The following is a 72089-nucleotide window of genomic DNA, read 5'->3' on the forward strand; positions in this document are numbered from 1 at the left end:
CCTTATTGTGTTCTTTAGCCTTATCCTTAACCTCAGTCATGTTCTTCCTCTTGTTGTCCTCTCCTCTCCTCTCCTCTTCCTTCCTCTCGTCTCGTCTCGTCTCGTCTCCTCTCCTCTCCTCTACTCTCCTCTCCTCTTCTCTTCATTCCTCTCCTCTCCTCTCCTTTTCCTTCCTCTCTTGGTTCCATTCTCACAGTCACCCCTGTCCCCCTTCCTTACCCCCACAACCCACCTACCCTGCTAATACTCACAAATTCGCTCCCACCACGACCCCCCTCTCCTCTCCTTCCCTCCTCCCCTTTATTTCCTTCCTCTCACAAATTTCAACCCCCTCCCGCCCTCTCCTCTTGCTCCTCCATTCTTACTCCTCCTCCTCCCCCCTTTTACTACGACCCCCACTATACTACTACTACGTTCATTCACAAAACGAGGTGAATGGAGAGCCGCCGCCACCACTATCTGCTAAAATTCCTCCGCCTTGTGCCAAGCTCGGCCCCACCGGTTGTAAAAGGGACCATCAAGTTACTCCAACGAGCTTCTTTACGACTTCTGAATAGCCCACTTTAACTCCGAGCTGGGGCAAGGGAATAGAGAGAGAAAGAGAGAGGGTGAGAGAGAGAGTTGAGCACGTGGCTTTGTTTGGGTGGACTTCGTATGGTTTTTGTTTTTCCTTTTTATTTTTTTGGGGGGATGATGATGATTATGATGATGATGGTTGTTGAGTTGATGGTGATGAGTACTGAGTAATGGTGATTGTAAATAATTTAGTTGATAGCTTTAATAATGATGTTGATTAATTATGGTGATGGCGGTTACTTAGATGACTAGTGTGATAGTTTCTTGTGATAGTGAATAGTTGAACTGACGGGTATGATGATGATGGGCACTGAGATCATAGTGATTATTTAGATTTTATAGTAGTGATAGTTGCATGGGTTATTATAGGAGAGAGAGTTAAGATAATAGTTTTTGTTGAGGTGATGGTGACCTGTTAGATAGAATACTCACTCGCTGTATAACCCTTCTTGGTGTTATTGAACCTTGAAGACTGCTTTGCCTTGATTGCCAGATATTAAGAGAAAAGACAGACCCTTAATAAATTTAGGACTGCACAGTTGTCAGTACGTTCATCTTTAATATTTATAGTATCCATTCCATGCGATTATACATTTTTTCCTTTAAATATTTTCTAACTTTTCCCTTCCTGCCTTCCTCTCCAATTATTGTTTGAATTATTCTTTCTTTTCACCATTATCGTGTCAGAGTATTCACTGCCCTTCCCTGTCCGAGTATTCCTTCTCCTTTAAACTTGTCTGAATTTCCCCTCTCTCTCTGCCCTTTCCTCGTCTCTCTCTCCATGCATGCCCCACTCCTTCCTGCTTCCTTATTTTAGCTCATTCGTTACCCTCCTACCTCTCTTAACTTACACTGGGACCCCCTACCCTTGCTCCCTGCCTCCCTTCACTTCGCAATTTCCTCTTAAATTCTCCTTCCTTCCTCTCTCCTTCCCCTGCTCCTTCCCCTTCATACCTCGTTCTCTCCCATCCTTATTTTATTTTACGCTTTATTTGTTTTTCCCCCTTTTTTCACAGATCCTTTCCTTTCGTGTTTGTTTTCCTAGTTTCCCATTTCTTATGCATTGCCTTGTCTTTCCTACCACGATTTTTCTCACCAGTGGCTTCCTACGTCCTTCCAAGACTTTTGTTTTTTTTTCTTTTTTGTCTTCTATACCTCCATTTCCGGAGCCAATTTTCTTTACTGTCACCTCTTCGTATTCTGTTTGTGTTCCTGTATTTCTCCCTCTCCCTTCCTTTCCTTCACTTCCCCTTCTAATCCCTTCCCCTCATCCCGTTCCTTATCCCTTCCCCTTCTCACCCTTGTAATTATTTCCGTCTCTCCCCCAGCTACATCGTTCTCTCCTTCCCCTATCTCATTCCTTTCATCCCTTCCTCCTCACTTCCTCTTGTCTCTTGCCTCTATCTTCCTCTTCTCTTTGCTCTATTCTCACCTCTCTTTCTCCTCACTCTGTCCTTACCTTCATTTCTCACTACCCTTCTATAATCCAGCTCCCCTTCTTCCTGTCTTTTCTTTTCCTCCTTTCTTTCCTCACTTCTCTCTTGTATTACTTTACCTTGGGTCATTTCACTCTTCCCATTCCCTCTCTTTCCTTCCTTGCTGCTTACCTCTCCCTCGAATCACCTTACCTTTTTTACCCGTTCCCCTCCTTTCATCCGTGTCACCTCTGCCTTTCCCTTTCGCTGTCTCCTTCCATAACTTCTGTTCCTTTTTTTTATATTCACCTTTACCCTCTCTAACTTCTTTGTTCCTCGAGTCTCCCCTGCCCTGTTCCTTCCATCGTACCTCACATCACCCCTGCCCTCCCTCTCTCACGCCACACACCTCTCCTCTTTACCTCCTCTTCTCTTCCCTCCAGCCCTACCCTCTGTCTCCCTGTCTCCCTCCGTACCTCTTTAGCTCCTTCTCCTCCTCCTCGGGCCACCCCTACCCCCTGCCTACTCCCTACCAGGCACCCACCAAGCCGGAGAGTTTATCGCCGGGGCACTCACTTTTACGGCCCATTTCTGTCGGTGTGGATGCAGCGGGTGCGATTGTGGCCGCCAGACTACGAGCAGATTACGAGACACCTGTGGGAACTTAGGGCCACACACGAGGACTAGGGAGGGGGGAGGGAAGAGGGAAGGAGAGAAGAGGAGGTGAGCAAGGAGAGGGAAGGGAAGGAGTGGAGGGGAAGAGTTGAGTGTATTGGTGCCGGAAAGTTTGCATGGGTTTAGTGGAGAGGAGGTGGAATTGGAGAGAAGATGAGGGGAGTATAGAGGGTGAGGAGGAAGGTGAGAGGAGGAGAAAGAGTTAGGCTGTTGTTTGGAAGGGGTGGTGTTAATAGGATTAGGTGGAAGAGTTGTGGGTATAAACTTCAGTTATATGGGAAACATTTTTGTGAAGATAAGACCGTAGTGAATTTAAGAATGTAGACCATATTTGGTTATATTGGGTGAAGATTATATATTGAATATATCAGGGTAATGTTTGTAATTGAGTTTAGCTTCTTTGTGTAATGTGAGTATAAGAATACGGAGTGGAAGTTCCCTGGCTGAACTTAATTTTTTTTTCTTCTTTCACGTCCTATCCTTCAGGCAAGCTCTGTCCCTCCTCCCATGCTCTATATCCCTGACGATCTTTCCCCTAGTAGTCTCTATCTCCTTTCCTCAACTCCCTGTCCCCCTGGCATTCCCTGTCCCTCCCTTGTTGGCTCTATCTGCGTCCCTTGGCTGGTGTTAAAAGTGAGGTGGCCGCGGGTGGACTGTTATGACCCAATAAACACGTCGCCCGTAACCTTAGCCACACTTACACGTCTTGCTAACCACTTCACACCCTGCCTCCCTCCATAGCTGTCTGCCATTGTCCCGTCCTTGCTACCCCTCTGTTTTCATCCCTTGCTAACCACATCACAGCCCTCCTTCCTCGGTCTTTCTTGCACTGCCATTTACTCTCCCTCTTTCTTCTCCTTCCGCTCTCCCTCTTTCTACTCTCCCTGCTCTCCCTCTTTCTACTCTCCCTACTCTCCCTCTTTCTACTCTCCCTGCTCTCCCTCTTTCTACTCTCTGCTCTCCCTCTTTCTACTCTCTCTGCTCTCCCTTTTTCTTCTTTCTCTTCTCTCCCTCTGTCTACTCTCTCTGCTCTCCCTATTTAACTTCCTTGCTAACCATTTTACACTCTTCCTCCTCCTGTCTTTCTCGCACTGCCCTTTACTCTCCCTCTTTACTTTCCCTCTTTTTTACTCTCACTGCTCTCCCTCTTTTACCTGTCTCGCTCTCCGCTTCACGCCCTTCCTACACCCATAGCTTTTTGGCACTGTCTCTTTCCGACTTTCCTTCTCTTATACCTTTCTCACTAACCACTTAATGCTCTCCATCCCACTATATCATTTTCTCCTCCACTTTCCTTCCTTATGTTTCTTGCCAACCAATACCTAGTCTAAGAAAGAGTTGGGTAAATCCAAAGATATTGGGAGGAGAGGAAGAGGGCAAAAAGAAAAGAACTTGTTACAAAAAATTGAAAACATAAGTGGAAAGGAAAGTAGAGATACTGAAGAAGAGGCAAAGTAAGGAGAGAGAGAGAGAGAGAGAGGAATGAGTTGCGAACGTGAACATAAAGATAAGAGAAAGCAAGGAGAGAAATAAAAGGAAAAAAGTAAGGATGAAATGTGGTGAAAAATTAAAGAGGAAGGCAAGAGAGGAGGGAAGAGGAAACAAGGAGAGAGAGAGAGAGAGAGAAGAATGGGCCGCGACTTATGGGCTTATAACTTGGGAGGTGACAGTGAGTGTGTTTATGAGTTATCCTCAGTTAAGTGCGATCATGAGACAGGAGGTGGAGAGAAAGATGACAGGGATAGGCACGGGAGAGGAGGGAAGGAGAGACGGGCGGGAGAGATAAGGAAAGATGTGATGCAAGAAGACAGGAGGAAGGGAGACGGGGAGAGAGAGAGAGAGAGAAGAAAAACAAGAAGAATGAGATGATGTGCGGTAAACGAGGACGGTGGATTCTGAAATAAAACAGAGACGGAGAAGTGCAATGAACAGTGAACATAAAACATTATTAAGGAGAGTTAATAAAATAAAGACTTGGAACAAAATGGAGAGAGAAGGTGGCAAACGAAAGATGGAAATAATTCATAGGAGAGTGTAAATGAAATCTGACCGAGAAGAGGAGACGGGGGAAAAGAGCTGAGGAAAAGTGAGGGAACTAAGAAATTGATGGGATTGAGGTGGGTGGATGAGACATAGGGTAAAACACATGGCAGAGATGCGGGGCCCTTTTTTTAACGTTATAGTCCACGGAATGATTCTTAGGTGTGTGCCAAGTACATTTGTTAAGAAACGAAAAGTCATATGCAGAAGGTTAAGCCTTGGAGATGGACAGGATTTCGGGGATTGGATTGATGTGTGGATGATTGTCTGGCCCATATCTGTTGGCATGTTGATAGTTCTACGGCTTTTTCTCGCTCAACTTGTTTTAGGATCCTGCCTTATCGCATCTTTAGGCGATGAGGGTCAACTGATGATGATGATAAAGAGGAGGGAGGAGGAGGAAGATATATGAGGGAAGGAAAAGAAAACAAACAGAAGCTTTCATACAGTAAAGTTAACAGTAAGACAGGAGATAGCAAAGATAGGAGACTGTAAACAGTGGGACAGAAGAGGAAGGTGGGCAAAGGTAAAAATATCCCTTATCTCCGAAACATTTGTCGCCCTTCCGTTCGAGGTCGCCTTGGGTTATTGCCTGAGATAAGGTTATGGGGGAGTCGGTCAGGCCAGATTAAACCTTTCAGTATGGTGATTTCTTTTTCATTGTTTCTCCCTTTATTCTTGCTTTCTCTCCTGACGATTTTACTCTCCTTTAAAGCTGTTGGAATTAGATATTTTGTAAAGCCTCGGTATTTAATAGAGGTCTTTCTCAGGTTCGAATTTGTCTTGACGTAGCGTAATAAAGAACATATCGTACTGTAAAAATTAAAATCATTGAACGCGAGGATGTCTTATTTTCCACGTTCTTGTGGCTCGAGTCGAATGAATTTATTACTTTGGAGAAAGAACCACTCCGCTGAAGGGGATACAAGTTACCCTCATTAAGTTTTTTCGGTGGCTCGGTTGGTTTTGCATTGGCCTCACTTCCTGGGGATGCCTTGGTGTGGGTTCGAGCCCCTCTGGCATCCGTTAAGTTTGTGGGATAGACTTTCACAAGCTAACGTATCTCCCCACTGATCATCAAATCTACACCATAGCACTGTCTGCCACCACTATCATGTGTTTCCTCGTCTATGCCTTGTGTCTTTTCCATCCACCTAACACCCCTGTGACTCTTTCCCTTATTAAACCTTTACTTGAGTGCTGATGAAATTTGATAGCAGATTGGAATGTTAGAGAAGTGTTGTCGTTATTACCATTAGTACTAGTATTATTGCCACGACTCTAGTTGCAAAATATTGCCACTACTGCATAATATTCTTAAGTATTTAGCGTACTTTACTTTCGTTGTGCTTAGAAATATATTAATTTAATATAAAGGATAAATGAATGCCATAAATTTACATTAGAGTGCGTGTGGATTTACATATTTAAATTTTCCCTGATAACTTGGTACCCCAAGTGTGCTTCATATATCAGCGATTAAGAGACAGTAACAGAAGAGCACTTTTCTTTTTTTCGTTGCGTTTCGTGGTAGTATAATCATAAGGCAGTAATATTTGTTAATAATAATAATAATAATAAATAGTAATAGATGTAAAGTCAACACCAGTAAAAATTTAAGCACCCCATTTTTCTCAAGCAAGGAGGGAGTGTGTATTGTATCAGTAACATAGAGTGGATTCACAAACACCATGGGTTAGCAAGGGCAATGGAGTGTATTGGGTAATATCGGGTTATTGACTGTGGGTTTTGTGTGTGGCCTGACCTTATGTACAAAGAAGATTATTGCTACTGAATTGCTGCTGCCTACTTTCACTGCCCCTGCCCTGCCTTGCCCTGCCCTACCACCGCAACAACCACACCCACCTCCACCACCACAGCCCTCCTCAACACCCACCTCCACCACCACCACACCGCTCCACATCTCCACCACAGCCGCACACCTCTTCACCAGCACAGCAACCAGACCTTTCTACACCTCTTCCACACAACACTCCACCCAAACAGTCACACCCTCCACTCCATCACAACACGAACTTTCCCCTCGCCACTTTTTATCTGTCGTCGTCCACTTCTCTTGCTACTAATATGTATACCACCTACTGCCACTGTATCTAGCTTTATTCCATTGACCATCACTCATTCAGTTTTACGCATGGCTCCATAAATTCTCTTCTAAATATACCTCTTTCCTGCACACTATCCTTCATCCCTTCCCCTCCCTTCACCACAGTTTTCCTCGTCTCTCACACATACCATTCTTTCTCCTCTTGCCTAACCAACCTTTTTGTCACCTCTGCGTCACCCATCTTCGCTACACCCTCCACCACTTTCATCATTTTCTACACCACCACCACCACCACCACCTTAGCTACTCATTGCACCACGCTCAGCACTTATATCATCACACTTTGCCAGTTTCCTTACCTTCACCATCACCACCCTTACTTTTCAATATCATCCATTCCTTTTCTCACCACTTCCCACTGTCCCCCACAACCACTGTCTTATCCATATCTCCTTCCACCTCCATTCAAATACTTAGACTACCTTTGACTTCCACTAATACTACCCCATTTCCCATCCTACACCTCCAAACACTTCTCCCTACCCCACCCAGTCTCACACTTTCCCTGTTAGGTACCCCCACTCCCGCATCCCCCACTTCTCCACCCTTGCCACCATCATCCACATCTGGTCAGGCCAGTAACTGCTACTCCACCTGCCCACCACCCACTCCACACCAGCGCCACACCACCTTCATTCCCCACTGTCCTACCGCCACAACTACTTCCAGTTTCACTTCATTCCTTCCCCCTCCCATTCATTTGCCACCTCCACTCCTTCCGACCACCACCACTCCCCTCCACCCCCACGTCCACCATAGCCACCCACATCGCAATCTCCACCACTCTCCATCTCCAACACCGCCACCTCTGACCACAACCTCCATCATCTACCTCCACCACTCTGAGCACAACCTCCACCACCTACCTCCACCACTCTCACCACCACAACTCTGACCACCTCCACCACCACTCTCACTCCCCCAGACGCCATTGCCTCCCCCCCTCTGACCACTCCTCCCCCACACTCCCCCCTCCCCCTTGCCACCATCACCCACATCTGGTCCAGCCAACAACTGCTCCTCCCGTGATTTATCAGAGGGGATATATTTTGCCGTCGCATCACAATTTCAGGAACTCTAGCCACCTCCCTCCTCTCTCTCTGCCTCTCTCTCATCCGCCGCGCTTGTGTGTGTGTGTGTGTGTGTGTGTGTGTGTGTGTGTGTGTGTGTGTGTGTGTGTGTGCGAAAGAGAGAGAGAGAGAGAGAGAGAGAGATGAAGATAGATGGAAGGTTGTGTAAAGATAGAACAGTAGATGAAGGGTTTGCAAAGATAAAAGGAGGAGAGGGAGAAATACAGATAGTTACACGTGTAGGACAAATGTAGAAATAAATAAATAGATAGGTAAGGAGACAGGTAGTTAAATTTGTAAGTAAGTGAATAGATAATTAAAAAGACCAAGGAAAATGCTGACAGAGGCAGAAAACGATAGACATTTTTGTGCGTAAGAAATATTACCGTAACTTTACGAAAATATTGGATATTTATATAAGGTGTTTATTTATTCACATATGTGTTATATATGATTATTACAGCATGTGAAAATCTGAATGTGTGTGTGTGTGTGTGTGTGTGTGTGTGTGTGTGTGTGTGTATGTATCAGTGACTGTATGAATGAATGTGTGTATTGCAAAGTGTACATGTGTGTGTGTGTCAGTGTTCGTGAGTGTGCAGTATGACTAAGGTTTTAATTGGTGTACGACTGTGCTGCCGTGTATGACGAATCACATATACGAATAAATGGTTCCGTAAGAGTCAGATTGTAAGTGTACAGAATACTTATGAATTTGTTTGCCGGTGAGAGAGAGAGAGAGACTTCGTATCAAAAGGAACTCCTACATAAAAAAGGAATGATTTGCTGTCTGACAACCAAAGTTAGGGAATTAGATAGCAACGCAGAGAGGGAGAATATATTGTAGATGTTAGAGAGAGAGAGAGAGAGAGAGAGAGAGAGAGAGAGAGAGAGTACCCTAAACAGACCCGGCTTACTAAAATCACCTGCAACACCCATTCTAAGAAGCTAGACAGCCCTTTCTTCCCCGGCAGAACACTCTTTATTCTCTCTCTCTCTCTCTCTCTCTCTCTCTCTCTCTCTCTCTTTTATTTTGTACTTTCCTGTCTTTTCATCTGATCTCTTCTCCCCATCTTGCCTCTCCTCTCTCACATCTATTTTTCTCTTTTCTCTCACAATTTTCTCATCTTTATCAGTTTTTTTCTCTCTCTTTTCTACCCATTCTGCCTCCCTTTTGCTCTTATTCCTCTTTCCTCTCTCTCCTCTCTGTTGCCCCTATTTTTTTCTGTTTCCTCTCTCCTCTCTGTTAATGAACATATTTTCACTTCGCTTCACCTACCTCACGTCTTCATTCTGCTGCTCATAGGCCTTTCTTTCGCTGTCTAAGGAGAGAGAGAGAGAGAGAGAGAGAGAGAGAGAGAGAGAGAGTCGGTGAGGATGGTGGTGTGGCTGTAGATCAAAAAATCCACTCTTATATCACGACCAGGATTTGCTTAATGTCCTTCATATACCCAAGTCGAGACCATTCCTCACGCAGATTTCAGCCATGCATCAGAGTGGCTGGGTAAAAAAAAAAATTATATATATACTGTATGTGTGTGTGTGTGTAAATAAAAATGGAAAGTTTGTGTATGAGTGAAAGTGAGAAAATATTATACCTGTGCTGTGTGTGTGTGTGTGTGTGTGTGTGTGTGTGTGTGTGTGTGTGTGTGTGTGTGTGTGTGTGTAAATGAAAATGGAGTGTTTATATAGAAGTGAGAGAGAATTGTATGTGCACAGACTAGAAGTGAGAATTATTTGTGTGTATGGGTGAAAGAGTAATATATGTAGAGTAATTCTGAAGTTTGTGTGTGTGTGTGTGTGTGTGTGTGTGTGTGTGTGTGTGTCGGAATAAGGGAGAGAGAGAGAGAGAGAGAAAGAGAGAGAGAAGGGGAAAAGGAGAAAATAAAAATGTTTTGTGAAACAGGGTGTAAAAAAGCGAGATTGTAATGTTTTGGTATGATTAATGGATGTGTAATAAAGCTTCTCTCTCTCTCTCTCTCTCTCTCTCTCTCTCTCTCTCTCTCTCTCTCTCTCTCTCTCTCTCTCTCTCTCTCTCTCTCTCTCTCTCTCTCTCTCTCTCTCTCTCTCTCTCTCTCTCTCTCTCTCTCTCTCTCTCTCTCTCTCACGTTTCTTTCCTTCATATTTTCCTTATTGCTCATCTTCTTTGTCGTCGTTCATATTTCTTCCCCTTCAATCACTTCCTTTCCTGCGCTCTTCCTCTTCCTTTCATGTCCTCTTCCTCCTTTCCGTCTCTCTTTCTCCCTTCACGCACTCTTCCTCCTCCTCTTCTTTCACTCCTTCACTCCTCCTCCTCTTCCTCCAGTCCCTCACCCTTCCTCCTCCTCTTCCTCCTCCCCCTGTCCCTCACTCTTCTCCTTTCCCTCCTGTCCTTCCCTCATTTTTCCTCCTTTCTTTCACTTTTCCTCCTTTCCCTCATTCTTCCTCCTCCTCTCCCTTTTCCGCCTCCTCTCCCTCTTCCTCCTCCTTTCCCTTTTCCTCCTCCTTCTCTTTCTACTCCTCACTTTCACTCATCCTCATCCTCCTCTCATTCACTTTTCCTCCTCTTCCTCTCTCTTCCTTCTCCTCCTCTTGCCGCACGCCCCATACTAATTCATATTTGGGTAGTGTGAAGCCTTCGTCATATCTGTTTTTAATAGAGATGAAATGCTTACTCTTCATATAGTCTTGTGATATATCGCCCTCTTTTTACACCCGTTTGTTCTAAATGTTTGGGAGCGAGGAAGAGGGACGGTGTGTGGTGGTGGGAGAGGGAGAGAGTGGGAAAGAGAGGGGGAGAGAGTGGGAAGGAGTGGAGAGAGAGTGGGGAGAGAACGGGCAGTGTGAGTGGTGAAGAAAGAGAGCTGAGAGTGGGGTGAGGGAAAGAGAGGAGGAGAAGAGAGGAGATGGGTGTTGATGGTAAAAGAGAAGAAAGGCCGAGGAGAGAAAGTGGTGAGAGAGAGAAAAAGAGAGGGTAAAATTAAGAGGGGGGAAAGGGGAAGACAAGCGAGAAAGAGATGGGAGATAGGGAAAGAAAGTGAACAGTAAATTGGGGAAAGAATGGAAAATTATAAGAAGTGGCGAGAGAAGAGAGAGGGAAAAGAGATTGAGTGAGATACAAGGGGAATGGAAATTGGGAGATGGATAGGAAAGGGGAGAGAGACGGAGAGACAGAAAAGAGACATAGAGAGAGGCATAAAGGAAGGAGGGAGAGGAGGAAAAAAATGAGGATTGGGGGAGGAGAGAGAAAAACGAGAGGGGTGGGGAGGGGACAGGATGAGTTGAGGCATAGACATGGAAAACAAAGACAGCACGATGTTCTGGAGAGAGAGAGAGAGAGAGAGAGAGAGAATGGTAAGTAAGTCAAAGGGGAAGAAAATGAAGAGAGAAATGATAAGAAATTGGCCCCCCAAAAAAAGATAAAAAAATAATGGGTGGGCGAAGTGTAAAAAAAATTGATGATTGAGCGAAACCACCAGGAGGGAAAGAAATAAGTGAAAATGATCATTGGCCGTGAGGAATATAAGAAAATAGGCAATCTTTTGTGGAAGGAAGGAGTATAAAAAATAAAGAGGATTGAGAAGATGCCTGAGGAGGAAGAGGAACAAGAGGAGGAGCAGAAGGGGACGAGGTTGAAAAAAATTGACTGGAACAGAATCATGGTATTATTACCTTAACGCTTTAAATAATTATCTGTATTGTCACGGATGCTGATTGTTAATAAATAAATTGGTTAAATGACACCTAATGATAACCAAGAACCATAGTGCAGGATTCTGTGGTTTGTAGCTCGATGTGATTAAATTCCTTGTGTTCATTCCTAGTAGCATGTCCCTTCAAACGCTTGCATATGTTCACACTTATTGTATTATGTACCGGTAGTTCAGTTCGTTGACATAGAGACCATTGACACACATGCTTTGTCTCTCTTGGAGTACCTCGTCCATCTTCCTCCCACTTCCTCATCCCTCCTGTCAGTTTCTGTCTCATCCCACTTTCCTCTCTCCTTCTCTCTCTTGTCTCCCTGCCACACACTAACGCCCGTGAAATTCGTCTCGGTAGCATATAAGTCGGTTCGCGTCGTTTGGTAAGTATCCGTCAGAGAAACGCAGTGCCCCCGCCCTCCGTGGAAACAGTGATGAACGCCCCGAGAAGATAACATGCTTGAGGCCTTTATGAGAACCGGGACCCCTTGACGTTGAGAAATTCACCCCTTAATGCGTACTTCCCCCACTTCCATTCCCCTACCCCCTTCCCCCCTCTCCCTCCCATACCCCGCTACCCCTGTCCCCCATATTCCTCTTTGTCTAGGTTAAAAATGGGTAAGTCTCCCCCTTCATCTTCACCTTCTGTACCCTTACCCCCCACCCTCCATTTTCTTGGCACTTACTTTCCTTATCTCTTTGGTTCCTTCGTTCTCCCTTCTTCACTTTGGCACCTTTCTTTCCCCTCAAGGTATAATCTCTCCATCTTCCATTTGGTACTCTCCCTCTTTGACTGGGTATTATTTTTCTCTTTCCTTCCATTCGACTCGCCCATTTCTTTTCTTGTTGGCACAATCCTTTCATCTCCTCTTCGGTATTCCCCGTCCTTCTTCTTCCCGTCGGCATCCTCTCTTTCCCTTCCCTTCCTGCCCCTACCCCTCTGCATCGCATCTGCCATTCTTCTTTCGTACCTTCCCGCTCCACAACCCTTCTACCCCTTCCCTCCACCTTTCTCCTGTCCATCACCCCTCTCCCCCCACATCCCCTCTTTCCCCTTCTCACTCTATTCCATCGCCCCTTCCCCTTTCATCTCCTCTCCCCCTTCCCTCTTTTAAATTCCCTTTTCCACTCTTCCCCTTCTCTTCTCACCCTTCTCCTCTTCCCAATCCCCTCTCTCTTTTCCCCTCTTCCAGTCCTCTCTCCCTTTTACCTATTCCACTCTGCAGTCATCCCTTGTTGGCTCATGTCTGCATTGTCCCTCAGCTATGTATTAACAAGTATAGGAAAAGATGTCAGAGAGATGGCCGCGTGGTATTGGTTAATTTTACAGTTTAGTAGAGTAATACTGTGCAGAGCTGAAAGTACATTCATAGTTAGTAGTTCCTTACTGTATACGGCTTTGAAGCAGCAGTTTAAATCAGGATCACATTTTAGATTTCGGGGTGTGAACAGTTAGTGACCCACTTAGATGCATACATTATATTGTTTCCATTGTTGCTGGGTGGTAGTAGGTGCGAACTTTTGATTGTTGTTACTGTATCTGTAGGCAAAATAAGTGCCTTACCATGAGATAAAGTAATATGATGAAAAGGTTACCTATATTATAAAGTTGGTGGTGATGATGATGGTACCTTCTATACCAAAACTTATCATCCTATAATTCTCATCTCCACCAGTTTTGGGAAGACCCGGGAAGATGATTGTCTGAAATGCAACGTCGTAGTTACTGTTGTGGCAGTTCTTTCCACCTTATCTATCTAAACTTCATACAAACCTGATGGAACCAGTTGTTAGGAGACCTGTGGGAAATGGGTACTTCATAAATTCGTGTTATGTTTGCCATTAATATCGGTGACATCGATGTTTTTACTTTTGTGTTGTGTCGTAACCCACCCAAGTCTACCAAAACCTTACCTCATGTAAATCAAATCATCATCTCCAGACCTGTTCTCGGAGGACCATAGGGAAAATAGGGGAGCTCTTAAATCCCCCAGCCAAAGTAAATAAAGGTAAGCGTGCAAGAAGCGTGATGGCGTGGCGTGGCAGGCAAGAAACAGTGAGGGCATTGTGGGGGAGCATCAGAAGGGCTGTGAGGTATGTTCGCACTGATTTATGCACTCGCTTTAAATGTGTGTTACAAGTCCGGGCTCCACTGTCTCTCTCTGTCTCCGTCGCTGCGTCCCTGAGGTGTGGGAGGAGAGAGGAGGTGGGGGGGAGTAGGGGAAAGATAGGAGGGGTTTTGCTGGGAGGGGAGAGGAGGCGAGGGTGTGTGGGAGGGTAGTGTGGCACAGGTTGAAGGGAGGAGTTAGTTTGGGGGTTTGGATAGGGGTGGGGTGTTTGACTGGGGAGATGTGTCTAGGTGAGGGAAGTTGTGTGTGTGTGTATGTATGTGTGTGTGGAAGTGTTGGTATGTCTGTCTGTGTGTTCGTGTGCTGACGCATGAACACATGCGGGCCGCGTGCAAGCGTGCGTGCGCGCTAATTTTAACTACAGGAATCTTCAAGATCATAAAAGTACTGACGAATATAAAGGTTCATATTTTTCGGGCATATAGAAATTCAGTGTTTTCTTTTTGGGGGTGGTATATACCGTTTTGTTAAAATATATACGAAAGAAAATACATATTTCCAGTCTGTTTACCAATTTTACGGCCAGGGTTTTTCCTCACGCCCTACATCACTGCCAAATGCATACGTTGATAGTATTTACTGGAGCGTCAACCCCCGCTCTCCATTTTCCTTGTCTTCATTTATATCTCTGGTCTCCCCGCTTGGCTTCCCCGCTAATAGCTTCGTATTTATCTCTTGCCAGCTCGAGTCTCCCTCTCCTTCACCTCCTGCTGTCCTATCTCTCCCGCCCCCCCCCTCTCTTTCTTTGTCTCCCCATCTCTCTCTCTCTCTCTCTCTCTCTCTCTCTCTCTCTCTCGTGTTTTATCTCGTTCCGACTCAATTACCTAGACGTCCATATATCTCCTAATTATATATACGGTATAGTGTTGGAATAAATAGGAGACGTCTCTTAGCGTACCGCCATCCGTCTTTCCTCTCTCTCTCTCTCTCTCTCTCTCTCTCTCTCTCTCTCCCGCTGCCATTGTCTCGTCTTATTTTTGTTTCTTTGTCGCTTCCTTGTCTCTGTTGTTCTCTGCTTTTCCTTCCATTTTTTTTCTTTATGCCTTTCTCTTCTTCCCCTGTATTTGTTTTACCACCACCTCTTTGTTTGTATCTTTCCAGCATCCTTCTTATCATTTTCCAGTTTTCCTTTGATGATGATGGTGGTGATGATGATGATGATGATGATGAGGAGGAGGAGGAGGAGGATAATGATGATGATGATGATGATTCCTCTCTCTTTTGTCTTCGTCATTTCACATTTGCCTCATCTGGAAGCTTTGGTTTTCAGTATTATATTTCAGTCTTTCTTGACCCACATCGCGATATACATGTCTGCCATTCTCTGCATTTTCTCTTGACTTTTTTTTTCCGTTCTCCCTGTCCTTCATATATAATTACTTCAATTTCTGGATGTGGCCTACATATTCTTCTTGATCTCTTTCCCAGTCGTTCCTCTTTCTTTCTTCGCTTTATCTAGTAGCACGCTTACCACTTCTGACTCTGTCGATTCTTTTGTGTCTGTGGTTGAATACAGTGTTCTCTCATGCGTTACTCTTCCTCTGTAACTGTTCCTTCTATTTCTCTCTCACGATGATGATGATGATGATGACGACGACGACATAAATGATGACCTCCTCTCCCTTCGTCCTTGCTCCATCCACTCTTGCTATATCCATCAACAGTGACCTTCACACTTTCTCTTTATCTCTTCTTTGGTGGTCTGTGTCGCGCAAGGATGGAGCGGTTTTCCCTGTGAAGTTGAGAGAGGGGGCCGAAAAAGCCTTGGGGACCCTGCTTGCCTCTCGCGTTGTCCATCTGTTTGTGTTTTTCTCCATGCCACAGTTCCTCATTTTTTTGTGGTAATTTGTCTTCATTTGTCTTCTACTTGTGTTTCATTATTCATTGTGTTTTGCGTCGGCCCTTGCCAACACAACTTTCTCGACATCACTCCCCCTGTTTTGTTCCTTACGTCCCTGTTTACTCATTTAGTTACTCAGAGTTTAGTTACTCACCCCTGTTAAGTTATTATTGTTTACATATTCTTTTTGGTTGTGCTGACTTTTATTTATTTATTTTTTTGCCATGAGACGGGGATACTTTATAGGACTAAACCTATTATAATTGCTTGAAAAATTATTTATTGGTAAGGAGATATGCTGTGTCTGTTATTTTTTTTAATATTCGCAGGTAGGCTAAAAGACACATTCGCGCAGTGCTAATTATTTACGTCACCCTGTCTACGGTAGTGTAATCTTTTGTATACTTGGAGTGCACTGCTAAACATATGCACACTTCATCATAAACAGACAAAGCCATTTCAACACTTCATCTTTCACTTGCAACTCTCTAACTACAGTACAGACACCTCTTAGTGACTCATACTTAGCCAGTATAAGGATAAGTAAATTCAGGCTATCACTTTGTCTCCGAGATAGTCCGGGCCTGCAGTGGACTTCATACGAAATGATTTAGATGTAGATAAATGTTAGAAAAATTGTAAGCCATCACTGGGTTGAGAACGTACAAAAAGCATAATAACAATGGACAATAATTCAGACTACCCGAGTGAAAAGTCTATAATTAGAAGACAAAAGAGGCGGTTTTAGGTGAGTGAATTGTGTACAAGTGAAAGGCCCCTCCCCCCAAAAAAAGAAAAATGCTTTAGATGGGTGAAAGGTTTATAAATGGAAAGCAGAGGAATGTGTTTAAGCCTAACCATTTATATTTCCATGTGGTCAGAAGCAGGAAAATAACAACACATCAAAAGAAAATTTAGAAAGATGAATTGGGGGTAGGGAGGGTCAGGGTGGTGTGTGGCGAAAGGGGAAGAGTTGGGGGTGGGGGAGAGGGAAGAGAGGGAGTTGGGGGTGAGAAGCTGGAGGAGAGGAGAATGGAGTGACAAAGGAGATGGAACAAGGAGGAATGAAGGGGAGGGGGGGAGGGGCTAGAGAGGGAGAGCGGGTAAGTGAGGAAGGCGTAGGTTGAAGATGTGAGAAGAACTGTCTGCTGATTCCAGTCCCTTAAAAAAAAAAAAAAAAAAAAAAAAAAGCCAGGTGCAGACAAGTATAAAATCGAAAATCACACGTCATATAAACCGAAGAAGTTGATTGGGATATTTTCGCCCCTTCTATACGAGACGTTACCTCCCAATTAGAATAGTATCACGTGGAAATAGCATCATTGAAATACGAAATAACGTCGTACCGTAATAGGTTGAAAGATGAGTTAAGGCAAGAAGGGTTGGGAAGGTGGGGAAAAGGAGAGGGCTAAGGATTTCTATTAATTTTAAACGTGGGGGGTAGAGAGGGGGTCCATAGGAAGGGGGAAAAGAGGGAGGGAGTTCATAGGAAGGGGGGTCTTTGAAATGGTGGAAGGATGTATAAGACTTGGTACTTAGGAAAGAAGCTGGGAGGGTAATTTATCACAGGTGCGTAGTGTGAGACCTGACAAGCACATTGGGGGAGGGGCCTTCTTGAATACCGCACTTAAGATCCCATCACATACAACAGTAAAGGTAGAGAAGGGGAAGTAGGGGGATAGGGAGGTGGAGGAAGGAAGAAGGGAGGAACCAACGTACGAAACTAAACGATAACAAGAGGAACGGTAGAGGTGATGAAAGGAGATCTAAAGGCGAAGGAGAAGGAAAGAGCTTACGGAAAACAGCTATACTCTGTGACTATAATTTCTTTCACTTATTATCCCTTCATCCTACTAACCACTCTGTTAAAATAAAGAAATAAAAAATGGTGTAGCGAGCCATGACACTAATCGAAGAGGAGGTTGAGGACAGAGGAAAGTTTAGAGGAAGAGAATAATGGATAGAAAGATGGAGAAATTGAAAGGGTCAGTGGGGCTAAACAGGAGGAGGCTATTATCTTTAAAACAACGACGAAGGAATTGAAAGATGACAGAAGAGAGAGCGAGAAAGGAGAGAGGGAAATGAGGATGAAATGGGAGGGAGGCGAGGAGAAAGAGAAGAGACGGAGAAGGAAGGGGAAGAACCAGTCACTCAAAGCAACAGGAACAACGACAGAGGATGTGGAGAATGGAGAGAGAGAGAGAGAGAGAGAGAGAGAGAGAGAGCAGAACGAAAGAGAGGCGAGAAAGCAGCGGCAGATCTTTAGCTTCTCTTTCCCTTAATTTTTTTTTCTCAACCATTTCACACTGGAAGTTTAGGATTTACTGCTCTTTATTTCCGCATCTCTCCTCCCTCCGTACATTAGCCAGGAGCCTCGTAGATCAAAGGCCGCTTTTTTTTCAGCCTTCCTTCGTTGGCCTTTTTTTCAGTCGGGTGTTTTTATCAGAAGGTGCGATTTGAGGGGGAGAGGGGAGGCAAAAGGAAGATTCTGTTTTTGCTCGTTTGCTTTGGTTCCTGTGGCTTTTGATGTATACTGTGGAAGACAAAGGGAAAAAAATACGATATGCTGTGAGAAAATTGTGAAGAAAAGAGAAATAAAATGGATGAGGAGAGAGAATCGCCATATGAGAGAAAGTGAGAAGAAATGAAGAAAGTTAAGAAAAATGGAGGAAAAAGAGATTGAAGAGAGAGAGAGAACCGCGAGGTGGAAGGAGAGAAAAATAACTAGTGAAGAAACGGAAGAAAAATGACAAGAAAATGAAGGAAAAGTAGGAGTTCAAGGAAAGAGAACCACTAATTCCTTTCCTTAGAGGCGATTAAACATAACCACCTTTAGGACCCAGATTCCTTAATGAATAATAAGTAATTAACGCTGGTTCTTCATTATGCGCACACACACACACACACACACACACACACACACACACACACACACACACACACACACACACACACACACACACACACACACACACACACACACACACACACACACACACACACACACACACACACACACACACAGAGCCACCCCTCATTAAACCAAGTTATTTATTTTTTTATCGAACCACTGACTGGACAAATACCGTAACGTGTTGGTCATTTATTTACGTCCCTTTATCAGGTAAATTAATAGGGGTAATGAGTTATTGTATTTGTGTGTGATTTGTACACTAATACGCTCATTTACGCATCTCATTAAAGCTGTGTAATTGATCACGTCTCAGAGTGGGATGGGAAATTCAAGTGATTTTTAAGAAATTGTAAATGATGATTAGGTAAATGGGCTGGTTGTGGTGGTGGGGTAGAAGTAGTAGTAGTAGTAGTAATAGCAGTAACAGTAGTAGTAAAAGTAGTAGTGCCGATGCTGAATATAATGATGATGATGATAATAACAGTAATAATATTAATAATAGTACTAATAAGATAATAGTAATAACAATAATAATAATAATGGTATTAATAATAATGATGATAATAATAATAATAATAATAATAATAGTAGTAGTAGTAGTAGTACTAGTAGTAGTTTTAGTAGTAATAAAATAATAATTGTGATAAAATGATGATGATGATGATGATAATACTACTACTACTACTACTACTAATAATAATAATAATAATAATAATAAATAATAACAATAATAATCAAGTAGTAGTTCTAACCACCACCACTATCATAATTATCATCATCTAGCAGCTCGAAAAATAAGCATCTGCCTCGACAATTTAAACCAATAAAGGAAAACTGCATCAAGAAAGTAACCCCCGATAATAAAGGCAGATAATACACCACGATATTACCTAGTGCTTTATTAGATGGCCTGATATCGCTTCGGTCTCCCCGTCATCCATCATAATTTAAAACCTCCCAAAAAAATAAGAATAAAATCAGTGGCTTAGAATTACATACAGGTACGGTATAAGAATTAAATAAATGATAATGGTAAAGTACAAAATAGATTACAATATGATTAAAATGAAATATATGTGACTGAAATAAAGCATAAATGACTTGCTGAAAATAGCAGCTTCACTGCTTCAGCCGGAGGACGTCTTTCATGTTTTATTTATTTATTTTTAGAAGGAAGAAGTTAGATATAGCTTTCACTAATTCCTTCCTTGCTAGAGATTATTCCCAAGTTTCATAAAACCGTCTCCTCGAAGCAAGAATAAAGTTAGACGCCATTTTCCTGAAGGGATGAAATATAAGAAAATAAATGAGAGCATATAAATTTAAAACAACCCAAACAGTGAAGAATTAAATGCGAATAAAACATAAAGTAATAATTCCTTGGCTTGTAAATAAGAGTCAGGGTGGTGTAAATCTCGCCCCTTCGTCCATCTCGGCTCCACCCCTATAGCTGTCAAGTTCGGCTCTACTTCCGTCACGTCAATCTGGCCCTTAAGTAGACGCTCCATTAGGCTCATACTCCCTTGGTGGTAAGGCGAGGCGGTATTGGAAGGAGCAAAAGTTGGTCTAATATTCTCCTTCGTCTGCTTCACCTTTTGAGCATGTCTGTTACCCTGCCTCCCTGACCTAGTTTATCAAAGGAAAATATCTATGCGCAGAGAAACTTGGCAAGCCTCTCAAAGCTTAGGAATATTAGCTAGCAGAGGAAGGGGAGGAATAGAAAAGGTGAAATATTAGTCAAACTTTTACTACAGTCTTTATGTCGCCTCTAACTTGGCACCATTACAGTAACTTCGATGATATTATTATTATTATTATTATTATTATTATTATTATTATTATTGTTATTATTATTATTATTGTTGTTGTTGTTCAGTATTTTGTTTTTATTAGTCTCTGCCTTAGTAATATATCAATAGTGTAGCGATAATGATAGTTCTTAGGGCTGCTGCATTAGGGGCTACTCGGTAATGGAGCAAATATATCCTTGTCTTAAACCTCAGTAAATTAGAGTTCGATATTCCAAGTATGGGAAGCTGTTATTTTTATTATTATTATTATCATTATTGTGATAAAGCTTCATCTAGGCCTTGTACGCACGTATGTTAGAAGACACGTTTTGTTCCATTCTTTTAACTGCAGATGATTTAGCCTCGATGTGAACGGGTTAATTCTCTCTCTCTCTCTCTCTCTCTCTCTCTCTCTCTCTCTCTCTCGTTTCCGTAAGAACACACATCAGTTTTTGTTACATCCATACACATTTATTAGTTAAGTCTTCCAAAAAATACCTGAATTTCGATATATGTCAAGGTTTGTTCAAAATTACTGGGTACTAATATATCTCCTGTCATTATAAACGCGTATAAATTCTCCTTTTGAAATTTCACATAAAACTTTGAATAGAAATACTTAACACAGGTGAGCAGGGAAGTTAGTCAATAGATCGATTTGGCCGGAGCAGGTAGCCTTTCTTTCCCGCGTGGTGTAGACCAAGAGGAAAGGGAGAAGGGAAAAGTGAGGGAAAACAAACTCAGATCACACACACACACACACACACACACACACACACACACACACACACACACACACACACACACACACACACACACACACATTCAATGGTGGGAAATGGAAGGAAAGGTGAAAAATAAGGAACTGGAAGAAATTTGGAAAAAGAACTTGTATGTATGGAAGAAGGAGGAGTAAGGAAGGAAAGACGAAGGAAGAAGGATAATTAGAGAGGAAGGAGAATGAGACCTGGGTGGGAGGAGGAATCAGAGGAAGGAAGAGAAGTGTGGAGGTAGGTATGGAAGAAGAAAGAGAAACGGAGAGAAGAGGAACAAACAGAGGAATTATGGATAAAGGAGGGAAAGAGGAATGAAGGAAGGAATGGAGGAAAAGAGAGAGAGAGAGAGAGAGAGAGAGAGAGAGCGAGCGATAAGAGGTGTGGAGGAAAGAACGAACGATGGTAGGTAGGTAGAGAGGGAGGGTGGGGAGGGAGAGGGTATAACCAAGGGCCCACCCCCCCAAAGTTGATGTGGTCGTGGGGAGTCTCGTCACGTAGCTGTCATCCTGGCTGGCTTCTCAGGGGAGACCAAAGTAAACGCCTTGTGATCGAGCTTTGGCCCCCCGCTTACCAGACACGCCCTCGAAAAGAATTTGAGGCCACCAGGACGTAGGGCCACGATGGAGCTAGTGTTGCCTTAGGTATAGAAGAATTTTTTTATGTGGCTATGTTATATCTAGATTGGCCATAAATAGAGCCAGCTAGGGTGGCCGTAGATGAATTTAAGTGAGGACATCAAGAGTTAGGTCCACGATGGAGCTAGTTAGAGTGGCTATAGAAGAATCTGAGCCACGATATTATGTCATGAAATTCTCTCGTGGGTTTCTTCCGGTCACAATAAACCTAGAATGACCTCTTAATAAGTTGAGTCCAGCACGACTTAGGACTACGATACGCTTAAGTGGCCATAAAAGATTTTCAGAGTTGGATAAATTTTGTGTAATTGAGTGTATAAATTTGCGTCTTTTATTCATTTTGGTTCTTGTCTCCAATTTGGCTCACGCGTCCATTTAGTGTCTTTAGTCTGCCCTACTTCTCTCGTGTCCCTTTTGGCTCTCGTGTCCAGCTGGGTTCTCTCTCGTGTCCAGTTGGTGTATTGGGACAGAGTGGCCCGATATTGGCCATGTATCAGGGAGGGAGTGCCGGCGAGGGTGAGAACAGTGGCCATGAATACAAGACGGTGAAATAGTAGTAGCAGGAGGGAGGGGGGGAGAGGAGGGCTGTGGCGATGGTGTGTGTGTGTGTGTGTGTGTGTTTGTGTGTGTGTGTGTTTGTGTGTTTGCGTATTCCCTGATGGACTTTGGTGGTGGTCGACTTTGCTAGCATACGTAAAAATACCTTTTGTGTGTGGCGTTGCAGTTTGATGTTAAGCCATGAGCAAAATTTCATCGACAATCCTCAGCCAGAATTGTGTCCTGCCTTCCACATTTCTCATTGCTTCCTGAACGACAGAGAATATCCTTCCTTCTCATACTCTTTTGTCGTGTGCTTTATATTGCTATCACTTAAAGATAGTTCAAGTAGCACCTTCCTTTGCTACGGCCGGGAGAGAACTGTTGACGAATGTTTGCTTATGGTTGTAGGTATCTCCTTTTTATTATCAACTTACCTTTATAGAGATGGAGCTGCAGTTTGCTATGTTACAGTTTTGTTCCGTGTACTTCCTTTTGTTCATCATACTAACAAGTTACGTACTTACTTCCCTGCGTTTATAAATACCTTTTTGGTATTAGTAATGTGGTGCAAAATGAATATAAGAAAAGAAAATGCTTGTCAGTAATATCACAGTTCTCTTCAGATTCCCAAGAAATCATGTGAAATTTACCTGTTGCTATAGGGATGTTGGATGGTTGATGATGATGATGATGATGATGATGATGGTGGTGGTACAGGTACAGGAGTTACTTTATAACTTAAGTAAACGGCAAGTGCACCAGCTGTATCAGTGAACCAATTCTGGGAGCTTCACGTGTCAGCTAAATATGTGAGTTTTTCTGACGGGCACATCTGTACTTTTAAAGAAATTATCATCATCATTCCAAATCCAACCTCTTACCAGTAAATGGAGTGGGAGGGATACAGCAAGAAATATAACAAATAAAGACTAAGGCGGCCACAGAGGGAGCCCCAAGGGATGGAGAAATAAGAGTAAATAAATAAATGAAAAAAAAAAAAAAAGTGTCATAATGGAAGTCCAAGAATTGAGAAACAAAAGTAAAAATAAATGAGCTAGGGGGACGCAACGAGAGGGCCAAATAATGAACTTATCGGAAGTAATTATCACCAGATGACAAATAGGGAGCCGATGGGGAAGGGGATGGGAAAAGGGGGAGAGGGTGGATGGAAAAGGGAAAGAGGGGTTGAGGGGAGGGAGAGGGAGAAGGGAGAAGGGAATGGAAAAGCGGAACAAGGGATGGAAAAGGGAGACAAAGGGGAGGTAAGAGGGGAAGGCAGAAATGGGTGAGGAAGAGTGTGGGGGAAGTGAGGGGTCTACAGAGAGAGAGAGAGAGAGATGGAGGTTAATATTGTGAAGATGGGAAAATATTTATACAAAATTTTTCATAAATTATTAGGGGGGTAGATGGATAGATAGATAGATAGATAAATAGACAGATGGATAGATAGATACACGGATAAGTAATGGATAGAGAGATATAGATAAGTGGTGAAAAGTAAAATGAATCGAGAATATAAACTGGAGGAGAAAAATGGGGCGAAAGGAAGTGAAGGAAGGGAGGGAGGGGTAGGGAGGAGGCAGGAGTCCCTCACGTGCCTGGCGATAAAGCCTGTAGATGACAATAATTGGAGGTCATTAGTGGGTGATAGTGTTATCGGAGGGGACGCCTGCCCACCCATACCACTCACTCATTCTCACGCCACACACACACACACACACACACACACACACACACACACACACACACACACACACACACACACACACACACACACACACACACACACACACACACACACACACACACACACACACACACACACACACACACACACACACACACACACACACACACACACACACACACACACACACACACACACACACACACACACACACACACACACACACACACACACACACACACACACACACACACACACACACACACACACACACACACACACACACACACACACACACACACACACACACACACACACACACACACACACACACACACACACACACACACACACACACACACACACACACACACACACACACACACACACACACACACACACACACACACACACACACACACACACACACACACACACACACACACACACACACTGAAATAGCTTACTCGACTTTAACCTTCTCATATATTGTTGGCCATCTTCCGCCATTTTGTACCCTATTCTTAGTAACTCGCCATGGTACTGCCGGCCATCTTTCCCCATTTTGTGTCTAAATGTATCTTCCCCCTACTTAATACTCTGCCTTGGTGGCCTTGGTCACCTTCAGCCATTTTGGTTCTAATGCACCTGTCTTCGTAGCTCTCAGGTGTTCTTGGATGCATTTCTCCATTTAGATAGGAGAGAGAGAGAGAGAGAGAGAGAGAGAGAGAGAGAGAGAGAGAATTATAACACTAGAAGGGAATGTGAATCTGAAGGAGAGAGAATGTTGGAAGAAGAGATAGAGAGAGGAAGAGAAAAAGTGGGAACTAAGAAGGGGACAAAAAGACAGGAAAAGAAAAGGCTCAACATTCCTGACCACCATTACAACATACTCCTGCCACCGGCCGAGAAAAAAAAAAGAAGAAAAAAGACTTAAAAAAAAAAACAGTCATCGATCGGGGTTATATTATCTAGCAGTACCTGAGGGAGACAATGTGGGAGGGAGAGAGAGAGATGGAGTGAAGAAGAGACAGAGAGAGCGAGGAAAAAGAGTAGAGTGGAGTGAGTGAGGACAACAGAGGAAGGAAGGGAGGGAGAGGAGGAAGGAGAGATGAAGAGGAAGAGGAGAGATGCAACGTGAAAGAAAAGTAGGGAGAAGTAGAGTGGAGGACGAAGGGAAGGTGATGCTGAGAGGAATCTAGGTAGGTGAAAGAGAGAGAGAGAGAAAGGGGGAGGGGACAAGAGGCATTGGGAAGTGACTCACCAAAAAATGGACCCCCACATAAGGTATTCCATCTCACGCCCTGGCTGGTGTTTATTGGGTTTCTGGTTGAGTCAGAGGGTTCAAGTACAAGGTTAGGTTTGGCTAGGTTAGGTTGCGAGGCTATGTTAGGTAAATTAGTGTGGTAAAGTTTGTTTTGTATAGGTAAATTTAGGTAAAGTTAGTTGGATGGGGTTGAGTTGTATTGGGCAGGGTTAGGTTGGTTTGAGTAGGGTTAGTTCGAGTTGGGTTAGGTAAGATTGGGTTGGGTTAGGTTTGGTTGGGGTTGGGTGGGATGGAGATGAATGGACAGTACAGTGGTATGGTGACAGAGAGCGCCCCGATAAATTCGTTAGTGAGTGAGTTAGGGGACAGTCTCAAGGGTGATGGTATTGTGACTTAGCGAATGAGTGAGCGAGTGTGTGAGGGGGGGAGGGAGAGAGTTACTGAGTGAGTAAGAGAGTGGAAGGGTGGGAGGGAGTGAATGAGTAAGGGAGGGAGTTAAAGAGTAAGAGTGGGTGAGTTAAGGGACAGAGAGGAACCACGCCTGACTGCCCCAGCCCCGGAAATACCCTGCCTCCCTTTATGTGTTCAAATCGCCTCCACACCACTGCAATATCCACACCACCTCTTGTTGTTAACCCTCTGTAGCACACTGGTTCCATCCCACTTTGGCAAAGATTCGTTTTTTTTTTTTTTTTTTTTTTTTTTTTTTTTTTTTAAGTGTGGGAAGGTGAGATAGTGATATTGTGTGGGTAAATAGACTGTTGATGGCTGGATTGATGGGTGGTAGATGAATAGGTAGATAGACAATTGTAGGGAGAGTTTGATTAATAGGTGGATGGACAGACAGAGAGACAGACATAAATAGGTAGACATTAAATAGATAAATGAATTAATACATATTTCCATCGATCCCCAGGCGTAATGGTGGACGTAGATAAAAATAAAATCCCCAGTCATTTGCTTGAGAGCTGAGTTGCACTTGGATAGACACATATATATACAGAGAGCTAATGCAGAGGCAGACAGATGGATAGACACAGAGATAGATATAAATACACTCCCCACTCTTATTACATGCTTGAGAGAGGAGCTGCTTCCCGAGGCCTATCTCCTAAAGCTTCTGTTATCCAGCCTTTTTTCACATTCCGGTCCAGTAGCGATGGGGAGTGGGGGGGCACCATTTATGGGGGGAACAGAGGGGGAAGGGAAGGGGAAGGAGAGGAGAGAAAGTGGAGGAACAACGAGGGGAGAAAGGAATGGGAGAGAAGGGAGGAAAAGAATGAGAGGGAGGAAAATAAAGGGAGGGGGAGAGGAGGGAGAGGAAAGAAAGGAGGGGAGGGAAAACAGCTTGGTGTGGAAAGTAAGAGTGGAATAGGATGGAGTGTGATGGGAGAGAGGGATGGAAAGGAAAGGAGAGGGGAGAGAAAGAGGAAAGGGTGGAGAGGGAAGGATGAAGGAGGACGCCATGGAAAAGGAAGAGGAAAAGGAAGGAGAAGGATGGAGTGAAAGAAAGTGCATGAAAGAAGACACATACTGATTAGACCTGGAAAATAAATAGACCTGTGTAAAAAAGTAAAACCACACGACACATTATTACGAAAAGTAGCTTAATTTTAGGATTGGTCTAGATATTGCAATTCTTTTCTTCTGTTGTGTGATTGGAATTGGTTTGTTTAGTCACGGTAGATATGGTTTGACGTTGGCCAATCAGAGACCAGCTTATGAGGAATCCGGCCACTAAGACCCTTAAGTGGTTAGGGGCCGTTAAGGGGAAGAGGGGAATAAGGGAAGAGAATAAAGGAGAGGAGAAGAAGGAGAAATTTGAATGTGTAGAGACAAGGAAATAAGGTGTTAAAGAGGAATGAGAAAAATTCATGTTACGATTAGAAGTGAAGAGCAAATGAATGAGAGAGAGAGAGAGAGAGAGAGAGAGAGAGAGAGAGAGAGAGAGAGAGAGAGACGGATGAATGCCAAAGTGTGAGGCGTGGAGGAAGGTTTAAGGAGGCTGTCTGAAGGCGCTGCACGTCTTTCCCTCTTCTTCATGCACACTGTCTGACTTATACCTCCCTCCTGCCTGCCCTACCCTTGCCTTACCCTTGCCTCACCCCTGCCTCACCCCTGCCCGGCCTTACTCTGCCTCACTGCCTCATGCGTGTGGTTTCTTTCGTCATTTGTCATCTTTTCTTTCTCTCTCTTGCCTCACCTCTGCCTCACTCTATCCTGCCTCACTTTTTACACCCTGCATTCCTCCATCCTGCCTCCCCTCTGCTTCCCCTGCCTCTCTCCTGCCTCCCTTTTGCTAACCCTGCCATTCTCCTACCTCCCCTCTGCTTACCTTGCCTCACTCCTGCCTGCCACACTTCACCCTGCCAGCTTTCCCCCAGCCTCACGCTTGACTAGCTTTTCTCTCTTTCCTGTCACAGTTCTGTCTCCTCCTCTGATGTCTTGTTACTTCTGTTTACCTCCTCCTCCTTTCACCTCACCCCTCAGTTTTGCAGTCCCCGTATCCCTCGTTTTTACTTATTACCCTCCTTTCTGTCTCATCTCCCATTCCCTTTCCCCCTCCTCATTACCCTCACCCTTCCCTGACCCTTTTCTCTCCCCCTTCCCTGTTCCTTTTCCCTCCCCCTGTCCCTCTCCCCTATCCCTTCCCTCGACCCCTCATCTCTTTTCTTTCCCTCTCATCCTCCCCCCTTTCCTCTTCTCTACCATTTCCCGTCCCTGTCCCCCCTTCCCGATTCCTTTCGCTTCCCTGTCCCCTGTCTTCTTCCCCTCCCTTTTTTGTTTCCTCTCTCCCCCTGTCCTTTCCCTTTATACAGTTACCTTTTTATTAGTGTATGGTGTGAAGCGGGATATATATATACTGTTATAAAGGGCAGTATATTGTTCTGTATGTAGCAAAGGTCAGGTCGTTGTATTTTTGTCGCTGGTTAAAACTTATATCAAGTGTAGTAAAAAAAACAATACAGTACATATATTTCTCGGCTTTTTGTAATGGTCACACTTTATTTAGTGGTACGTGAAGGGCTTTACTTTTCTAATCAGATTGCCTTTTTTGGATACCGGTTATAAATATTCTTCTCTGATTTGACGTTTGTGTTCCGTGTTATCATGTTTTTCTTTCCATTGTTTTTGGCAGAACTACAAATTAAACTTTGACAATTTCTCTCTCTCTCTCTCTCTCTCTCTCTCTCTCTCTCATAAATTCATCCTCACAACGTTCGTGGGCAAAGCGAATGTCTGGAGAGTAATAGAGATGCCAAGAAATTTTCCCCAAGAATTTTCAGGTTCCTTGGAGTCGTCGAGCCGTTGTTTCGCTTCGGGACGACAGGCGCAAATTAATTCCTTCCAAGATGCTTTCGAGTTCAGAGGAAAATCTTGAGATGCTGCTGCTGTTTCTTCTTCTTTTTTTTTTTTTAGCCTTACAAAATAAATGTTTCCCAGTAGACCCATTTACAACTCGAGGTAGAGAGAGGGAGTGAGAGAAAGGCCAAGGATGAAAGGGGGGGTTGAAAAAAAAATGAAATATTATGGAAAACATAAAACATGGAGGGTTGACGTGGTATGAAATTCATATCGTTGATTCATTGCGCCCAGGCTGTCCCCGGAGCAGCGCTGGAGGAACGTGAGTTATTTGGCCCTTGTCGGGGGCTAGGGATGGTTAGAGCTAGAGTCGAGCTAGCAATAGGGACAGGGTAGAAATGGAGGCTGCCTAGAGTTGGGCGTTTGGCATGGTCAGAGCTAGAGCTGGACTAGCAATAGGGACTGGTTAGAAATGGAGGTTGCCTAGAGTTAGGTTTTAGGGATCGCTAAATTTGGAGGGCAGGTTAGAAATGGAGTTAGAAATTGGGAATGGGACGGGCTGGAGCTGCCGTTTGTATATGGAGCTGGAGTCTGACTAGAATTGAAGTCTAAGCGGCGTTTGGACTAAATGGAGTCTTGCTCATGATGGTATATATATTTGTTTCTCACTGGAGCTAAGATCTTAGGTACATATATTTTCAAGTCACACTCGAACTGGGATCCCTGTAAAACTCATATTTTCGAAGGTTAATATGAAATGGGAATGATGTTCTGTACCATCCTAGGTGATATTAGTAGTAAAAATCCTCTGGACTTGATATTTTCAAAGCTTATTTCTAGGTGACGATGAAGTGAACATAAGTCTATGGGTTTATTAAATTTTTGAGTCCCTGGAAATTAGTATGTTTTAAAGTATCATTTTAATTCAAGACGAAGTAAATGTGATCTTACTAAAGACATATTGTTTCTTTGAACTTTGATACAAAATTGAGTCTTGTCTGAATGGGGTAGTTTTTGCTAGGCACCCCACGCCATTTGGTAAAGAGTAGTGGCCCCCTTGTAGAGCCATCTTGATCTCTGACATATTTCACTGTGGTAGATGCTGTCCCTGGAGGAAGATGTATACGGTATTTGTGTAGCATATTTTATGTGTGTGTATGAGAGAGAGAGAGAGAGAGAGAGAGAGAGAGAGAGAGAGAGAGACTTTACAATAAGATCATGTCAACTTAGGACATCAAAACCACCATTACATAACAATCTCATGTGACACTGCTTTAAGGTGGTCAGCAGCAGGATTTTTTTTTCACAGTATTTCATTTCTATAATGTCCAAAATTAGTAAATCATGAAAAACGTGGAGTTTAGGAGTTACAGATTTATTTTTACTTATATCTAAAGGGAATCGTACCTTTTACACCAGTCATCGAAATATCCATGAATATTCTAGTTGATGATGATGATAAATGGTGGTGGTGGTGGTGATGATGATGATGATGATGATGATGATGATAAGGAGGAGGAAAAGTTTAAGAAAATTATCTGCCCTAGTCCAGGATGACATTGCATTAGTGTACGTTAAGATTGAAGGCCATACTCTTTGGTAAATAAGAATTTCGTGACACCTCGTTCATAGTGATTTATTCAGCGTTGTGCACCTTTCTTGCATGTTATATAAATCTTGTAACAGCGACGTATAGAAGGGGATATTAAGACATAAAGATAGGATATGGAGGTTGTCATGTGATTGGATAGAGAAAATCGCTAAAGAAGAGGTGTTAGGACATCTCCATAGCGACTCTGAAACAAGAGAAACGCGACGTCGGTGATGGTGGTGGCGTTGGCGGTAGTGTAATGGCTCAGGTGAGACAGGGGGAACTAATTACAGGTAGTACACTCCACTGCCGAGGTAATCGTGTTCTGCTTTCGGATTAGGGGCAAGATTTATGGCTAAGGAATTATCATGCGCCCGGTAGTTGGCGGAGTTGCGAATTTTTACGGTAACATCTTATTTGGTGGGGGTTAAAAAATTTGGGCATCGCAGCTTGTTAGTGTACCTGCCGGAAGTTGAGAGAGGAAGAATTCTGAAGGAAATTGAGAGGAAGAATGTTGAGGGAAGTTGTTTACCGTGTTGTGTATCCTTCATTGACATCGTGTTGGTTGGATTTGCAAGAATGTTTCCGTGTTTTTTATGCTGTATATTTAGAAGATGTGGTGTAATTCAGGGTGTTTATATATTAAAGTAGTTACCAATATTGTTAGTATTATTATTGTTTATTATTATTATTATTATACCACTTTATCTCCACATTCATATAGTTATAACATTCCTTGATTATTTCTAAAGCATCATCTCCCTCTTTATCACTAAGCGTGTAAGTTACCACACCTTGATTTCTCGCACCACTGAGGTTATGAGAGCGAATCAGGGTGTTCTTAGCAGGTCGCGTGATTACTATGCAGGCGTTCAGTGATGAGGAGGGTGTTTATGTAAAGCATTCACGAAGAACAATGGTCTCGCTACAGCCTCCACCCGATGTCATCTCAGATATGCAAATGAGCCAACACTTGCATATGCTTGGAGGGGCTGGGGGGAAGGGGAGGAATGGGGGGAAATTGGGAGGGTGAGAGAGTGGGGGGGAAGATGGGGGAGAGTGACGTTTGAGGGAGAGAGAGGGGGGGGAAGAAGGTAGGGAGAAAATGACGGTTGAGGAAGAGGGAAGGGGTGAGGGATTGTGTGTGTGTGGGGGAGGGTGAAGGACCGTGTTTACCTGGCCATACATAACACGTGGTTGCCTCAGGTGTGTTTTATGGGCAGGTGTGTCACGCTAGAGCATCCCCACACACCTGTTTTGTGGCTGCTTTATGACGTCCCCGCAGACAAGACCCTATCACGCACCTTCTCATTTAGGGGAGTTTTTTCCTTGAGTTATTCCTCGTTGGCGTATTAGTAAACATGTGTACTAGAGTGTGTGGGAGTTTGTGTGCGTGTGTTTTGTCTATGTGTGGGAACTTGTGTGTAGGGGGGGGTTGTTTTATGTGTGGTGGTGGGGTGTTCATGTATGTTCACGTACCTACATATTCATACACACATGTATCTATTCATATACGCACACACTGTTCTATATGTGTTTTGATTTAGAGGGAGTCACGACATAATCTTATATAAATAAGTACGAAATGTTCTATGTATTGTATTCTTATGTGTATGGTGTGTATTTGTGCGTGTGTGTATATTGTTCGTGTGTGTGTGTGTGTGTGTGTGTGTGTGTGTGTGTGTACGAGCTTTAATGTATGATGTAAAAACGCCGTGTAGGAGGCCCCCATTCATATGTAGACTGCAGCTCGAAATATACATGTCAATTCCAGGAAGCAGTAAATCTCTCCCATTTTCATCACGAATATTTACAGTCCTCTCGGGGCTGGAGAAGTAAAAAATGTAAAAAAAAAATGAAAATGAAAAAGTCAAAATGGTATTTCAGGAATTCCAATGATTTTTACCCCCCGACGTCGCTCGCTCGCGGCTTCTCCCTTTTCCCCTCTCTCTCTTCCCCGAAGCTGTTTTTTCGACTTTGAATTTAAATTGATTTATTAAGACGAATGTGGCCGGAGCGGGCGGTAATGTATGATTCAAATGCAGGGCAATAGATCTCGCGCTGTGTCTAAGAAGATTTAGAGGAGTTCTTGCTAATGGTTATAAAATGTTGGGAATTTCTGGTTTCCATTTGGCCTGATGTATTGCCGGGTATCGAAAGGAGTGGGAAGGGGGTGAAAAAAAATTAATATTGGTTCCCACTTTACCCACCCCCCTTCCCCCCTTCCTACTCCTCCCCCCACCCCACCCCATGGCCCCTGCCACCCCCAACTTTTTGCCACCTTCCACATTCCCCCCACCTTCTCCCTCCCCCATCCATCCCTACTTTTTTCTACTTCCTCCCCACCTCCTCCCTCGTTCCTCCCCGTCTTCTTCCACCTCCTCTCCCCTCCTTCCAATCCTCCATCCCAGCGTCTTCTTGCCTTTTACCTTCTCCTGACTTCCTTTCCATCTTCTTCCTACCTCCTCGCATCTTCCATTTTCCTCCCATGTTCTCCCAACTTTTTCCTAACCCTTCCTTCTCCCCACCCTCTTTTTTCATTTCTCCCCGTGTTCTTTCACCTTCCTCCACTGTCACCCACCCTCAACTTCATGCTTCAGTGTCCAAAATATTAGAGGTTTCTCTGTATTGTCTGATTTGTTTATTATTATTAAGGTAAGAAATACTCGTAAAAACATATATCTGACAAGTCATTCACGTATACTTATATAGGTGAATAGAGTTATATGTATAGGAAACCCATAACATTGAAAGAAAAAAGTGATTTTTAGTTTGATGAGAATGGTTCGTGTGTCGTTTTTACTTTCATATTTCTTAAATAATACATACTGTCACTACTGGTAATCATCTTTGCAACTCTTTATTTTTTTTTCTCTACACATCTGAATCATTTTGCCCGTTTTCAGTTTTTAAGGATATCTTGAATTATGTATGATACAGAATATATTATTTGTATAATATCTAACATTATTTTTTCCTTCCACAGGTAAGGGTGGCAATCTCAGCTTCCTCTGCGCCAGTTTCCTTGTAATGTGTAAGTGTGCGTGGCTGTTCATGTCCTTTCCTCGGTATTAAAGTGTGACGTTAGATGGACGGTAAAATAATTCATACTTTTATGAACCTTCAGGTGTTAAACAGATTATTAGTTCTGTAAAACTTTGTACAGATTTTTTCGCCATCTTCAATTTCTCCTACACCTTGCTGGTAGTTGAATTATTATATGTATGGCGTTTCACCTGTTAAACTATTTTATTAGGCCTGTTGTAAAGTATTTTTCTGTTTTCGCTGTCTAAAGTTTCTCATGCGTTTCGTTGGCAGTTACATTTCTAGGCACATCACTGACTTTTTTTTTTTTTTTTTTTTTTCCCATACAGTAAACGTAATATCAGTATGTGGGTATCATCAGTCCAATACACTGATATCCAGGTTCATTTTCTGGCACTTCACTGATATTCTGCCGCAATTTTAAACACTTCACTGATATTCTGGTGCAATTTCAAACGCTTCAGTAATATCCTGATAAGGTACATTTTCAAATATTTCACTAATATCCTGGTTACTTTTCAAAATACGTATCTTATAGTATTTTTTGGACATATCATCGATGGAGTATAGTTACATGTTTTTGGACATCGCTTATAACGCATATTTCCCAGACACCACAGATAGCATAGTTACATTCTGAGATTCTTTCGTAGACTCGTGACTGATAACCGGATTTCAGCCTAGACAAGCCACTTCAATTACATTTTATGCAAGTCACTGGCTATTTACATTTCCTAGACACTTCACCGATTCACTGTTTTATCATCAGTCAACCAGAATATTTCCCCGTCAGTCCTTTCCCTGTGTAGGCTACCTCGTTGCGACGCCCAGCCCCCCCTTTCGGTACTTAGCAATCCGTAAATTCCTAGCTGTCGATTGGCAGGCAAGATATAACCCTTCCACTGTGTTATCTGTATATATCTGTGGTCCTGGCCTGACTGGGGGGAGCACCGCCGGCCGATACAAGGAGTTGATAGGAGATGAGTGGATCAGGATGGTGGGTGGGGGTGGGGGAAGTATTATGTAAGTTGCGGATATGAGTGGGTATAAGGAGTTGATAGTGGATCAGGGTGGTAGTGTGTGGGTGGGTGGGGGGAAGCATTATATCAGTGTTCCTCCATTTCTTAATCATATTCGATTTGATGACATTCTGTTGTTATAGTCAGATTTTACAGGGAAATATTGTATTAGGTAACGATACTAAGGAATAATCACAGCACAAGTTCGATATGCCCATCATCAGAGGAATACAGTGCATTTACAGAGACGTTCCTCCCAGTGACGTAACAAGTTCCTGAGCGTCGTGGGACTTAGTGTGAATGGCTGCATAATACAGTATTTCCCTGTGTAACCCGACTTTTGAATCGCCCAGTAGTTTATTCCTGCTTTATTCAGACGATTTTATTCAGCTTCGGGGTTACTTTCTAAATTGGTTGATACAGCCTTCTTTTGTCTTGTCTGCTCTTAATTTATCTTATCTGCTCTTTCTTGAACATAATCGTCTGGAGGGAGCAAGACTGAACTGTTAAGACGTCACCATATTGAAGGGTTTAAGCGGTGTAGTGTATGTCTTCATAAAGGCCTACCCTGTGTGTCTGGTGGACGGGGGCTGATCATGGTCTATTTATATGCATATTGGGGCATCAGCCAAACACCCATAAATTTGGCTCACGCGGCGATACGATTGATCACAACGCCCATGATTATAATTGCCGCCATGCTTGGTTGGTCAGCTAGATCAGTGGGGATGAGATTTCAGTCCTGTAGCATGTGCCACCATAAGTTTTTCCTTATTCCCAGCACAGTCGCCGGAAACAGAACTGTATCATTATTGACGTAAAAGATTATGTTGCAAGTTTTTCAGAGTGATTCATGATGCATGTTATACTTTAAAAATTATCTTATTAGTCTTCCATATATATATATATATATATATATATATATATATATATATATATATATATATATATATATATATATATATATATATATATATATATATATATACAAGATCAGTAAAAAGCAGGAGGATATCAAATGGTAATGCAAAAGTTAATATCGGGGGAAATGGTATTAAGAGAAATGTTAAGGAGGGTGAGGTTAAGTTTTAGCATCTGCCGCTCTTTACATTTTTATTCGTAACACATTCTTACGGTCGTATTATTAACCACTTCATTCTGGTGACGTGCTTGTAGCTTGTTCTTTGTCTCTCCAGACGATTATACTCAGCTTTGGAGTGACTTGTCGAACTGGAGGAGAATTACATAGCCGTCATTAATTCCTTTACTGCTGGAAGTTTGTTCTCAGTTGAGTAAAATCGTCTGGATATAGCGGGAATAATGTCACCAAATACGTCATCAGATTCAGGCTTTTAAAACTGAGTGTACAGTTTGATAAGCAAATTTCAGGAGGTCGTGTATTCCGCCAGTTACTTTTCTCAGGCTACAGCAAAGTGATTTTATCCGTCTGAGAGGAAGTATTGCTGCAGAAAGGATAAAAGCCATCACGATTTACTTTTTAATTGGTACAATTTCTCATTAAAAATAAGTAATAAAAAAAAATTAAAAATAGTCTGAGTGTAGCCTGAACGAAGTGCACAAAGTCTGTCTATGGCACAGAGTTAAGGAGCATTTAAGAGCATTAGATGTAGTTCTCCATGCCACGGTCCAAAACGCATTCGGCAGCGAAAGAAAGATTACTACACCTTACTCGCATCATGCATTTAATCCTTTCTGCCCAAGCGCCTCATTCATCCTTTGTTCTTGCCGTTGCATTACGATTCTGCCCGGCTTAAGATTTTTTTTTTCTTTTTTTTTTTTTTTACCTCGTCACAGCTACAGGTCCTCACTGAGTTTAATAAAATCTTGTGGAAGCAGCAGGAATAACTTAAAAAAGAAGGTTATATTAGTGAACTTTTTGACATTACTTAAAAAAAAAAATAGACAGCCTACCCCCTTCTTTCTCTTACTTAACCCCTTCAGTGCGATGATGTCCATTTTTTCCTCAACTTTTTTTTTTTTTTTTTTTTTTACAATTTAGGTTAGATATAGCCTTCAGCAACTCCATTTTTATGTAGATATTCTCCTTGCTGAAGAACATGGTCTGTAGGTAGCAAGAATCAGTAAGTTACGTCATCGTATTGAAGGGGTTCACAATATTGCCGCTCATCTCCCTGGCTTAGGAGACTCCGTAATGCCTCTTCCTCAGCGATTAATTTCAATATTGCACCTTAAATGCTTTCTGACTGACTACTTTTTCATACTTTTCTAGGTAATGATAAACTTGTTAAACTTAGACCTTCTCCTTCTTGTACTTAAGAGATTAATGAACGGAGTATATAACTCCTCCAACGCAGTCTCTCCAAAGCTGAATAAAGTCATAAGGAGTCAGTTAACTTTTTGAAGACGCTTACAAGAAAAAGACGTCATCGTAATGAAGAAGTCAGTACTCTCGTATATTATTTGTAGTTTACTAATGTCGACGTAATTTGCATCAGTAGCTTACACGACCTTGTTAAGGTGTAACTAAATAGCTGAGGAAGATGTGCTAAGAAACATTTTGAGCCTACAAGAATACCGCCGAGGAAGAGAGTCACGATGGCCTAGAAATTACTAAGTTGTGACAAGGGAAAAAAAAAAGTTGAGGGAGAGGATGAAAACATAAATAAAATTATTTATCGAGAGGAAAATACAGACGGTGGTTCTGGGCTACGCGCCTCCATCTTGTGTACAAGAAATAGTTTTCATTTCCCTTTGCAGGAATTGCCATATAGCTTACGCCGGATTACGGACATAAGCGGAATTTATTGGACTGAAACCCTCCTTTTTTTCTGTTTGTAGGTTTCTGGATATTGCATCCCAAGTGAGGGATATACATCACGTAAGGCGAGATAACTTGCTACACCACCGTAAAAGTCTATACACAATAATGGATAGAAATAGATGGTCTCCGTATGGCATCAGGAGGGTCATCCATCTCCGCGGCCAGTCGTAAATCTCACAGCTGATTGGTGGACGCTCAGCACCCTCCCCTCCCCCTTCCCCCCATCCTTCCACCCCTCCCACCAGCCACTCCCCCGCGTCGCCATGGCAACGGGCCTAGGAGTAACGCGGCAACAGCTTCGTCTCGGCTCGCTGTAAGGAAGTGCTTTATGGTCCTCTTCGGCCACTGTTGTTTTTTTCGTCGTCGTGTGTTTATTGCCGGGCCTGTATATTTGCCGTAAAGTCATATAACGCCCGTGGACTGGAAAAGGGTTCAAGGGGGAGCTGGGAACTTACAGGCAGTCTTCATTATTAGGTCATCCTATAAATAACCAAGAAATATCCGTTGCACCTCTCCGTTAGCGATTTATTTTGCCTGTTACATGTTAATAACTTCTTGAGTGTTACTGAAGCAAACTATATGGGTGCTACTAAGATATACCAGCAAGCATAGGGCCATATAAGTCAAGATTTTTTCTGAACACCCATATTTTTTCCATACAACCATCACCGCTAAATGGGGACCTTGATCAGCTATATAGGAGTTAGAGGAGGCTATATAGGAGTTAGAGGAGGCCATACAGGAGTTAGAGGAGACCATATAGGAGTTAGAGGAGACCATATAGGAGTTAGAGGAGGCTGTTTAAGTTAGAGACTATGTTTTAACTCTAGGAACATGATCGGTCTCTGCAAAGCTTTGTAATATCGTCCAATAGTAGCAGGAATTAAGAAGGAACGTGATTGAAGTGAAGGAATGAAGTCTCTCTCTCTCTAATTTACTGTGTACTTATGACCCTACACTGAATAAAATCGTTTGCAATTTGTTAGAGTAGAATATTAACCTGGAGTTGTCGTGGCCATGAGAGGGTTAATGGTGACGATATTAAAGCACTCAGGTTTCTTCATTCGCTCTTGACTGAATAAACCGTCTGGATATAGCTGGAATATAGAGATGGAGAAGATGCAGCCATGAGATTTAATAGAAAAAAAAAATTGGAAAAAGAAAAATGGGGCTTGCAATGAGTACCTGCTTTGTTATAGAGATAAATATAAATAAATAGATAAAAATTATAATAGAGTATAGGGAAGGAGTTAAAAATAAAATTGCCTCCACTTCCTTTGCCTGCAGATCCAAGTTTTCCATGAATTAACATAAAAGAAAATAACGTGGCTTACAACTACTACTTGCAGTATGTTATAAGTAAGAAGATAAATATAAATAATTAAATAAAGGAAGGGATAAATAAAAAAACAGTTCCACTTCCTTTGCCTGGGGATCCAAGTTTTCGAAGGTCGAGTGTGTGACAAGCCTCCTAATTGCCCCAGCTTGTTTTCGTCACAGGATCCGGGGCGCAATTAACTTAATGGAACTATTACACCTCCCTCACCGTCTCCAAAATAGTCATTAGCGGATGGAGCGAAGGTAGACGGTTAGATCGATGACGTAACGCTCAAGGTGAAACTCAGGTGGGTTTAGTTAGAGAGACTTTGGTCTAACTTTACGATGACGTCTATTAAAAAACATAATCTCTATCGATGACGTCTGTATATTTTTGGTACAACTGGACTGTGACGTAGGTCGATGACGTAAAGAAGTAGGTCCACTACGTAACGATCTTGGGTAGCCTGATTAGAGTAACTTAAGCATCTTCAGAACGATGTCGATTTTATTTATTTTTTATTACAATTGGACAGTGGGCAAAACATACCGTACAGGCGGAGGCAGACTTTCGTGTCTGTTAATTTCCTTAATGATTAGTAAGGATGTCGTTGAGTAGTTTATTATTATTATTATTATTATTATTATTATTATTAAGGTATCTTTGGTTTGGGAGTGTTTTACGGAAAACAGTTAGTATAGTATCGGTATTAACACGCAGGACCCCATGACTGTCAGGACTCCACGGCATTCAGGTTCCCATGACTCTCAGGACTCCACGGCTCTCAGGACCCCATGACTCAGGGCCCCATGACTCTCAGGACCCCATGACTCTCAGGACCCCGTGACTCCAAGGCCTAAACTAAAGGGAATTGTCTGTTATTAGCTGGAAAAGAGCACTAGACATACTGGAGTTGTCCTGACCATGTAAGGGTTATTATTAGTACAGTGACAATTTCAAGAACAGCTCTTTTTTTGTCCTGCACTAAATAATTTCGTGTAGTTACATTCCTCCCTGCATCCCTATATTTTGACACTATGTATATGGATTCGCATATGAAGATACTGGCAATAAGGCTTTGAATGTGTGTATGTGTGTGTGTGTGTGTGTGTGTGTGTGTGTGTGTGTGTGTGTGTGTGTGTGACTAGTTTAGCTGGCATTTGAGCTTTCAAGGGATAAATTTGTATGCGGATGTACATTTGCAGGTGTGCGTTTTGGCTGTGCATTTGGTCTTGTTTGTGTGTTGAAGTGCGTGCATGCCCAAGGAGGAAATGTTTGAAAAGGCACAGCAGTCCTGAGAGAGAGACACACACACACACACACACACACACACACACACACACACACACACACACACACACACACACACACAGATAGACAGACAGACACACTCGCACAAATAGATAGAAGACAAACTAACAGAGACAGGAACAGACAGAGACAGAGAAAAAGAGAAAGCTTCATGTTTATCTTTTGTGCTTCTCCGTAATTTGAGAGCAATTTGCCAGTACTGTACGTGCATCAAAATTTACATGCAGTCGCTCCGTGGTCAGGCGGGCACTTGCTCTTCCCTTAAACCACCAGCCCTACCTGAATATTCATAAGTTCTAATATCCCTCATTAAGTGCAGAGAGAGAGAGAGATAGAGAGAGAGAGAGACTAACATTTGATCGACCTTCAGCGAACTCTGCGGCTGGTTTAGCGGTCAGAGTCCTGCTCGTAAACTTGCCGCTCGTACAATTGCCGGAAAAAATAGACAACCCCTGCACGACAGAGAAGAGGAAGGAGAGCAAGACGTGTGTGTGTGTGTGTGTGTGTGTAGAGTAATCGTACATGAATGAAATATATTACCAAATATTGTCGTTATTGACTTGTTTCTGTTCAGTATGTTGAGTGACCATCAAGTGTGTGAGTATGTACAATAAGAGAATGTGAATAAATAAAATGCTCACACAACTATAATGTTTGTGTAGGTTATAATTCATCCTTTTGACTGATAAGGCTACCACATAAATAATAAACGTGAAGGAGTAACGAGTGGGTGTCTTTGTAAGAGTGATGTGTTATGTATAGACACAAATAATACACGTTAGGGGTAATGAGTAGTTCTTTATGTATGTTAGATTGATATACAATGGATAGATTGGTTGTAAACATATTACGCATATATTCCGCTTGTTTATTGTTATGATTATTACACACCTGGAGCAACTTGTTATGTAGAACAGTGTCCTTAAAAGACTTTATTAAATTATCGTCATATTCATTCTCATCAGCGTGCATTACGGTATTTGTCAGTATTTTTGTAGGTATGTTTGAAGTATAACATTGTTTTTTACCCTCTTATAGTCACCTTGAATCTCGTATATTATTTTAGCTGGTAGTGGACGATCTGATCCCCCAGAAGTCGAGTTACAGGAGCCTAAAAAGTCATAATTTCTCATTTAATCCTGTCATAGTGGTGTCATCTCTTATTAATATTACTGGAGTTGAATGCTTATTAGTGATCAGCTGTTAGTGAAAAATAAAAATCCTCTCCCTATCTATCAAGAAATCCTCGGCATATTTATCGTATTTTAGACTTTTTATTTGTTTAATTCGTTGATTGTGCTTAAGGTGAAAGGTGGGTATTTTTTTTCCTGCTGACAGGTATCACCACATCACGCTTACTTTTCACTCTTGGTTTAAGTAGTACCAGTTGTACAGCAAAGTGGCTGTATCTGTCATGAACGTAATTGTTGTGATGTAGAATATCTTGTTATTCATTGTCGCAGGACATTTCTGTGCTTTTATTGCTTTCACGGACTTCATCGGAAACAGTAATTATATTTCACAACAGATGCACTACTAAACTTACACATGTGCTTAGTCTTTAGCATGATGATCAACTGTAGTATCATATAAACCCCGCTGCACTATTTATATAAACCACTTTAAATTTATACTTAAGTTTGTTGAAATATTTGGTCACTATCATTCTGGGGGATATTCGATCAGTTTCTTTCTAGGACAAAATTGATAAAGGGAATTTTCGATGCTTCCGTCCTCCCTTCTAATGGGGTAAGCACAGGGATAGAAATTTAAGACTTTTTTTTTTTTTGAGTGAAATTATCCATGAATAAATAAATTTCGATGTCTCCGGTCTCACTGACAAAATAATGAAACAGTTCTGTGCGCAGGAGTAAACAGGCATAACTCTAAGGACATTAGTATTATTTTTTTATGTATGTATGTATGTATTATTATTATTATTATTATTAATGAAATGTGTCTTACCGATGTTTCTGTTCTCTGTGGTGGAGTAAACAGACAAAATATATAAGTTAGGTTAGGGGGGAAGTTATCATAAACAATAATTTAGCCGATGCTTCCGTCTTCATTGTAGAAAGATAAACGCAGTGATACATATGGACATTCAATAAAATGATATCAGTTCTTGCTCTTCCACCAGACGATGTTATTTTGAACAAAGTTAAATCTTCAGTCACTAGCAAAACTTAATTAGCCACGTGAAATTATCAAAAAAAAAAAAAAAAAAATCCCAACGCTCTATCCCCCACTATGGAGAGCAAAAAATAGAGACCAAATTATTAGAACAATTAACGTGCAGGTGAAAATAATCCCATTCCTTTCTATTCTGTCTGCGGTGGGATAAACAGAGCTGGAATTATCAGGATAATTATTATAAAGGTGAAATTATCCATTAACAAAAACAGTTCCCAGTTTTTCCGTCCTCATTGCTGCGAGGAGTAAACAGAGACACGAAAGCTGATTGGTTCGGAGCGAGCTGGATTCCGATTGGTCGAAGCCTCCTCTCCCACCCACGCCTCCTAAATGGAACTTTTTTTCTTTTTTTTTTTCACCTTTTTTCCTCCGCCTCTCGCTGGTGTCGTGTCACCCAATAGGCCTACTGGTTAATGGCGCCTGTTTACATTCGATAAAGAAATTATGGACTGATTATTTTGAGGCTTTTTCTAGATATTTGGGTCCTCGAAGTGGCTGTGATTACTTAAATGGCGTGATACTAAAAAGGATAATTTTGTGAGACAATGTGTGATTTGGTTCTGAGGAGGTGAAGAGAGTGACAAAATGGTTTACACTGAGACTTCAAATGGTAACTGGTAAGTGGATTTGTTTCATTTATATGTGACTTATAACTTAGTTCCTTCTTTCCCATTGTGATTGTTAGAATGACGTGATGTTAAGGGATGGTTTGTGGGATGTGTGTGTGTGATATGGCTTAACGAAGTGAGCAGACTGACAAAACGGTTTACTGTGACCTAAAATGGACTATTTAATTTGTTTATTAAGCTGATTCGTGTCATGGTACTTAGCATAATTCCCCTTTTAGTAATTTGTCGTAGGATACCTTGTTGGATAAGTATGTAAAGGATTTGTAGTAAGAGGTAAATGACGAGGAAAATATATGAAATGTTGCGTGACGAAGTGGTTGTGTTAGTCATTTTAATACTGATAACGTACTAAGCATTTGTTCTAATTGTCACTATTTGGTTGATGCGTTTTTAGATAACTGTGATTTGAGTTGTTTTTCTAAATTATTTGACGAGTTTGGAAAATTCATAAAATGGATGAGTGGCAAAATGGTGACTGTTAAATGAAGTTATTATTGATATTGTACACAAATAATTATAATTTATTATTTATTGTTTATCAGTAATTGTAAGTTACCTTGAGAGTTAGCTGCATGAAGTGGTTATCTTTTTATTAATAGAAATGAGTAGTCATTAACACAACGTATGTTATTTGTATAGCCTCCGTCACATCTCACCTTGGCCACAATACTAAACCGCCTAATATGATAAAGTTAACACCCTTGCCCGTTGAAATAAATGCGTTCCGACACGTGAGAGAGGAGCCAGGCGATCAATAACCCGCCTTCTCTCGTAAATACATTAGGCCTCCCTCAACTGGGTCGCGCTCTCGTTCGTTTTCTTTGATGAGGTAGGCCTAGTGACGTATTCTCCAGGCGTCGTGCTTATAAACTTTCTTGAGCTTTAGATGTGATAATAATCGTATTTTTTCGAGTTAATTCGCATTTACTATCAGTTGTTTATAACTTTATCTTAATTTATACAGCTACCTGACACATCACAACCAAAAGTCCAAGAGGAAATGAAAGCGCTAAAAAATACGGCAGGTGATGCTTTTTAATATTATCTTGGTTTATGAATAAGAGGCCTATCTCCGTATTCGCGGAATGTCTTAACCAATTTGTACGGTATATTAAGTTTTGTTGAAGTTAATTGGTATCTTCTTTTGCTTTCGCATTTTTTTTTTTTTTTTTTTTTTTTTTGCACAATTATTCACTGTGCGGAGTTTGATAGGGATGTCAAAAATATAAACGAAGAGCCATATACACAAACTCTTCATCATCATCACTCTCTTATAAGTTTTGTTTTTCTTTTCTAATACGTTTTACAGTATTTACCAATGATTCTCTCTCTCTCTCTCTCTCTCTCTCTCTCTCTCTCTCTCTCTCTCTCTCTCTCTCTCTCTCTCCACACGTCTGCCCCGTTTATTTTCATTCATTACACAGCGTTGAGCCAAGCCGCCATTTTTGAGGAAGAACAGTTTGGGTGGGAAAAATAAGCTTGGCTGCTCCACTATCTCCACCCGACGCCGTCTGTGTGTGTGTGTGTGTGTGTGTGTGTGTGTGTGTGTGTGTGTGTGTGTGTGTGTGTGTGTGTGAGAGAGAGAGAGAGAGAGAGAGAGAGAGAGAGAGACTTTAAATTCCGTACTGATGCATTTAGAGGGTGTAGAGTATCAGAAATTCGACTGACCTCTCTCTCTTTCTTTATTACGTTATACTGTCTTTATTGTCTGGCCAGGATAATCTGCCTTCCAGCCTTCACTATAATAAACAACCAGTTCAGTCTTTATTCCAGCCTTTGTGAAATGAAACGACTATATTTCAAGTAAAATATACATCACCTTATTTTTTATTCCAGCCAGAATAAACACCGCCTTAGTCGTTATTCCCTTCAAAATAAACACCACCGCAATTTATTCAAGCCAAAATAAACACAACCTCAGTCTTTTTCACAAGCAAAATAAACACCGCCTCAGTCTTTATTCCAGCCAGAATAAACACCACCTGTCTTTCTTGCACCACCCCAGTCTGTATTCTAATCTTTAATTCCTCAGTCTATTTCACCCCTTACCTAAATAAAGAGCGCCACCGTCTGTCTTTAATCTTCGTCATCCCTCACCTTCCCATTTCTTTTGCTAGCGGCGCCGGGGATTGTGTCTGTCAGTGTGTTGGTGTTGAATTATGCAGCGTCAGGAGTATGCGGGGAAAAAGCGTGATTAGTGTGGCCAACTCCGGGACAAGAACACTCATAAACCACCCCTGCGTCTGCGCTCCCTCCCGTGCCCCAGAGTGAAGGCTTGAAAATACGCATTCACGCTGTTTTACGCACGAGTGAATTATTTTTTTGCTCTAGAGTGAAGGCTTGAAAATAAACGTTCATGCTATTGTACACACCAGTTGAATTATTTTTCCCTTTAGAGTGATGGCTTGAAAATACGCTGTCACGCTTTTCTACGCATGAGAGGATACTTTTGTTCCCTGACTGAAGGCTTAAAGGTACGCATTCACGCTGTTTTACGTACTACGATTTTTTTTTTCCCTTAGAGTGAACGCTTGAAAAAATAATATAGCCCGTTAAACGCACCTTTGGATTCTTATGAAGAGTGAAGACTTTAAAAAATGAAAAGCATTCATGACGTTTTATACTTTTTTTTTTGGGGGGGGGGTGTTCGTAAGTGCTAGGGATCAAGGTAGTTTGTATGTAAAATTTATCTACTGTCCTTCGATGGTGTTTTTCATTTTGCCTTTTAAGTTTTCAGTTCCTTGCATATTGTTACGCCCAGTTATTTTCGGTTTATAGTCTGCTTAAAATTTTCCACTCTGTAAATAACTCCGTTTTTTTTTTTTTTTTCCATTCATCATAATTCTTGTATATATGTATATTTTCCCTATAATTCACTTTTTTTCTGTCGTCACATTTTCTCATCATCACACACTGTCTTTTTCCTATTGCCACTCACTCTCACTCCTACTGTCACATACTCCTGTCACATACTCTTGCACTCTCGTCGTTGTCTGTCTCCCACATTTTCCACTGTCTCACTGCCACACACACTTTAATTTACCCATTGCCACTCCCATACCTTTTCACTCATTCATTTTTCCCGATTCGCATACTCATTTTCTCACTGTCACATAAGCGCACTCTCTCTCTCTCTCTCTCTCTCTCACACACACACACACACACACACACACACACACACACACACACACACACACACACACACACACACACACACACACACACACACACACACACACACACACACACACACACACACACACACTTTACCCATACTGTCATACTCGCATATTTCCCATACTCTCGATGGCTCTGTCACTTTTTTTTTTCATCCTTGTTACACGCACTTTCTCACACACGAATGTCCCACTCTCTCAGTCTTTCTCTGCCTCACCCCGTCACTAATTCGGACTAATAAAGAATATAAACTGCTCACTAATTCGAAAGCAAAATCTTCCGCTCAATATCGGATCATTCGTATGCAAGGGGTTTCGTTCATTCGTATGCACACCCTAACTTTGTCACACACGCGTACGTTCATGCTTTTTAATGTTCACACGCACGTTATGTACACCTCGCATGCATACATAGTGCTTTCTTACATGCATAGACCACTCACGCGTACACGCACCTGGATGTACTGTTTTACACACACACACACACACACACACACACACACACACACACACACACACACACACACACACACACACACACACACACACAGACGATAGAAAAAAATCCAGTACTTAGGTCATGGGTTACACGGTGAGTTAACGACCATGTCAGCGAGATCACTTGTTTTTCCATCGTTGTTTATCCGTATCAGCATTTTATTCTGAGACACCACGAGAAAAGGGGAGAAAGACCGTAGAATTTATTTTGTTTACCCAAGAGAACACAGAACACGGGTAAGAGGGGAAAAATAATGCTAGTCTAGTGTTTACCTCTTGCTAGTGGCCTATTAACCAGGGCAATTCTCTTCCAATAGCCAGCTGATTTATCCCCACCCATTTGCATATTTTTACTTATTTAATTAATCTCCATCAGGGCACCGCGGGGCTAATCTGCATATTTAAAACAAGTGTGCTAATTTACGCCCCCGAGGATGTGTGTTCTGGGCCTGGGAATTTAATCAAACGTGTAACAGGCGCGAGGGGTCGTACGTCAGAGTGGACAAGACGGATGTGTGTGTGTGTGTGTGTGTGTGTGTGTTTGTGTGTGTGTGTGTGTGTGTGTGTGTGTGTTTGTATTTTGATAACTGTCCTTTTTTCAGCCCTTTCTCGTACACAGATTTTTTATTTATTTCATTTTTTTAATAATTTTTTCTTCCAACTTACAACTGGACGAGATGGATGTGTGAATGGAGGTCGTACCCATTTTCTTTGGTGATAGTTTCTGATTTTGTTTTCTTTTTTGCATCTGTGGAATATTGTTGGCTAGAAATATTGCATGAAAGATCTGAAAGGTGAGTGAGTGAATGGAGATTTGGCCTATTGTCGCCTTTTTTTTGGGGGGGGGGAGGGGGTGATAATGCTACATGTTTGTTCTGAATTCTGGCTGTCTCATTTATAACATGGAAATAGATTGATGATGATGATGGCTGTATTTATGATGTTTTACTCTGTGTAGCCATGAGTGAACTAAGTTGATGCAGAGGATTGATGGAACTTCAATAATGATTACTTTTAGACTTGCAACATTAATCAAAATTGAGCAACTGTTGACGTGTGTTCTAATTCTCAAAGATGGTAATTTCTCATGTTTACTCTTAGGAACGTGAAGGATTAATGGAATATAGATATCGATTAACTTTTTGCAGGATCAATAAAAACTGAGCAACTTGTGTAGACTATAATATTCAGAGATCATAATTCATCTTTCATTTTTGCCCTTTGAAACATGAAAATTGCTTTGACATGCTTTTAATCTTTAATTTGTATCATAATCTTACGTTTGTGTTCTCTGAAGCCACATAAATATTGTTGGCACATATTTTTATTCTTTGATTTGGAAGCATTAATCAAAAGCTAGGAAGATGTGACGCAAGTTCTAATAATTCTCAGACATTGCCATAAATCACCTGACATTTTTTATCATAATTCATCTATAATTTTTACTCTTTGGGACTTAAATATCTAGAGCTTGCGACCCCAAAGGTTACTACGTGTCGTCAAGAAGGGACCCCTGTGTTCCCTGTGCCAGATATCAGGCCGTAAATCTCCGCTGCGCCAGAGAAATATTTAATCTGCGAACATAATCCATCATCTGTGAATTTCGCTCTATATATCTGAGCCAAATCGCATGCAGGGTTGGGTTGAGATATGGGTCTTGCTGGCGGCCTTGAGGCGGGCTGGGCCTCACACTGTCACATTAAGGAAAAGTAAAGCGAGATCATAATAGACGAGCTTCACTTAGAATACATAGAAAATGGGTTGGGGGGGGAAGCGAAGGGAAAACTGATATTAAACTACTTGAGCTTGACTGACCACAGTACGTAGAATATGAACTCGGTTATTAAGAAAAAATAAGGACGAAGAGCATTTGTAAAGGACTGTGAATATTATAGAAAATGAGCTAACTTTTACCTCATGAAAAAAAAAAATAAGCAAAAAAATAAAACAAACCACTTCAGATTGACTATGAAATAATAGAAACTAACCTTAGTTGTTACCGTAGAAGAAAATATACTAGAAAATCGTATGTTACTTGGCTTTGAATAAGTAGAAAATAAAATTCACTCGTAAGTGTAATAAGTAAAAGGCACAAAGCCATCAGTACGTAAATTTAAGCAGTAGCAGCAGCGTTATGGGCAAATATTAGAGAGTAAAAAAAAAAATAATTTCATTTATTGACAGCTGCTTCGCGTTGTTACATAATTTTTTTTACTGATCATGTGGCAATAATGAAAGTGTGTTGTGCAGTAATACTAAAGTTTGGAATATATGTTAGATTTTTTGTACATGTGATATATTAGTTGGGAATTAGGGTTGAGGTAATGATGATGGAGTCTTTTCTCGTTTTTCTTTCTTTGGTTTTGTCATAACTGAAAATATTATATCGCAACTCATTCATTTAAGGATGCCTGTGTGTGTGTGTGTGTGTGTGTGTGTGTGTGTGTGTGTGTGTGTGTGTGTGTGTGTAAGACAGGCTGGTGGATGTCTGTCCTGTGTATACTTTTCCCACATAAAGTATACAAATTTAAACACAAGTGATCCTTACCGTATGTGAGATGCACGGGTATGTGTGTGTCTGTTTTTGTGTGTGTGTGGGGTGTGTGGGTCTGGCAGAGCAAAGAAAATGATGAGTGGGAGCGTGTGGGCAGTTGTCTTCGCCCGGCCTCTCCAGTATTTGTCTTCCTGTCTTGCTAGTGAAGAAAAATACTCGCCTTCTGATTTATGGCCCTGGATTTCTGGAGATGTATCGGCGGTCGAGATAAATATATGTCATTACGGCTGCTTGTCTCTGAGGCCCCACAAGGCATTTTTTGGGTCCGTTTCTGAAAATTCTGGCTGACTTATGTATTAGAGGAATGCCAACTCATGCTTCCGGCCAAGGACCTGTTATTAGCCATTTCCTATCCAAATTTTCACACGTTTTTATTGATTTATTTTTTTCCTGGTTTTGTCATGTAGATTTTTTTTGTATTTCTTTTTGTTTGTGGTTATTGATGTGATGATTGTGATTTGCCAATTGTTATTAGTTATTTGTCGTCCCAGATCTTTGTTTCTCTCCCATCTGTGTTTTCTGTCTCATTTTTTCTTCATCGTTGTTCTCATTGAACGTTCTGTACAACATTCATCATCACCTGACAGGCAGTTTTGATTAGTAAATTCCACAGGGCTGTCTAAGTTTGCAAGCACCACGAATTCTCATTACGAGTATATACTACTATCCCACTGTGTCATCACTGCAACTCAAACTCAAACATATATTCATCCACAAGCACAGCCAAAGGAAAATAACACAAACACAGTCACACCATTCCAGTCACAGTAAACCTATTCATCAGCACGACCACCATGAATCCCATAACAGCACAACCCTTTTCACAGACACAATCACCATCATAATCAAAGCAAACACATTCGCAGTCACAGCTATGAAAACAGACACACTACAGCCGTCCTTACAAACAGAATTACAACTACTCGAGCAAAACCACAGCAGACACATTCACACAGACAGCAAATAACCACCTTCCACTTCCCCACCCCACCTCATCCACCCAGTTCCTCCTCATTGCCTTCCCTTCCACCCTTTTTGACTCTTACTTCCCTCTCTCCCCTTCCTCTTCCTTTCTTCCGCCTCCCCTCTCCCTTTCTTTCCGTCCCTTTTCATTTCCTCCTCCCGATCCTCTTGATATATATCCCCCTACCCCCATCTAATCTCCCTCTTTCTTCCATTCTCCCCCTTACTGTCTTCCTTTCCTGTCTCTCTCCCCATTTCTCCCCTTCTTCCTCCACTCTTCCAGTCCGTTCCTCTGCCCTTCCCTCTTCCTGCTTCTCTCCCCCTCCTCTTCCTCCTCCTCCCCCCAACCCTTTATAATGATGTGAACTACTTGGTAAGCTCAAGCAGACGTAAGGAAGCACATCCGGCTCGGTGAGAGAGAGAGAATTTGTGTGTGTGTGTGTGTGTGTGTGTGTGTGTGTGTGTGTGTGTGTGTGTGTGTGTGTGTGTGTGTGTGTGTGTGTGTGTCGTGCTGTAAGGTCGTAGTTTATCCCCCACACGCCATTGCCGTGGGGTTAGCGGCAGCCGTGGTTGCATGGGAGGGTGGTGTTGGTTTGGCTTAGGCACGTGAGGGGGTGTCAGGCACTGTTACACACACACACACACACACACACACACACACACACACACACACACACACACACACACCATTAAAATTCCACTGTTATCCTTATTTCTGTCAGAGACCATTATAATTATATACTTAATCCTGTTACTTTATACTACATTGTTGTCCTTATTTCCTTCTGGGACAATTATCCACACATATTCCTTTATTTTATAGGGGAGAAAATGGTGTTCTTGTAGGCCGCTCAGACCCGTGTCCAACTTGACTTTTTGTGGTTTTATTTACTTTTTCGGTTTTATTTTTGGCTACTACGAGACGATTTTGCTCAGATGTGTATTGAAGCCCCCAGGCCACAGCGGGTTATAAGTGTTGATGAAGGGGCAATAAAGTAATGCCTTTGTCTCTATTGTTTCATAGAAAAAAAATCACTATTACCTTAGAGATAATATTGCTGAATTTCTTCGTCCGTAGGAAAAATGTGGTTCCAGTATCTTCAGTTGTTTTAAAGATGCACGTTTAATGAGAGAGCAAATTTGTGATCCTCTTATTACCATTATTTCCTTATCTGGATAGACTTTCTTGTTACTCTGAGTTGCAGCGTAAATAAGGAGGAATTTACAGCAAAGGGATGACAAGTGGATAGGGAGCCAGGACACATTAGCAAAGGGATGATGATAAGAGGCATTTAAAGCAAGTATGAATTAGTTGCGAAGTGAATGACGGATAGGAGAGATGGATGAAATAAAGATTAACGAGATAGCTGGAAACTGGAACTCAAGAAGGAAGGATAAGGATAGGAAGTTAAGTCGATGTAGGTAATATCAAGAACACCGATAAGATTATGGAGCGACAAGGAACTTTGGCAGTGAGATAAGGGTAGAACAAGGAAATACTGGATAGGGGTGAGGGATACATTGGCAAAGGCACGAGGATAGTGGACAGTAACAGGTCAGCAAAGGTGGGGTCAGGGTAGGGGGAGGTGTGGAGGTGCGGAAGAGAAAGTGTTCCTTGGGGGACGCGAAGACGGAGAAAGGCAAAGACAGCTGGACAGGAAAATTGGAGATGGGGACAGAACTAAGGAAGAGGGATGTCGGCGTGTAATTACTCGGATAGGCGGATGTGAGAGAGAGAGAGAGAGAGAGAGACGCAAGCACAGACAGAGAAGAGCAGCTCAGGGGACAGGGTAGGACAGGAAGACCCCACGGATAGACAGACAGACAGACAGCAGAGCAGGACAGAGGACAGTTTAGAAAAGTAAGGGGCCAAAATGACGAACGCCTCCACACGGGTGAATCGTAATCGCCCTCTCGTAAATCCGCCGTGAAGGAAGCAATTTGGCAGCAGGTCCATGGGTCCACGTGGGGAGGGTGGGGGTTGCTACATCATCCCCATCACCTGCCACCAAACCCCCACACACAGCTCTAACCTCCCACCAGCCACCCAGTGCTTTCAGTTGGCCCCTTGTCTCTCCCACATACTCCTATCCCTATCATATAAATCCCTCATCCCTCCCTAAGTCCTCTTCACCTCCTCCTCCCTCCTTCCCCTACACCTTTACCCCCCTTCACCTCCTCCTTCCTCTCCTCCTTCCTCCTTCCCCTATACCTTTACCCCCCATCACCTCCTCCATCCTCTCCTCCTTCCTCCTTCCCCTATACCTTTACCCCCCATCACCTCCTCCTTCCTCTCCTCCTTCCTCCTTCCCCTATACCTTTACCCCCCTTCACCTCCTCCTTCCTCTCCTCCTTCCTCCTTCCCCTATACCTTTACCCCCCTTCACCTCCTCCTTCCTCCTTCCCCTATACCTTTACCCCCCTTCAGCTCCTCCTTCCTCCTTCCTCTATACCTTTACTCCCCTTCACCTCCTCCTTCCTCCTTCCCCTACACCTTTACCCCCCTTCACCTCCCTCCATTATTTTTCAAACCCCTCAGCCCCTCCCCCGCCTCTCCCCTCCACTCCTTCCCCCACCCCTCTTTCTCACGCGACACCTGTCCTTGCACACGCTAGCTCAACAGTAAGTTAGGAATGCTTGTCCTACCTGGTAACTTGTCCTGGGTTGCTGTTTGTCCTGAATTATATCTTGCTACATCATTTACCCCCCCTCCCTTCCTCCCACCTCACCCCATCTCACGCAATACCTGTCCTGTCTCACGCTAAGTCCTAATCTAGAATGCTTGTTTATCTTGTTTATTTTATGATCTGAGTTGCTAATTTTATTCTGGAGTCTGTCTTTTTTTTTTTCTTTTGGCTTCTCCTTCACACTAATCCGTCAGATCCAAATCTTTGTCCTTCCTGGTGACGTGTCCTCCCTGTTTATCTGTCCTGTCTAGTTACATATCCTAGATTGGTGTATGTCTTAGGGTATTTCGTGTCCCTGACTCTAAGCACACCTGTTCTGCTTCATACTTGTTTCCAACCCCAAATTCTTGCCCTTCCTGTTGGCGTGCTCTGCTTGAATTTCACCTGTTTTGCGATTCTACCTACTTCTCGGTACCTGGCCTTCCTCTGTATAACATATCCTGTCATGTGTTCTTCCTGAATTTCGCCTGTCCTGCGACTCTGTTCCTACCCTTTCTCTCCACAGATCCCAGCAAACCCTTACAAGGTCTGCTCGAACCCCTGAAAGTTATTTTTATACCTCTCTTCCCCTCCCTTTCTTTAGTTTTTGTTTTACCTAATTCCTTCCGCTCGCTCTTCTAGTCTTGAGTTTCTTCCCCCTTCGCACATTTTCTTCCTGTTTCACTTCCTCAGTCTGGCTGTAATTCTTATTTAGTTTCGATTGTGTTAAGGAACATTTATTGACTCTCTCTCTCTCTCTCTGTCTCTCTCTCTCTCTCTCTTTCTCTCTCTCTCTCACGAGGAAATTGACTGACTTCTCCATTGTCCTCCAAGAATTTCCATCCTCCCTTTTTGACACAGGGTCGGACGAAGTGACGAACAGGGGAAGGGGAAGTGAGGAAGATTGAATCAGATTAATTAGGACTTTTTCTCTCCCTTCTCTCTCTCCCTGCCAATCAGACTCTGAATACCCGAGGCCAATCAGAGGGTGAGAAACGACCCAACCTTAGACTCTGACGGTGGAGGTTGTGAGTAATGGGCGTGAGTGAAAGAGGGATGAGGTGGGTGTGAGTGTGAGGGAGATAGTGGGAGTGCTTGAGGGATAGGTTGCAGGTGTGTGTGTGTATGAGAGAGAGAGAGAGGTGAAAGCCGACAGTAGATTAAATGTTCGAACAGGCGGAACATGTTATAAAAAACTACGTGTTCTATTAATAAAAGATAATGACTAAGTAAAAACGGGAAAAATGAAAACTTGAAAATTATGAGATTTTTTCTTGGAATGCTGAAGTTGAGGATTAATGTCTTCACTAAAGTATCACACTTTCCTTTGTTTTCATCTGGGCTATAAAATACCCTAAGGCAGCACTGCATCAGGTGAGAGGATGGTAGGCGCGCCCACCAACCACTCTTACTCATCTCTGAAAAACGCCGTCGCAATCAATCCATCAATCACCCTTTCGACGACCCAGTAAAAGCACCATCCACTCACCCGATGCTTTGGTGATGTACATTTAAAAAAACTCCACTTCCCCGTGCCTATCCATCACCGTGGGAGCCAACACAAAGAGGACGAAGCATCAGACACACGCAGAATCGATGGAACCAGGGTTGGTGCGCGATTCGTCACTGTAGCGCAGCAGAGAGGTCGATCACTCACTCGCTCACTCAGGTCGATCGCTCACTCTCACTCACTTGTTCAGGCAGTCACTCATTCGCTCAGGCACTCACTCATTCACTCACTCACATAGGCAGTTATACTCCCAAAAGTCATCGTTCACTGTTTCATTAATTATCGTCAGGATGTGTATCGTTATTTATGTCCAGAACTGGACGTAAAATAATCACTTACATACTCCATAGCAATCGAATATGGAGAAAAAGGGTCAGGTTATGTTTTTAGATACCACTTAATTTCAGACTTTTTCTTGTTCTCGTCCTTCTTTTTTTCACCTTCTATATTAATTGCCTTATAATGCGTCTTTAAGTATTTCTAAAGCACCACCCGACCTCATATCCATCACTTACTCTTGAGGTTCCCTAAGCAAAAATTTCCCCAAAGAACACTCCACTTATGATAAGACTACGTTTGTTCTCCAGTCCTTCCACTTCTCTACCTCCTTTTCCCTTCTCTTCCGCACCTTTCTTCTCCTTTCTTATCCTCTCCTTCCTCTCCTCTCCCCATATCCTCTCTCCTTCCTCTCCTTTCCCCGCCATCATCTCTCCTCGCTCCATTCCCTTTCTTCTTCCTTTCTTCCTCGCCTCCATCTCTTATAATTTTCTCTCTCTCTTCCCCCTTCTTTCCCCCAACCTCGTTTCCCCAACTCCCTTTCTCTCTCCCTCTCTTCCTCATTTCCCATTACTCCTCCCCCTCCCCATCTTTCTCTACTCCTTCCCCCTCTCCTCTTCTTCCCTCCTTTCTCCTTTCCTCTTCTTCCGTCCTTTCCCCTCTCCTCTTCTTTCCTCCTTTCACCTCCTCTCTTCTTCCCTCCATTCCCGTCTCCTGTTTTTCCCTCCTTTCTCCCACCCCTCCTCTCTCCATCTCTTCCCCAGCGCCGTTCATCCCCCACAACAAAAGAACGCCCCTCAGGTGTACATACAGACCCCACACACCATAATTTACACCCCCATCCTGACACTCACTCCGCTAAAACACTCGGCCAAACGCTTAATAAATCCCGATGTGACAGAATATAATAGCGCCACGCCCATATATTTTAGCTCTTCGGAGGGAGGGATGGAGGGAAGAATATAGGAATGCAGGGAGGGAGGGAAGGAGAGGAATGGAGGAAGAACATAGGAATGTAGAGAGAGAGGGAGAGAGGGAAGGATGAATTTAGGAATGCAGAGACTGAGAGAGAGAGGGAGAGAGAGGGATGGAGGAAAGAATATAGACATGCAGGGAGGGAGAGAGGGAGTGAAATAGAGGGAAGAACATAGGAATTCAGGGAGGGAAGAAAGGATAGACGATAGGAGGGAGAGATGTGAGGAAGAGTGGAGTGGTGGAGTTAAAGGATAGTAACGCCTGTGGGATGGGTGAAGGAAGGATGGAGGAATAGAGACATTAGAGGAAGATTGGGAAGAGATGTAACAATAACATCCCCACGCTCGTAGGAAAGATGGAGGGGAGACTGGAGGAATGGAAGGAGAGGGAGGGAGGAAAGGAGGGAGAGGTAGGGAAACATGTGAGGAAGAATGGGGTGGGTGAGGTAAAATAATGGAGAGGTCTTCGGAAGGGAGGGACGAATGGAGAGTCATATGAAGAAAAATGAAACGAATGATTTAAAGAATGCGTAACTTATATAAGCGAAAATGAACTTAAGTGTAACATGCAACGTGGATAGCTGAGAAAGAGGTGACTGGGAGCCTTCTAACCCGACAAGACTGCAATCCAAGGTGTTTGAAGATCAGTGCAAGATTGCGTGAACACTCCCCCTCCACAATCACCTCTTCGTACTAATCTTGAACGTGTAATTAGTCACGAACGCACAGGGGGGGATTGCATGTTGGGAAAGGAGGAAGTTACGTATCCACAGTCTTTCTTGCTTGTCAAAACACTGTACTTAACATTCTTTGCATCGGAGGGAACTATCATGCAGTAATAATTGTACTTAAATTATGACCACGCCCTTTTGCCCCCTTCACTGTCAGAGGTCCTTCTTATGTTGAATAAAACTGTATAAATGAAGTAAGAATGAAAGTTGAGTATAAAAAATAAAAAGTCGTGTATCGTAGACTGAATATCATCTGGTGATTTGCAGTGATAATCTAGGAAATGAATTAAATGATGATCGTTTGACCCTGTAATTTGCTGTTCTCTTTATTTTATCTTGGTCTAAAATTGCCATTCCTCCGACTTGAATGCTGAGTTACAGTAATAGATTAACGCTTGAATAAGAGACTAATCACGAAGAAGTTCTGCAGAAAGGATGTAGAGCCACAGTATTATCTTTTCTGCCAATGAACTCCGTGCAGTAAGCTGCAAAAGGTTGAAAATGAGGACCAAGTTAAAATGAATGAACTTTAGGAACATTTCCTCCACAAGTCAATAAAAAAACGACCATTTTGGCAGTAGTTTAGGATCACTTAAAAACAGGGAGAAAAAAGGGCAAGGGAGAAAAAAATAAAAATGTACAAAATTATCACTTGCCAAAAAAAAAAAAAAAAAAAAAAAAAAAATAGAAGTATGAACTCACCGGAGCGATGGTGCGATGTTCCCAAGTATCCTCCCAAACACACACTGACCACTCGCTCGCATACCATTTTTTTTTTTTTTTTTTTTTTTTTTTTGCCTCATCCTAACTGCTTTTTACCTTTTTTTCTTTTCCCATCTGGTATCGAAAGTAGATCAGGGCTCGAGGCGATGGCTGGTTGGCCGTCTCTCCTTCCCCTTCCCAGCCACACATATATACCCTTTTCGAAAAACCCTACCCAACCCTACATCTTATTACCCTTCTTACCCACTACCCCATCCTTCCCTTCCTACCCTATACCTTATTACCCTTCCTTATTGCCCTTCCGACCTTTATTCTTCATGCACGTCCGGTTGGGAAGTTGTTTACCCTACTCTGCTGTCTGTCTTTCTGTTTCAGTGTCTCTTTTTGTATCACTCAGACTTATCCCTGTCTTTTGGAACGTGTCCTGTATATTTTGAGAACCGGGTGAAAAGCTATGGAAAATAGTGTCTGCCGAAGTTCAGTTTCTCTTAGTATCTGTCTAATATTGTATCACTCGCTCAAAGTCCTTATTGAAGGTAGTATACGCCCTCTAGAAACCCTTTAATTTCTGAGAACTGCGTGAAAAGCTAGAAGCAAAAAACCCGTCTCGAGGTTACTGGATCAAACTCAAAAGCCCATACTGACCAGGTGACCCCAATAGGATAGTTTATGTCCCGAACGAAGGCGATGCACACGCGACACCAGACCAGTTCTGCAAGTTTCTGTTTCTCAGGCTTGTCCCCCGTGGGTCATATTGCGCGAAATGGACTTATAATGACCTTAAGAATCTGGGAAAAGTATGAAAAAAGGTTGAGAGAGAGAGAGAGAGCATGCAGACTGACAGACACGCGGACAAAGACATATATACACAGACAAAAACTACAGGCAGACAGACAGGTAGAATGACAAATGCTAATATTGACACATACGTACAGACACTTTCAGACAGACAGACGCAGAGAAAGAGAGAAAGGGTGGGGGTTAGGGTGAAGAGGGACAAAAGCAGACCACAGACGGCATTACCCTTTCCGTGCGGTTTGGGAGCGATCGGGTTGTTCCTCCACTTTATAACTGCTCATAAAGTAGGTTGGTCACACACACGGCCGCCCTCATAAACCACCGGGGTACCTGCATCCCCGCCCTGCCCTAGCGTCCTACCCTACTTTTTGGCTAAGGTCGCGTAGGGCAGCAGGCTTCTTTCTCCATCACCCTTTCTTGTGTTCATCCCTTCAGTCCTTTGCCGTACACTATTGTCTTTTTTTTTTTTTTTTTTTTCCTCGCTGCCTTCCGACGGTTTTGAAAACTTTTTAGAAACCATTGTTCTTCCATTACCGTTTGTGTGTGTGTATGTGTGTGTGTGTGTGTGTGTGTGTGTGTGTGTGTGTGTGTGTGTGTGTGTGTGTGTGTTAGCCTCTATTAGTTCACGTTGCATTTTTTTTTTTTTTTTTTTGCTATATTCAGACGATTTTGTGTACTTTCCAGGAACCGTTTGATGGCGGGGTTGAAATCGGTCTTCATGTTCTTCCAGCCAACACCGGACGAATTTGTTTAGCTAACAGAAAACCGTCATCATTATATGTGTGTGTGTGTGTGTGTGTGTTATATTTTTTGTCTCATTCCTAGTTTGTGACGTCACCATGGCGAGAATTCCACTGTCGAATACCGTTGTCACCCCGATCGATGGCCAGTTTTTGTGGATTTGGAATATGTATTTACGCGCTACAAATCATGCCACCCGAACGATTTGCAAATGGCACCGGCTGGCTCATAAATCACTTAAAATATTCAAGATGTGATTGTTATCAGATACAAATAGAATTTTTGATCGCTCGCATTGGGTAGGCGAGAGATGTGGTGTATAATTCTGAGCTTATTCACACGGGATTGGCAAGGGGCGAAAATGCACTTGTTGTTGGTGTGTATAGCGTCTTCAGATAGTGAACTTGGTCTTTGCTATTCACACCTTATACATCAACTAGGCGATTTACAAGGTTTACACACACACACACACACACACACACACACACACACACACACACACACACACACACACACACACACACACACACAAAATGCATTTTCTGGTGGGAACAGGCTCAATAAAATCATACGAAGATTGCCCGAATACAGTTGAAAATAGAAAAGTATCTTGATAGTGAGGAAATTTGGAGAACAGGGCCGATCAGTGCCAGTATAGCCGGCTCCATTAGCGGTCGATGTAGCCGGCTTGTGTGTGTGGCCATTGGGAAAGTGTGTGATGGTAGGGGCAGTAAATCCTTCATAGTCACCGCTTGTACCACTCCTCCCAGGGAACATATATCATCACCATTAGCATCGTCAGTATCAGCATCTTATTCGCTATCGTCATCAGCAGCATCAGTCGTCATCATTATCATCGTAGGTGTCATCATCACATCATCCTCGTCATCGTTGTCATCATCTTCATATTCATCATCTTGTATCATTATCATCTCCATTGTCATCATCGTTAACTTAGATCATATTGGGATGACTGGACTTTGGTTGATTTTTTCATGCTGTCATCTCTTCCACTACCATACACATCCCACCATAACTACTACTTACTGAATACCAGACCCGTACTACCCCTCTGCTAAAACCTCTGTCACTACCACACCCAAACCTAAATGACAATACTTTTACCGTCAAATACTACTACCACAGTCCAGCCCTAACTTCAATCCTTTCATCACTGTAGCTCTGTCGCCGTAAGTACCTTCTCTTTCACCGTCGTACCTCTGGCATCATAAGTTAATTTCCACCACCTCCAGCCGTACCTGCTATATCACCACGCACCCCAGCTACAGTATATCACCACCATACCCTCCCACTTTATCACCATCGTACCCCTGCCTACACTCTCACCACCGTAACCCCTCCCATAACCTTACCTGAGCATCTGTCCAACTTTTTTTCATCACCACTACTATCACCACCTTCTGTAATCTATGGCAGGAAACATCATATTGGTCATGTGCGATAGCCTACACAGACTTGATAGCAGATTCATTACTATCCCTACCCACACTTCCACCACCATATCCCAGCACACTTCATCTTCTTCATACCCGTGCCACCTTTTTCGCTATTACCTTCATGGCAGGGTTACACATGGGTCTTTTTACGATAGCCTACATATATTAGATAGCAGACAACCACCCAATCTCCATCCCAGCCCATAAACCCACTCAGTTAATTATCGTTGTGGTGTTACATATTTACTTTTCCCCATTTTCGCTCTGTTCCTCATCTTCTCCCATGCAGTCTTGTCCAACACCTTTCACTTATGCACTTTTATGCACTTTATTCCTGTCTTACACCATGACTGTTCTGTCTTCATATCTTTTCCTCCAGACATGCCCTGTTCCTAGTACTGTACATGTATACTCATTCCAATCAGTCTGCTTCAACCTACCTTCACCTCTTTTTCCCATTTCCCATTCCTTCCCCTACGCTTCTCTTCATATATACTTTCCCCACGTACCGTCCTTCCCCCACCCCTCTCCTCATTAATCCACCACCCTATTCACCTCTTTCATATTTCCCCAACATCCCCATTCCCCACCACACTCCCTCATCCCTCTCCTTTCCCCCCTCACGCCCTCCCCCTCCCCTTCCCCCACCCTTCCTCCCCACAACTCTGCCTTGGCAAACCCTCGTCATGAGTTATTAGGATCAGTACCCCGCCACACCTGTCCCCACGCACCTGCTTTACCTACGTCCCCTCTTACCTTAGGTTTTTGTTGTGGTTAGTGTGTTTGTGTCGAAGGGGGTAATGGAGAATCGTAGAGAAAAAGGAGCGGAACTTTTTATCAGTGATTTCAGTATTAATATATGATGTTATTTCTCTATTTCTTTCCTCGCCACACTTCATGTTTTTGTTTGTTTGTTTGTTTTATTGAGGGAGAGTGGCGCTAGAACACTGCTGCATACTTGGCGATTTTTTTTTTTTTTAAAATAAACGACGTGTGATGCAAGCTTTCTAGACCATTTTTTAAATCCCAAATATAAAGTTATAATAGACTGGCTAAGAGATTGGCAAAGTTGTGAAGTTATATTATCGCGAGCAGGTCCTGGCGCCAGTCAGGGTGTGGGGAGTTCGATGGAGTATATTGACGTACCTGACAGCCTCGTAAAGTTATCGGGATGAGGGGGAGTGAGGGAGTGGTGGGTAGGGTGGGTGGATGTGGGGTTGTGGGGGAGTGGGGGAGTGGTGGGTAGGGTGGGAGGGTGTTGGGTTGTGTGGGAGAGAGTGAGAGGTGGATAAGGTGGGGGGGATGGGGGATAGGTACAGTCGGGATCAAGAGTTCTGTCATCTCTCCTGTTTATCTCTCCATGCATTTTGACAGCCAGTGTGACGAATACAAATTCTCAACAATCGAGACTGAAGATTTCATTTGGTTTCAGATCAGTGTCATCAACTTCATTTATTGTAGGTCCGCCTTATTAACCTCATTTAATTGCAGGTTCACTGCACTGATTGTTAATGTTTTTTTTATGTACCAACGAGGGAAATATTCAGCCACAAAGAATACCGTGTGTGTGTGTGTGTGTGTGTGTGTGTGTGTGTGTGTACAAGGGAGGGATTGTGTGAGGTGTGAGGCGTGAATTATTAAGACCCATCGCACACTCCATGATCATCTCTAGGTAGCGGGGACACGGCATAGAGTTTACGACCGCCAAATCACAGGGGGGAGTAGGTGGCAGACTGTGCGGAGGAGGGCGGCGGTCCGTGTGGGAATGGGAGTCGGGAATGAGTAGGGACAGAAAGCAAGGCACCTCACGATCAGAAGTTCGCTGACACTTCCTTTACCGGCTGTGGCGATGTTATGGGAAGTTCTTTTATGTGATGATAATACAATGGACCTGACAAGAGTATGGGAAGGTAAGATATCACACACACACACACACACACACACACACACACACACACAAAGAATTAAACAAAAAAGAAAAATACCCACAGTCTCAAAATGAAACAAGGACAACCAAGAACTCTCACACTGAATCGATCAAGACAAGAAGTTAAATATCCACAAATCAACAATGCATTTTTTTTTTGGTTGGTCCAGGCGCGTGGCAGCAATCCAGGGTGGTCTCTTATGCATGCCAGACTTCACAGCCATACCATTGGATAATACCACCATGCTGAAAAGTGAATGAAGGGCCATGCAGGAGTTCGGCGGAAGAGTTAAGTGGTGGTGGGTTGAGATGGTGGAATGTCTGAGGAATGTTTGTTTTTGTGTCAGGTGGAGTCAGGGTATTGATAGCTGAGTATGTAACTTTGTGTATTTATTTATCTATATATCTATCTGTCAATCTATCTATCCATCTATTTATCTATATCTATCTATCTATCTCTGCGTATCAATATTTATTTCTGCTTTAGTTGGGGGATCTCAAAAAGGTGGATAAAGTTCTTGGCATATGTGAGGAATACTGATTATTATTGTATTACCAGCAATTAGAACGGTGATTTTTCCTGTATGTATCTATAATTTCTTTCGGGAAACTCAGATGAGTGGATGGAGAACTTGAAATGTCTAAAGGAACGATGGCTTTCGCATTATTTTTTATGTATGCTTGTCCGTTTATTTTTTAATTTGTTTCGTGTCCGGGAAATCCATCATGAGTGCGTGTGTGTGTGTGTGTGTGTGTGTTTGTGTTTGTTGGGGGGGTAAAATAATGTTATAATAAGTCAGAGTGAGGCTAGATGCAAAATAGATCAGGTATATCTTAGAAATCGCTAGATGGAATATGCAAGGGTGTCAACTCGTATGTCATGAGAACAAAAAAACAAGAAACAAATTAATCTAAGACTCGTTTTTGTTGAGGTAAAGTAACACTGAAAAAAAAAAAAAAAAAAAAAAAAAAAAGATTGATTAGGTATATCTTAGAAATCACCAACTGGAATATGTACAGGTGTCTTACTGTCAAACTCGTAAATCAAGAAAAGGACAAAGAAAAAGAACAGAAAATACTAAACAGTGCAGGCGACCATTCATCCCACAGCCCCAGGCATCGATCCTGCCCTGAAAAGTGACATTAAACTTGAACAACATTGAACAGCAGTTTTGGAGGGAGGGAGGGAGGGATTGGGGGATGGAATAGGTGAGGAGGAGGGATGTGAGGGAGGAAAGAAGGGGAAGGGGGACAGAGAGGAAGAGAAGTGTGGAGAAGGGAGAAAGTAGTGGATGGAAGAGTGGAAGGGGGAAGGATAGGGAGGAGAAATGTGGATGAGGGGGAAAGTGGATGAGTGGGAGAGAATATGTGGGGAAGAAGGAAAGTTGAGAGAGGAGAGAAAGAAAGACGAACGAAAGGAAAGGAAGGTGGTATGCAGAGAGAGAGAAAGAGAGAGAGAGAGAGAGAGAGAGAGTTGGGAGAAAGGAAAGGTGTGGTGAGGTGAGGGTGGGATCGGGGGGGAGGACTGTACCTGATTTATTGACTGTACTTTTTAAATGCATAATACCCCACCTGGGATCATAACTCTGAGTCCAGCCCACATTCACTCACGCACTGTGTTATACCTCACAGCACTGTCACAAAAGAACAGCCGCATGTCTCCCTTTTGTCTGTAATTTAGAGTTGGGAAAGGGGAGGGAAGGATGGAGAGGGAGGGGAGAAATGATGGGGAAAGGATGGAAGTAGACAGGAGAATGGTGGAAAGTGAGAAGTAGGGAGGAGAATAATGAAGGAAGGAGAGAAGAAAGAGGGAGAAAGGAGAGAATAATGATAAGAGAAGGAGAAAAATGTAAAAGGAAGGATAAAGAAGAGGAAGGTTTGGATGTCAAGATGAGGGGGAGGCAGAGGAAACTGAGACACAGAGAGACAAGAGAAATTTGTAACTCTTCTAAGGAGGAGGGACAGAGGGTGCCTGGGGAAATGTGGATATGTGGAGGAAGACAATGAGGAGAAAGGCAGAGGTGGGAGAAAAATGGAGAAAAACTGTAAAAAGTTTGATGTTGAGAAAGAGTAGGGAGGGGAGGAGGCAGAGAATGAATAGTAAGTTAGTGAATGAGGCGTATGTTATAGAGTGAGAGAAAGGGAATAAGTGAAGGGGAAAAACGGAGAGAGGGGGAGAGAGAGGAGGGGGGAAGGGAGGGAGAGGAAGAAAGTAAAAGATGTAGCGTATAGTCCGTAGAAAGATGAAATGGAAATGACTGAATTAAGAGGAAATGGAAAATGAACAGAAAAAGCAAAGAAAATTAAATCTACTCCCCCCTCCCCCCAAAAAAATGTGTGGATTGACGTGTAGGTTTCTCAGAAGTAAAGTGGAGAGGGAAAGAGTGACGGAAGAAGGAATGGAAGATAAAGAAAGAAAATTAAAGAGAGAACGAATAAATTAAAAGAAACGGGGATGACTTAGACGTGTGGTTTAGGCAGAAGTAATTATCCTTGAACATGCACACACCCTTCCAAGACAGTCCCAGTGGCAATAAGAAGTCACACTCGTCACTGATTCACGCTTACCTCTACTTTTTGCTTTCTTTTGCCACTCCTTTTTCTTGCTAGTTTCTTATCCTCCATTACAATAACATTTTTTTTTTTTAAATACTTCCGTTTCCTATTCTTTTTCTTGCCTCTTATTCCCCAAGATCGACGATGACTTTATTATGATGATGATGATGATTTTCCTTTTATTTGAGAACATGAACTTTATATTTCCCTCCTCTTTCAGTGTTTACTTCATCCATTCCTACACCAACTTCTGTTTTTACTTTTCTATGCCACTTTCTTATGTTTCGAATAATAATCCTCTTGCTTGAGAATGGTACAGGAAATTATAAAACCTTTTCTTTGCTCATAGTGCCCGAGTTTCCCACGATTTGAGCTTGTCCTCTACTTTTACTTTCCTTATCTACGTCTTCGTGTTTCTTGTCCTCCTTGACACATCTTCCCCTACTGTCTTTAATATTCATCTACATTTCCATGCTTTTCTTCCCCGTCACTCGTCTTCCTCTACTTCCTTTATCCATCTCTTCGTGAATCATCTCCCCTTTCACACTGACCCATCCTTACTCTGCTCTTAATTTCCTTAGGTCCCCTTCCGTTCCTCATATCGCCCTTCTCATTCACCTCCTTTTCCCTTGACATTGCTACCTTCATACGTGGATCATAATCAACTTCCAACACACTAATCTTTATTTTTACTTTCCTTAGCCACCCTTTCGTGCTCCTTACTCCTTCCCCCCTCTCTCGACAGTGCCACACCAGTTTTGAGGACGAGTCATGAGCGTGAGTTACAGCCACTTGCCAAGCCTAGTTCACCTCACGCTTGATTCCAACAGCTTTCTTGCAGTTTATGTGACAAGGTGCACACGCCAAGAGTACCGTGATGGGGGTAGGGGGGTCGTAGGTGTGTGTGTGTGTGTGTGTGTGTGTTTCCTGTATACGAGCGTGCGTGCTGGGTATGAGGGGCAAAGACTAGATCTGTCATTCTTCGGAACTGGTTTGTCAAAATTTTATGCATAGCCTGTCCTTAGGGCAGTTCGTATTTTTATTCATTCCTAGATTTTCATATTCTGAAAAAACATTATATTCTTGGACTTCATTTTGGTGCATACATCTTAAATCCTTATGTACGTGTTATTCAGAATTATATAAATATTTTCTCAGGTTCTGGGTACATCATATTCATAGATAAACCATATTCTTTGATTTCTTATAATCTTAAATCCTTCCTTAGATACGATAAGATACATTACCTTCTTAGATACATCATACTCTTCACCACAATCTCAGATATTTCGTATTCTTAGATCAGTTACATTCTTCGATACGTTTTATACCTGGATACGAAATTCATCAGGCTAGAGTATGTTTATGAGTCATCAGATTTATAGACCGTATCACTCTCAGGTATATCACGTCCTTGGATTCTTCATATTCTCAGGTAAATCACGTTATTGGTCTGCTTAGATCTTTAGATAAATTGCGTTCTCCGATGCGTCGCAATATTCCCGTTTTCAGAATCTGTCGAGGTAGTTTTCGACGGGGTATGTTTATGAGTCGTTAGATATATAGATCCGTTGCTTAGATTCACCCATATTCCAAGATAAATTATACTCTGCAGTGCGTCAAAGTATTTTTCCGAACAAATTGCATCAAGGCGAACAGTATGATTATGAGTCGTCAGATTCATAGATCCATTTTGCTCTTACATACATGATATTGCTAGTTCCTTCAGATCTTTATATATATCATACCCTTCGATGCGTCATACAACTGCTCTGTAACAAGTCCATCAGGATCGTTTGGACAGGGTATATTTAGGAGTCGTCATATACACAGATCCATATGATACTTGAAGCTATTATATCACAGTTTCGGATTTCTCATTTTCTCTGATAAATCACCTACACTGCGATGCGTCAGAAAATTATCGTGAACAGAATCTATCAGGGTTGTCTTGTACAGGTATGATTACGAGTTAGATTCATAGGTACATCTAGGTATATCACATTCTCAGCTTCTCCATATTCCTAGGTAGCAGTGAAGAGCAACGGTGAAGAACTAAAGAACACATAACTAAGGAAAACAAAAGAACACCGTGTTTGGGTAAGGTTGGGTATTGTATTTTTTTTTTTCTGGTGTGTGTGTGTGTGTGTGTGTGTGTGTGTGTGTGTGTGTGTGTCTGTTTCGAGAGAGTGGGCTGTCAAGCAAAGAGGAAGGAAAGGGTTATAGTGTGGTTGGAAAATTAAGGAAGCGAATCCATTACCCCGTGATTCATGAGACTAGCACAAGTAATTAAGAAAAAATAAACAAAGGAAGGAAGGAAAAACAAGCATAATTAGGAAGAACAAAGGCAGGTGTAACGAGGCATAACAAACACAATTGCCACTGTCTCTGATCGAGGTAGAAATTGTCTCCCTTTTTTGTACTTGAATTTCTCGCGTCATTCATTTTCTAATTTTGTGTGTATTGTCAGAGAGATTGTAATTTTTTCCCTTTCCTTTGTGAATGTGTTGTCAGAGCGGTTGTCATCTTTTGTTTTCTGTGTGTGTGTATGTGTGTGTGTGTGTGTATGTGTGTGTGTGTGTGTGTGTGTTGTCAGAGTTTGTCATTTTTCCTTTTTTTTTTATGTGTTGTCAGAACGGTTGTCATTTATTCCCCCCCTTTTCTTGTGTGTTAGCAGAGTAGTTGTCAATTGGGGGTGGGGTAGAGAAGGGTCATATTGTGGTTGGCAAATTAAGGAAACTCGTCCATTAGCCCGTGATTTATGGGTCTAATCGAAGTAATTATTCTGTCAGTAAATGCGGGAGGTACGTACATTATACTGAGTAATTGATTAGCCCTATATACTGAAGGTACTGATTAAATGTGGAGAAAGAAAGATGTGTTGAAAAGTTGAAGGAGAAAGATGGTGGTGGAGGAGGAGAAGAAGGAGGAGGTGGAGGAGGAAAGGAGAGGCGAGGAGAGGAGATTAACTGATATCTAAAAAAATACTGAGATGTAGATGGATAAAAGAGAAACAAAATAGTATGAAGAAAATTAGCCAATGAAAGAACTGAGAATTTATGATAACTGCAAGAAAAGTGATGGTGGTGAGAGTCAAATTAAAAGAAGAAAGTGTTAAAAGCTTGAAGAAATGGAATTAACAAATCAAAAAGAAGAGGGAATAAGTAGTAAGTAAAAGAATAATGATCAGTGACGAAGATGAACAGAGGAAATAAAAAAAGGAGGAAATGTTACGATATTTAAGAAGAAAAATGGGTAATGACGAAGAAAAGGAAAAATAAATATGGCAAGAATAAATGAGTTATGAAGGAGCCATCTATAGTTCAACAAGGAAGAGGTAAAGGAATGAAAAACTGCAAGAAAAAGGAATAGATGAGGAAATAATAATACTAATAATAATAAGTATAATAATAATAGTAATAATATATATATGAGAAGCTGTACAGTAAGAAGTCAAGTGGGAGAAAGGTGAAGAAGAGTATATTGAAAAAAGAAAAAAATTTAAATGTTTAATAAAGGAGCTTGACTGATAACTTGAAAATAGCAGAGGAGAAGAGAGAATTCTTATTATTTTAAGCTATTGTGTGACGGGAATAGAATGTGCCAAAAAAATAAATAAATAATCGAGAAACCTGTGTGGCTTTAAAAGATTTTGGCTAATGAAACTGGTTATGAGAGAGAGAGAGAGAGAGAGAGAGAGAGAGAGAGAGAGAGACTGGTAAATTAAACTCTGTACTAATATGGTCGTAAAAATTAAAGGGTCTGCACAAGGAAAAGCTTGGTAAAAAAAAGTAAAAAGAAAAATATTATAGTGAAGGAATTGATTGGACGATTATTGCAAAACCAGATGTGGAAATAAAATGTGGGGGGAGTGAAGGAAAATGAATACTTAGTCAGAGAAGAAAAACGTTTTGTCTTTAAAGAAATATACAGTAAGGTAGCTGTCAGTCTCTCTCTCTCTCTCTCTCTCTCTCTCTTTCCTCACCTCTCTCAATTTCTCTCGTCGTCTCCATCACCATCTTAGCTCTCTCCCAATCTCTTCCCTCCCTCTCTCTCATTGTTCACCTTTCATTTCTTCACTCCCTCAATTTCCCTCGTCGTCTCCACCACAATCTTATCTCTCTCCCCCAATCTCTCCCCTCCGCATCACCACCACTCTTCCCCAAGATCTTCCTCTTCCTGTTACTTAGACGAACGACCCACCAAATAATGTATTCTTTGTGTTCCTTCCGATGGCCGAGGATAAGGAGAACGCAAGGAGGAGGAAATGGAGATTGCTTCCGTCCTTGGGGTCCGGCGGAGAGGCAGAGTTGGAAAAAAGTAAATTACGAAAATGAAGTGTCTACGGAGGAATTTTTAAAAGAACGTGTAGAAAAAGATAGATAGACAGATAGATGTGGATTTGGATAATATTACTGTATAAGTTTAATCCAGTTACGTTAAGAGAAATTCTGCCAGCGAATCATCTTCCTTTCAAGTGAGTCATGACTGTTGGGATTTTTTTTTTCTTAATTCAAGGAAGAAGGAACCAAAGACCAGGAGCCCGCAAGGTTGTGAGAGGTATGATATATTCTCCTCAAAATTGTGTAATCTGACGGCTTGAAATTGTTATGACTCGTTACACATATCAGTAGTAACAGCAGCACTTCAGTAGAGGGCAAAGTAGCAACAGTGGGAATAGCAGTAGCAGTAGAAGAAGTGTAGGGTCTGGTGAAGGAGTAGATGACAGGGCAGCTCATTAAAAGTAGCAGTAGGAGTGACAGCAGGAGACGCAGCGGACGTGTCAGTAGAACAACAGTAGAACCAGCAGTAGCAGTAGAATTAGCAGTAGGAGGACCGTAGGATCAGGCTGAGGGGGTGACAGGCTCTCGCATTGTTTACCTCCGGGACTGATGGAGGGGTCGAGCTCCCCCATCCTTCTCCTGGGATATATATGGAACGCTTTTAATCTCTCAATTTATTTTAAAAGATGTGCTGTCAGGGTCGGAGTGTGAATGTGCATGAGTATTAAGAAATGGTTGATAGGTATGAATGGGAGAGTTATGAGGTGGTCTGTGGGATGTAATGGAGATATATGTGCATTTTTTGACACAGACTTATGGGTATGTATGTAGGAATGCGTAGGTATAGATCGTAGACATACATTAAAAGGAGACGACTGTTGAGTAAATTGAGAAAAAACAAATATTAATAATAATAGTAATAATACTAATATAATAATAATAATGATAGATGGTAACATTCAAGAGAAGGAATACTTAAAAGAGGTATGTGAAAATAAATCTTCCCCTCATTTAGAGCATAAAATAAAAGAGTCGTCGTATGGTGAGGAGAGAAATATTAGGTGACGATGCTGCCCTGAAAGGAAAGATTACAGATCAGTGACGGAAGCTTCGCGGCGGAATGAGAAAAGGAAGGGGATATCTCAGAGAAAGAGCAAGACATGAAGTTCAAACACAGTGCATGGAAGACAGGAAAAAAAGTCAGATTAAGATTTATTTGGTGATTACGACACTTAAGTGAAAGATTAGACAGACATACAAAAGGGAATGAGAAAAATTGGCAACAGATTAGAATTTTGTAATGATTAGAAGATATAGATGTATTTCTTTAGTATTACATTTTCATTTTCCTTACATGATGACGGTGGTGATGATGGCGATGATCATGATGATGATGACAATGATAGAAGATGACAAATAGAAGACCATGGAAGGCGATAAGATAGAAGAGATAACCACTTGAGTTTTACCACCTGGTGCCTTTCCAGCCTAGTTCCAAAGTTGTCCAGGATGATGATGCTTTTTACTGGGCTATGTACACGCGAGATGGATTAAAGTGTGTTACTTCATGTGGTCACGCACCCAACACTCTCTCTCTCTCTCTCTCTCTCTCTCTCTCCTGACTTTTTCTTTCCGTCTCCCCTCCTCTCCCATTCCCTTCTTTCACTATCCCTCCTTGTCAGATCTTTCCCTCTCCCCTCCTTCCATCTTCTGTTTATGCATCCTAATCTGCCCTCTTTCTGTTCCGTCCCTCACTCTCCCTTTCCCTCTCCTCTCCCTTGCCCCTCCGTCACCTTCATTCTCTCTCGCCAGTGCGCACTTTTTTTCTTCTCCTGCTCATTCTTCCTCTATCGTCTATTTTGTGACACTTTTCTTTCCTCCATCTTGCCTTTCCTTCACCCTTTTCCCGTTTTTCGACCTACTATTTGCCACCCTTTCTTTTTTTTTCATTCCTTGTTTGCCCTCTTTGAAGAATCTGCACTTTTTTCAGTTTTTAAGTTCCATTTTCATATTATTTTCATTTCCATTCTCTCCCATCTCATATTTTCCTCTTCCATGACTTCTTTCCCATTTTTTATATTTTCCCTTATCTCCTCTTCTTTAACTCTGTCTTTTAAAGTTTTCTCCTTTTTCTCCTCTCTCATCATATTTTCCTCCTCCCTGATTTTTCTCCTATTTCCTAGATATATTTTTCCTGCATTTCCTACATCTGTTTTTTCCCCCTGTCTCCTCTTTCCCTTCCTCGAATCGAACAGTGAGAATTGGTGGCCTAGATACAAACGATGCCGTCTTGTGGGTTTTCGTGGGGGGGAGGGGACGGGGGGGGAAGTGGTTAGGAGAGAGAGGGTGGCGGGGGATGGACGAAGGAGGGAGTGAAGGAAAGCAAGAAAGAGAGGTACATGGAAAGGGTGGGAGGGAGCATGGAGAGACGATTAGGATGGGTAAAGAGGGAGGAAGGGACGGAAAACTGGGGCAGAGGAAGTAAGATATAAAAAGACATATTCATGAGGGAAGAGCAAGTTGTATATACTGTAGGTAGGAGGAGAGAGAGAGAGAGAGAGAGAGAATATTGCTCGCTTCTGATATCAGTAAAATTCAGGACTGTAAATATCCCTCACGGACGATAGATCGAGACAGAGCCAATCCAACTTTTATTTCCACCTCCCCACTCCCCCTTTCTCCCCCTCCCCCACCCATCCCCCCTCCCCTCTCCCATGTACCATCTCTCGTACCTACGTTTTTACCTCCCCCCCCTCCCTTCACTCATGGTTATCCCTTTGCCCTTCCTCCCCTCTCCCCCTCCTCTCCCCTCCCCATCCCCTGCCTTCCCACGTACTGTACCTACGTTTCTCTCTCTCTCTCTCTCTCTCTCTCTCTCTCTCTCTCTCAAGAAATAGGGAAAATGTGTTGCTCAATTTTCAGTGGAGCGCCGGCCAGAGATAATTTCCCCAGCGATAAATCTCCGTCGATCTCAATCAGTGCGGAGGCGGCAATCTCGCTGCCCCAGGATGAAAAATACTAATAATAATAAAAGAAAGACGGTGTGTGTGTGTGTTTGAGAAATTGCAGACCCACTACTTTTATTCTTGGGAGGATCTGTGTAGGATTTTGTGGGATTTTTTTTTTTTAATATATTGTCCCTTTTCCATCAGTAGAATATGATGATAATAATAATAATAATAAAGAAAAGACGGTATGTATATTTTTCAGGCTTTGGTAGTTTCTTGTGTCTGATATATCTTTATTTCTGCTTAATTTAATATCTTTCGGCATTTTTTTTCTCAGCTTCCTCTGGTATTGTCATTAAACATTTTCTCTTATTTTCAATTTTCAAATATTTTTTTTCCTATTATTTCCACTTAAATGAACATTCTCAATTATATTACTTCACAATATTCTTTCTCCAAGACTCCGCAGTTGATTCACTCTTATTATTTTGTTGTTGCCTATTTTATCACTGATCATTTCGCTTTACTCCATTAAGACTCTGCTCATAAATCCTTGTTTTTTTTTCTTCTGTTTAATATCTTGTACAGTTTGTTTTGTTAATTCATCTGTAAATTATGGTTTTTCTTCTCTTCTGTCACTTATTTTCTTTTCATTTCTTTTTTATGAATTAAAGTTGATATATATTAATTGCGAGTTTCCTTTTATTTTGCATTGGCCAGTTTCTTTTTCTTTATATAGGTAGTATGTTTGACAGTTGAGACGCTGGTGGTATTATTATTATTATTACTATTGTTATTATTATTATTAAGTAGCGTGTTAAGGGATTATATATTGAATTCGTCATAATATCTCAGTGTCCCGCATCTCTCTCTCTCTCTCTCTCTCTCTCTCTCTCTCTCTGTTATCGACATTATCTCATATCCGGGGCAG

Source organism: Coenobita brevimanus, chromosome 66 (assembly GCF_032717465.1).
Source record: "Coenobita brevimanus isolate Jiangsu-jjx chromosome 66, ASM3271746v2, whole genome shotgun sequence".
NCBI classification, from domain to species: domain Eukaryota; kingdom Metazoa; phylum Arthropoda; class Malacostraca; order Decapoda; family Coenobitidae; genus Coenobita; species Coenobita brevimanus.